We start from the raw sequence: 72,089 nt of genomic DNA, 5'->3' as shown, positions 1-72,089 counted from the left end.
GTGTTTATAAGTGTTTCTACAGTAGCTTCACATTTGTACTTAACATTTTACCTAAAATTATATTCAAGTGGCTTGCTTTAAAACCTAAGCAATAAGCATTTTGCTTGAACTGCTTTACTGCATCTTTTGCCTAAGATCATAGTGACCTTATTCAGGAAATGAAAGTTGTGAGTATTTAAAAGACTGACACTGTTGCTAGAGAGACATTTGTAAACACTGTATGCTTGGAGATTTTTCAGGTAGAGAGATGCTATTTTGGTAGTCCAATTAAATTTCCATTTATCCAGGGTTGGATTTCAGTTAGGATAAATGCTTTTTCCTCAAGGATTCTGGGGCTGAGGTTTTGGTTTTGGTTTGTTCTGGTTGTTTTTTTTTTTATTTTGTTTTGTTTTTCTTTTAAACTGGCAAATCCTAAAAGCCATGCTCGGATTATGGAACTTAACTCTGGTTATTCGTACAAGTTCCTTTACAGGGTCTAAGGGAAGCATTTCATATGACTTGGTTTGTAATACTTCAGTGTCATGTAGATGACAATAAGATGGTGATGGGTTGCCTCTTACTTTCCTCTGATCACATCAGATTTTCCCTGCTTGGGAGAGTTATGACACTGGTCACTGCAAAGGGAGACACTGTAAATTCTCATTAACTGCTGTAATAAGGAAATTAGTAAACTATTACTTGGACCATTCCATCAAAGTACATCTAATCAATTTAGCACTGACTTGCCAAGAGAATACGGAAACAGAAAGTTTTTTCTAATGATGTATTCACAAAGGATTGAGGGACCAGTTCTTGCACTGCCCATCTTTATAATTTGAAACAAGTTTTTGCTAAATTCAGAAGGAATGTCCTGAGTGATTTAGACAACTAGTAATTTAGCTAATGGGGTCAGATGGGTAAATTAATATGGATGTTTCAGGGATACATGTAATTTAAATTATCTATGTTCCTGCTAAGTCAAAATGATATTCGGATAAGGATTTTGGAGCACAATAAATGTAAATGATCGAACTGTAAATGATCTGTCTTTGTATGACGCTAAATGTATAAAAGCAGTAGCTCAGGATTACAATGTACCTTTTACAAATAAACTAATAAAGAAATAAAGATTATTATTCAAACTTAAATGTATTTTGTTGTTTATATGTATATAATAATGTGTAAGTGGACAAATTTGCTAATATGATACAGGAACCACAAAAGTATTGCACACCAAAGGTGAGCTCTGCATTTTTGCCACATGGTAGCCTCAGGAATATAAGATAGCAATAATAAATTGCAATTATCTTGATGTTTTAGGAAGAGTGAGGACGTAAATAAGGGATGAAACCACTGTTGGGATTCTTATTTCTTGAGTTAATAGCTTATTGATGGACTAATATACTCCCTTCTTTTCCTAGTGCTTTTTTATATCCCTTTACTGTTGAGATTTGCTGTATTCACTTGGTTTGAATCTATGAATACTCTTTCCTGATACTTGGTGTTTCAAAATACTGCCTGCACTCCACATTGTGAAATAAAGTAGGTTAGGGCTGTACAAAATATCATCCACTGCTTTTGTAACTTCAGTGAGGGTGGGAGTGGGAGGGGGCTGGGTACGATGTTATTTTAATGAATCAAAGGAATTTGTACTTTTCTCCCCTGTGTTAAGCTGTACTTTATTTCCTGTCTTGTGTTCTTTTTCTTCTCAACCTTTTTCAGCAGAAGAGATGGACAAAGTAACTTACTTTTGTCTGGATCAGGGTACTAGCACAATATTTGCTGCTACTGCCTTTTGCAAACTAAAACACGGTAGTTGTTCCTATAAAATGTCATCACATTTCAACCACTGCTGGTACATAAAATGTACATAGAATTGTGGTATTCTTACCAGCTAAGAAATGTATTGGCACAATCTGATGGGACTTTGAGGGACTCCAGTGGATGTGGCCATTTGTGAAGTGAACTTGTTTGTGAACAGTTGTGATGTTGTGTGCTGAGCTACATATCAATCCAATAAACTTCTCCGAACTTAAAAAAAATTTAAAATCCTGTCCTGTGTGTACAGACCACTAGAACAACTTTCAGGTTTTATAATCACTCATTGGTTTTGTTAATTTTCAATAGTCTTTTCCTCAAGATATTATTTTTGTGTTAGATATGGAAAGGACTTATTCAAATTCATGATTAAGGACTTCTGTACTCTGAGGTTTTAGTTTCCCCCTTCTCTCCTCTGCTTCCACTCCTTTCCACCAGTGCTTTTATACAAATTGTTGTCCTTGACTAGGAAACACTTCAGATCTTAAACTGTTAACTTTTTTAAATTATAAACCTACTGATTAATAAGTCTTCTACTGATTTTATTTATACCCACCATACATGTTGTCTTATGAGGGCAAGAGGGTAATGTTTCTGAAAATTAGGTTATTAGGAGATCTTTGTCACAAGTAGCATGTTAAAAGAAGCTCAATCTTTCAGACCAGTCTGATAAGAAATTCAGCATGAAGTGCTTGGAGAAGATGCTGGAGCAGCTGTGGAGTCATGAGTGGTTATTGTTGAGAAATGGATATTGTCTTTCAGTGTATGTCTTTATTAACAGAGGGAATGTCAGGGCAGCAGCTTCATATGAAGTTCTAGAAAATCTTTGTAGCTAACTTTAAGGCCTTGAATAATAAATAGGTGAGTAGCAGCAAGATGATTTGTCATGAGATCTATCTCACTGCCCTTTCCAGCAGCAAAAATTACACCCTGAATGAAGTATGCACTCTAAAAAGATCTTGGAAATGTTCTTCTAAGCAAGCTTGAGAAACCCATCAGTAAAATTATTCAAATACAGTGATTATCGAACTGCAAAGATGTGGCAAGTCATGCAGACCAGCTTTTTGGAAATACTTAATACTTTGTCAAGTTTGTATGCTGTTTATCTGTTACAATTCCAGCTGTTAGAAACTGAGAGCAAGTTGAGTGGCTGCATTATATTAATTCATCCTGTTTTCCTACTTAATTCCCTGTGTGATTTGGATTAACAGTGCCAGGGACTGAACTTCCCTTTCAAAAAATCTGTTGTGGAAAAAAAGGAGCAGTGTTGGAGAAATGAGTATCACTTAATTACTTGAAATAGAAAATTCTAACCATAATATTTCATATAATGTGTAGTATTTGAAAGCTGGACTCTCATTGTATTGAATCTCCCTTCATACATAAAATTGGTCTCTTTACAGGTGAGTTACAATGTTTGTTTCAGTAGCCAGATTAAATTGTCGCTGTTCCTCAATATTCCAACCGTGCCTATCCCAATCCCAGGACTCAGCAGCAGAGTTGTACTGGAGGAGTATGAGCAATTGCACTGTACACACATTGCTGTAGCACAATGTCCTCCTTGAAAATAACTTTGAAAGTGCCTCCTTAATTCAGATTTCTTGCTGTGATTTCACTGTTGCTGTCGACCTGCAGCACTTTGCATGAAAGGTGAAGGAGCAAAAGGCTGGATGAAGGTCTTGAAGGAGCAGGGAGAGAGGAACTTAATCTGATTAAAGTTATTTGCAAGATTTTTGTTATGGATATTTGAACCAACAAGAAAAGACTATCTAGGCTCAGTTTCCTACAGCTTTAGCCACAAAAGGGTTTATATTTTAGAACTAAAGCTACGTGTTAGCTTGATTAGCTAGCAACTTGTCACATTACACTTCAGTGGAATCTGGGGGAGTCTACCAGGGAGGTATCCCTGTATCACCTCCTCTGCTTTAATATTCATTTGTAGGTGTTTATGTTGGCTGCTTCTGGGGAGGAAAAAAAGAAAAAGGACATGACATTAACAGACTTTGGATCTGGACCTGTGTAGTGTGTTTTATGGCTCTTTTTAACAGTTCATTTGGAAGAAGTGTGTTCAGCTAAATCTTGTGAGCAAAAGCAACAGATATGACCACGGATTGGAAATTAATCCAGATGACAAGCTGTAATTGCAGTGACTTAGTAAAATGATTATCAAGTGGGTCACGGAACACTTACAAACAGTGGCTAAAAGATAAAGCTGGATGGGATGCACAGGGTCATAAAGACAGTTGCATATTAGTATTTTATCCAGTAACAGCATATTGTATAATGGAGAAACAACCTTTTGTTTCAAAGTAAATTTAATAGGAGCTCTTTTGCATGAATTTATATAAATTTGTAATGACATGGTTATAGTTCCAGCTTACTTAGATTTACATGCATTGCTTAATATCTAAAACCACCCCAAACAATTGGAGAAGGGAATTAGAGATTGAGGTTAGAAAACACCTCTGAGGGCATGCTGCCTTTTTTTTTCCCCCAATATTTCCTAGGAAAAATTATTTAGCTGATGGAATTTCAGGACTGATTTGAGTTAAATTGTGTGAGAAAGAATTTGCTGACAGGCCAAATGGCATACAGCATATTGTACTCACAGAAGGATCAGAGTCAATTTTTAGTATTTCCAAAGCAATCTTTAAATTTTCATTGTCTATTAATGAAGTCACCCATGCACAATATCTTTATTGCCGTGCTTTCAATTTGTTAAGAAAATTAGCAGAGTTGCCTAGACAGGAAATAGGTAGAGAATTTTATATTATTTGTCTGTTTAATGTTATTGGAGTATATTGGGTCTTCTTTAATTTTGTAAATGGGATTATGATATTTTTCTTTGTATATTTTAAAATTATATATTTGTAACTGATACCACTGTGTGTTTTATCTGCCAGTTTCTCAAGTTAAACTTATGAAATTTACCAAATTCTTGCCTGTTTAAGGAATGCTTTAACAACATACTGAATATAATTTCCAGCTATATCAGAGAGATAAAACATAGAGTACCTTGAAGATGTGAATCTTTAATACAGAATTTCTGTTCAACAGTAATTTGAAAGGTATGATGCAACTTCCAAGAAGCTCTGCAAGCTTGAAGCCCTATGCCCTGAGCAGGCTGTGTGGCAAGGAGCCCCAAACAGCCAGCAACCAGATGAACCAGCAGACAGAAGAAATTTTCACAGGACTTCTCTGGCTGTATTTCATTGAAAATGCAGGCACCCAAGGAGTCTTCCCTTCAGAAATCTGAGTCTGACAAACTGGCATTCTCTGTTTTTTGGGGTCTTTTCCCTCATCAAAAATTACTGAGCTCACTCTAATCAGTGTGGAAGAGGGCTAAAAAAGTCTGTAGTGTTATTTGTAGTTTGTGCAGCTTTCTTATTTAGGAGTAAGAAAACAATACATTCCATTCCTTTTAGCATAAACGCACACTATTTTGATGGACAGGTCAATGAAGTAGGAAGCGTGCTTTAAAACCTGAGCTATAGCTGTCTCTTCTTTTGCTTTGATGTTTATAATGTCAAATATTAATCTTTTAGATCAAATATTTTCCATCCCAAAAGTTTTATGTGTATTTTCTATGCAGTTCAAATAGTACTGTTTTGCCAGGAATGAGAGAAGGGAAAAACTATTTATGCTTAAATAAAACCACATAGCTCTATACAATTCCAGCTATGCCTACACCCTGCTTTGGAGCAGTTCAGTAGGATCAGTTGGTGATTTTAACTCTCCTGCAAAGTCATCTGAAATATGGCTACATTGCAAGACTCAGGAAAAAAATTAACCAGTGTAAGTATAAACCTTTTTTCTTCATTTTTGTTTTAAAGTACAAAGCCGAAAACAAAATCCATTAAATATAGTGATTTTAAGCTAATGTCATTAATACAGAACAACACCACTCTCTAGCCCTTCCACAGTCCTTCTGTTTCAATTGAGTTTAAAACTAAAAAAAATTAGTAGTTGGATTGGAAAAAAAAAAATTATTTGTTAGTTTTTGGAACTCCAAAGTGAAAGCTTGAAAACTATTGACTCTTCCCATGCTTTAGCATAAGAAAACAGAGCAGGTCAGGAGTGTGGAGAGCTCACTCAGATGCATGGCTGCACGTGGGGGCAGCAATTTTTGTCACGCACAGGCAGTGAGGCACTGCTGGGGTGGGACCCTGCCCTCTCCACTGCAGAGAAGCAGCCTGGCTGTCACAGCAGCCAGCCCTTGCTACAGTGACAGGAGCAGGACAGGGCTACCGTCAGACAGTGCAGAATCTTTTTATGCCCACAGCAGCTCATGTGTTTTAATACAACATTAAGTGTTGCTAATACTGATCTGATTCCTGACAGTAGGCAGAGAAAGAAGATAATTTTTTTTTACAATTTTAATGTTTGTATTTGTGAAATTGCACATAATTCACAGAATGACTAGGTTGGAAGAGACCTTAAGATCATTGAGTCCAACCCATGCCCTAACACCTCAACTAAACCATGGCACTGAGTGCCACATCTAGTCTTAAACACCTTCAGGGATGGTGACTCCACCACCTCCCTAGGCTGGCCATTCCAGATCTTATATCACCCTTTCTTTAAAAAACTTTTTCTTAATATCCAACCTGTATTTCCCTTGATGCAGCTTGAAACTGTGTCCTCTGGTTCTGTCAGTTGCTGCCTGGTGAAAGAGACCAACCTTCATTTACTTCCCTTCTGGGATTAGCTGGTTTTGGTCTCACACTTGTAAGCACACAGGCTGGCTGAGCTGGAAAACTTGAATGGAATTTTCAAGTAACAGCAGATCCTAATCTTGGCTTGAAGGAAAGCCTTGGCATGAGTTGATTTAATGAGATATTTATGTGAACTAACTGAACCCTAAGTTTCCTATTCCATTATTATTTATGGAATCTCCGTAGTTCTTTAAGTCTACAATATTTTCTGAATTGATGAGGAATATAAGCTTCACTGAATATAACCATCTTTTTCTGACACTGACTAGAGCGATAGAACATTTTCTGTTTAGCACAACTATAGAATGTAGTTTCAACAATGCTAACTGCTTGGATTCAGGACTTCAAGTTCAGATTACTTCTCCTGCAAAATACGGTATGGCTGAAAGAGAGGCTGATACCACAGTGGAGTCCCTGAAGTCATTTTCCAGAGGTGAGGTAAGACTGAACAAATTCCTGATCCAGGGCAGCACATGCCTAATGTTCAGTGGGATTCTGACAGCCCTGTTGAACTTTCCTGGGTGGAGAAGGTGGGACAGGTGGAGAGGGTCGCAGCAGCTCACATGATGATTCCTCATGGAAACTGATATCCTAGTGATAGACCTCTCTGAAGAATGGCTGAGAAGACTCCCTCAAAATCTCAGCTTCCTAAATGCTCTTGTGCTTAATTAAAACCTTGGATTAAAAACTAAATAAATCTCAAAATGGGTTAAATTTGTTGATTAAATTGCACATAAAATGTTACTTGAAAGATTAGTTCAGAAAAGTACAATTTTTTTTCACTTGGTGGTGACAGTTAAAAGCATGAAAAGTGAAATATTTATTTAAAAACAGATTTTTATATTTACAAACTTGGAGGGAAAATGTATTTTTACTTACACAGTTTATATAAGCAGACAATTTTTTTGCACTTTTCTTTCACTACACTCATGATAAACACCAAATCCAGATTAAAGATCCATAAAAGTATATTTTTAAAAGTTCCAGTATAAGCTATGGTAGAATAATAAAAAGTAGATAGATATGATGTATTGGTATGAATTTGTTCTAGATCAAGACATATTAAGGTAATACTTCTAAAGCCCTAGAAAATAAGACTTACTAATTAAAACAAAGGAACACCTGTAACTGCCTTATGGGACCAAATATCTCTGCAAGCTTTTGCTCACAGACTAATCAACAAACAGTATTTCCTACACAAAAATGAGAACTTGATCTGATTTTTTTGACATTTCTTTTTCATATTCAATAAGATGAAGTTAAAATCCTTCAGGTTTTGCCTATTAGGGGGCTATGATGTGTGCTTATTCTCACAATGTGTGCTTATTCTCACAAACATGAAAGACTTCATTTGTTCATTTTACAAGCAGTGAATTTCTTTCAGTTCTTATACAGAAAAAGAAGCTTTTGCATATTCAGAAAATAAAATTAATTTTAATTTGTGGGGTAGTTACAGGGCTTCAGTTCCAAAATAGAATTTTTAGGTAGTAATTTTGCTTTTTTTTGTGTGTTTTTGTTTGTGTGCTTGGGTTTTTCTAATTATTTCTGTGTTTGGTTAATGACAGCAACAGTTCTTTTGTTTCTGACTCGATGCTGTTCCTTCTTCTCATTTGCTTTTTGGTGACCTTTGCTTTTTCCCTGCCTTTATTAAGAGGCACACAGTAAACGATCAAGAGCATTTCTTGGCCAGAACAACCTGCTGTCCTGAGATATCAGACAGCCAAAATTTGATGGGTCCACTGCCACAATGAAGTGGCAAGCTTAGATAGCTGAGAGTAAGTACAGGATGGGTGCACTGGAGCATAAAGTGTGCAGTTTCTGGCTTCTTTTAGCAGGATGATCTGCAGCAGGCAATGCCAAGGCCAGGCACACAATGCACTCATTTTCCCTTAGTGCACCCCAATGCAAGTGTTCTCTTGCCAGAGCTCTCCTGCTTCTGGCAATTAGTTTCTATCATCGCAAGGAGTCCCTGCACGGGCAGGAGTTGCTTCCCTGAGTCTATGAAACTGCTATTTCTGGCAGAGAAAAAGCAGCTGCTAAGCAGACAGAGAAAACTTGCTAGGCTTAGTTCTGCACTCCTCTGAACTGCAAGTTCTCAGATTGCTTCTATGCACTGTCTTGGTTCTCTCATGCTAGTTCACATGGCAAGAGATCACAGTTCCACACAGTGAAGTGAAGAACAACCTTTTGTTCTTACATTCTCATTGTCTTCGACAGCACACACAGCAGCCAGATTATCTCTGTGCAGGGGGTAGGTGTATGCTCCAAACTCTGTTTTAGGACAAGACTAATGCTGGTCCCCAGCCTCTTTTGAAATGGAGACAATGTATTTGATAATGCAAAAAGATCAAATATGCACTGAAGTTACACTGGCTGCTGTCTTCTTAGTTCATCTTTGCAGGCTACTAGATATTCACTGCATAGAAGAACGTGAACTGATGTAAGGTAGGTACTAACTTAAAAGCTACAGAAATATATAGAAATTTCTCATGTAAATAATAATTTAAATATTGATATAAGTAAGGAACTTTATTCTGCTTCCTTGTAAATCAGCCATACCTCACATCTAGCAAAAAACCTAAATGAGGTTCCAATAGTGTGCAATATGCATTTTACACTGTAAAGGTAAAAAAGCAAATCTTATTTCTCAGGATGTATAAAAATGGATTCATTTAAAAAGGATTTATTTTCAATTAGGTAATTCTTAATCTCATGTGTACACAGACATCTGAACACACAGCAGTTGTATTAACTTGAAATTATATTTCCTATTTGGTATGTAAACTAAAATTGTCAACCATTTTGATGACCATGTCACAGCTATGACACAAACAATTTTCTCAATCCAAAGAAGCATGAATGCATAGCTTTAATGTGTGTATTTTTTACAATCACTACTCTTTTGCACAGTTAATACGTTTCCTTATGTCACGTTCCAAACTTTGGTTTTTTTTTTTTTTCCTGTTATGCTTGGTCCTGAGTGTTCTGTCCACATTCTACTGCATCTTTATTTATCAGTACAGGTTTGGTGCAGTTTGCTGAATCATGCTGATTGAGTCTGAATCTACAGGCTGCAATGTCTTAGTAATAAGACTCTATATATACTTGTGATATTAAAAGCTATGACAACAATATCAATCAGCCTAAAAACTAAACCAAACTCCCATGACTGAAATACTAGAAAGCAGAATTCTTCATTGCATAGAAGCATGAGCTGATTTCTCTTGAAGAATTTTTTCAGATTCAGAGACTAACTCCAACATATATAAAGGTCTTGTAATTCAGCTATGATAGATGCATCGGGTGTAAGATTTCAGAGTAAAGGAATTATACAAATAGCAGGTGAAATTCTAGCCCAGGAAAAAAGTGCAAAACTGTCACTCATTTATTAAACTGTGACTTCAGAATTTCAGTTCTCCTAAAGAAAAATGAACTCTGATAGGAATATTATTAGTTATTAAATGTGTGAGTGTTCCTGTGAATATCTAAAACACAAGAGAACTGTATGTTGGGGGAGAGGGGTTTGTCTTTTGTTTTATTTGTTCATCTATCTACTACTAAGCATATGTAGTAGATTATGTTAGCATAATGTTAGCATATGTTCTAGACTTACAGACATAGATGGTAAAACTTTGTCATAAATAATGATGGATTAATTTTTATTGATTGATCCTAAGCAAAACCACAAATCTTTCCTAACTTCTTTACCTTATTCTTTTGTTAATTAAAAAAAAAAAAAAAAAAAAAAAAAAAAAAAAAAAAAAAAAAAAAAAACACTTTATTTTTTTTAAAATTTATTAAAAAAAAAAAAAAAAAAAAAAAAAAAAAAAAAAAAAGCAAACAGCAGATACCTTGATACTTGCTAATACCCTCTTTTATATACAGAGTAAGTTTGTCAAGCTATTAGCTGCAGTCTATCAGTTTTCCTTCTCTAGGCATCAACTGTCCCATGGCATCTCTTTCCAGTGCAATCACATAGCAAACTCAAGCTCTGCATCTGATTTTTGCTCTCCACAGGCTAATTCTTCAACAGAGACACCGTTTTGTGTATCAAAACAAAAGGGCAGCTCTGATAAAGGTGCAGTGCCAGCGCTGGTCCAGGCAGTAAGCACACACCTGGCTGCCCAGCTCCTCTGTGACACAGCAGAGCCAACACATTTCGTGGGCCTTTCTGCCCTTTAATCCTCCTGCCTGTGGCTTCTGGGATCCCTTTCAAGAAGCAGGACATGCAGCCGGTGTTTCAGAGCCTACAAAATACGGTCAGTTGAAACGCTGATGTTGAGTGTCTGCAGTTACTGAGAATATTCACTGCATCCTGAATATTCAGTGAATCCTTCAGTTCAGGTGCAGGAATTTACCTCTGCAATTCAGTACTGCCATCCTCAGCGATAGAGATGAACAAGGCAGACCTCCCCCAAAATAATGAGTGTTTAGTTTTGATATATATTTTATTTTTAAAATAATTTTATCTGTCATGGAGGGATACTTTGGTATTTACACAGTGCTTTTGACCCATGTTGTTGAGATTTTTTTTTCTCCACATTTAAAGAAATCAGAAATTCAAAGAAAAATATTGAGAATCTGTTACAATTAATGTTACCAGAAAATTAATTTAAAGGAAGATACAGAATCCTAATTTGTGAAGTGTGACAGTTGACAGACTTGAGAGAAATTCTGTATGTGAAGAAAATATATTTGATATTTTATATAGTACTATATGCTGATCATAAACACTCCTCTAGTTACACATAGTAAGCAGTAAATACAGCTTTTAATTCAACAGTTTCTGTGGTCAAAAAGAACAAGATTAATACTCATGATTAATATTCTGAATTCTCAACTCTATTGAAAGATGAGCCTCAATATATTGAGTAGCTCAATTTCAGGAACAGACAGGGGGTAGAAGAGTTTTTGTGTTCTTTCCCTGGGCTGCCCCCACAGGGCAAATCACTAGTTTAGCTGAAAGTAGCCACTTCAAAAAAGTGCAACCATAATATTCTGTGTGTGCATATATATATTTACATACAAATTTTTGTCTCTTGGTGTTTGTTCTGTTGACAGACTTAATCAAGCATACAGTGTTGGAAATAATGGTTTCAGGGGAGGGTTGTTTTGGGTTTTTTTTGTTTTTTTTTTTTTTTGCTTTGTGATGAAATTGTTTTGAAAGTGGCTTTAAGAAAAAAACAAACTCTCCCAAAAAAAGTACTGCTAAATAAATCACAATTACATATGCAAATAGACTGATTATATTTGGCTGCAGAACTGAGTATCAAATTACACTGAAATGGCTTTTTAAACTTGCAGCTACAAGTGTGCCCTCAGGCTGACCCAAGAGTCCTTTCATTTCAGCACAAAGCCATTACTTTGCTGTTAAGTGCCATCCATTTCAAACCTCAGATCACATGCAATTACAATTACACGCTCATTTAGGTGTGCAATTGCTCATTTTCACACGTGCAATATTGATACTGTCTTTAATAAATGTTTTCTGCTTTCCTGAACCAAATCTAGAACAGGGAGCAAGAGTGAGTGTGTCACGTTCTGCAATCTACAGCCTTTGGGAGCACAATCACTTTGTTAAAAAAAAAATTCCCCCATTAGTTCACGAAAAAGAAAAAACAGTTGGTTTTGGGGTTTTTTTTTTTTTTTTTTTACCTACATATAAGCATTTTGTTCACACAGCTACAAATAATAATAATATATATATAATTGTATTACATAATTGTATTTTGCAACATACAGTAAGTTTCTCTTGGCTAGACCTGTCATTGGCCCTTCAAATTAATTACCGTATGTATCAGGTATTTGAGAGAACACTAGATTATCATCATTTAAGTACATAAACAATACCAACCAACCGAAATATAAATTTTCAGTACTGTAATTGCCAGCACCAGACAAAGTGGGAGACAACTGATAAGCTGATGTTATTTTCCATTTTCCTTAGTCGGAGGCACGATGCTGTGTCGGCAGGGGCGGAGCTGCTGAGCAGAGCAGGTGCCGGGATCCGTGCGGTGCCGGGATCCGTGCGGTGCCGGGATCCGTGCGGTGCCGGGATCCGTGCGGTGGCTGCAGTCCCGCTGCCGGCACTGCCAGCTCCCGGCGGCAGCCGGCCAGGTGATAACTGCTCCTGCTGCCTCGACACAGCCAGCACCAGCCCGAGTGTTCCCATCTTCCCAGCACGTCCCGAAGCAACAAGCTTTCAAAATACCTGGCACGCTCCTTTCCCCCCCTCCCCACCCCCCGTGTTTTTGTTCCTGTCCCTTTTACCTACATATAAGCATTTTGTTCACACAGCTACAAATAATAATAATATATATATAATTGTATTACATAATTGTATTTTGCAACATACAGTAAGTTTCTCTTGGCTAGACCTGTCATTGGCCCTTCAAATTAATTACCGTATGTATCAGGTATTTGAGAGAACACTAGATTATCATCATTTAAGTACATAAACAATACCAACCAACCGAAATATAAATTTTCAGTACTGTAATTGCCAGCACCAGACAAAGTGGGAGACAACTGATAAGCTGATGTTATTTTCCATTTTCCTTAGTCGGAGGCACGATGCTGTGTCGGCAGGGGCGGAGCTGCTGAGCAGAGCAGGTGCCGGGATCCGTGCGGTGCCGGGATCCGTGCGGTGCCGGGATCCGGTGCCGGGATCCGTGCGGTGGCTGCAGTCCCGCTGCCGGCACTGCCAGCTCCCGGCGGCAGCCGGCCAGGTGATAACTGCTCCTGCTGCCTCGACACAGCCAGCACCAGCCCGAGTGTTCCCATCTTCCCAGCACGTCCCGAAGCAACAAGCTTTCAAAATACCTGGCACGCTCCTTTCCCCCCCTCCCCACCCCCCGTTTTTTTGTTCCTGTCCCTTCTCCTTGCCTTACAACCCAGAAGCAACCTAGTTTATAGCCCCTATGAAAAACACATCTGAGGTTTTTTACGGTTTAGTTCATCCTTAGCATATTTAAATATGCAAAAATACTGGAAGAATATGTACTGCTACATCTGTAGGTGATACCACTTCAATATGTCAAGAAGGGTAGCGTCGATCTTGTGTAAATCCGCTTTGCAGCACCAGACACGCTTCTTTCAAAAAGCACAACCACATCAAAAACCATACCTTTATTTTAGTTGCCCCCTTGACTTTCCCACCAGCAACAGTTCTGGAGTAACAGCCAGAGACATTTAATATTTATGGACACTTGCATATTAATAATTTATAATTAGTTTTTATGTAGCTAAGGGAATGGTTGATAAGAATAGGAGAGCAACTGTTTTACATGACAGTCTTATGAGGATGGATGGCGGGTCAGAAGAAACAGGACATGTCTGACTATAAACTAATTCACTTGGGAGAAATTACTTTAAATCAGACCTTAAACAGCAGCAAATGGGTTCGTGAGTATGCAGATTGCTGCACCAGTGTCTGCAAAGTAGAAGGATGTCAGCACATCATGCATGAACAGCTCAGGAAACCAACTGGAAGATGATGTGTTAGGAGAGAAGACTGTAGGAGCATCTGTATATAATTGCCACTATTTCAGGGACAGCTTCATTTCTGAATACCTAAGTTAATAAAATTCAGAGACTGCAGCAAAGTAGAGCCAATATGCTTGATGGAAACAATAAAACAGTCTTTATAAATTAGCCAGGACTATAAACCTTAACATTGGGTATAAATAATTAATTACTTGTTATTTATGTGATTATGTATTTGGTGTTACCTTCCTATTCTGAACTTCTGGAGTTCTTAGTAGGTGATATGAAATACATATGTTAGGAAAAAATCAGCAAAAACTTAAGGACGTTTAATTAACATTGCAAAATTAAGTAAGGTGAAGTCCAGCAAATTAACATCACGGAGTTTTAGTGTGCTTCTCAGAGAGTTAGCATGGTGTGTCCATTGCTACTGTCGATTACATGTTGTGAGCAAAAAATGAGAAAAACTCTGAATTTCCAAACCATACGGGACGCCATCACTTCTCTAACTGAGAAGCCAGAGGCTTCTCTCGTCCTTCCTGCCCCATGCCGTGAGGGCAGCTTTCCAATTCACTGACAGCTTTCCAAGGCCTGCAAATTGCCCTTTTCTTTCTCGATGTGGTTAGCTGTAGAGACCTCCCAGTTGTGTTCAAAAATCACTTATTTCTCCCAGTTTCTACTGTAAGGCCCTGACGGAACGTGACTCCGTTTGCGGGACAGAGGTGGAGACACCTTCATTTACCTCCAGTCCCTCTCAGGTCTAACCCCAGAGAGAGCTGGGCAGCAGCACCTCCGCTCGCCTCTCCTGCTCCTTGGCAAGGCCTCGCAGGGCAGCCCTCAGGTGTGCCCCGCTGCCCTGAATCCCAGGGGGGGTGCGGGAAGCGGCGGGAAGCGGCGCCGCAGCCCCGCGGAGCCCCGGCCGTGCCCGACCCGCGGCGCGACGTTGAACGGCCCCGCCTGGCACGCGGCCGCGGCCGAGCCGCCGCGCGAAGGCCGCCCCGCCCGGCCGCGCTGAGGGACGGACCGGGCTCAGCGGGACCACGGCCAGCGGCATCGCGGGGCAGGGGCGCTGCCGGCGGCTGGAGGTGGGCTCGGCATCCCGCGGCCCCCAGGAGGGCACGGGGGCTGGGCAGGGGGCGGGGAAGGGAGGTTCTGGTTCTTTGTGAGGTTCCCAGTGCGGTGCCGTTTCGGGCGAGGGGGCACGGTCAGTTTCCGGTTACTCGTGGGGATTTTTCACGAAAATAGCGTCAAATCCCCTTCACGCATTTAGGAAAGGGCCTTCCGAACACTTGAGATGGACTCGTGGAAGATGGCTACTGTTAATGTCCAGCTTATTAAAATACTTAAAAAAAAAAAAAAAAATCCTGGGCTCTACAGACCGGCTTCTAGGCCTGCTTGCTGGTGCCACAAGGCTTCCCTCGTGCTGGACAGGTGTCCCATAGGAATGACCCCAGAGAAGCAATGTGGCCTTGGAAGGGGCAATTCTTGGGATGCTGCCCCTGCTGCAGTAGTCTCTCATGGAGAGTTTATTTCTCAGCTATTAAAACAACTCCTTCTCCACTTTCCTTGACACTGGTCAGAAAGAACACTCAATTAATTGAGGAGGTTGGGCTAGATAACTTGATGGGATCTTTTCTAGAGTCTTCCTGGGGTGAGGGTGAGGGAAGAGTGGCAAATTGTGCTTTGCTGTCACCACACAACTTGTTTTTATTGTCAGAACACTAGGAAAAAATAGAGGTGTGCTGCATTCTAGAAGGTAGCCAGCCTCTTAAACAGGTTTTCCTGTTTTTATAAACCGTGCATATAATTTGTCATCAGGGCATGAAGGAAAATTTGCCTGTTTGTTGGGTTTTTTTCACTCTCCTGATGCAGATGTGTATTACTACTGCATTGCTTTCTGTGGAAATTCACTGTCTAGGATAAATGTGATTTATACAAGCATTCATAATCTGGGTAAAATGAAATATGTCATCCATATGTGTAGTCTTAGTTAATTCAGCTGCAAGAATTTTCATTGCTGCTTTTGACTACAGCTTTGAAGTCTTCCTTTTTTAAGATGAGCGGGTAGGGAAATCAGAGAATCAAACCAGATTTTTTTCCCTAGCTTTAGTTCTTTCCCTAAGTTGTTCTAATTCAGGCAGTAACCATGAAACAGTTGGTTTCTAGACCTGGGTGAGCTCCAGCTTCATATGTTGGAAAATTGTTATTTGACTATGTTAGAAGAGTTAAAAAAATTATAATGTACTAAATTCTTGGATGACTTTTAGTTTTCTTCCTATAACACAAAGACCAACTAAAGTTGTGTATGACAGGTCTAATAGCCTGGCTTCTCTTTTCCTGTTTTGTACTGAAAATGGATAATGTAGTTGTAACTCTTGCAGTTGTGATTATTTATTGAATTTTTTTTTTGTTATAACAATTATTCCCTTGTCTTGTAAACTTTCTTAGAGAAAAAAAATCAGTATCATTTATATTGTGGCGATAGTTCTTTCTGGTATTCTTTTTCTCTAAAAAAAAGCTGAAATTCCTTCAAATCATAAAATCTCCAGTTAACAAAAGAGATGGGAATGAGAGGGAGATACATTAAGATACAGATACTACAAATGAACATTTTCCAACTGATTGTAAATATACTTGAAGTGTGACATTTTTCAGCCCAGCACCACCTTAGCAGTTTTTGATGCTTCTGTGGTGGCTAAACTGAGTGGGAAGATACAAAACTGTATTAATTTAACTAAAGTAGCTATTAAAAAACAGTCCTGTAAATTTATATAGATATGTAAGGAACTCCTGTGCAGACAACAGATTGATAAAGGGTATGCTGATGCTAATTAATTAAAAACCCATTGAACTAAAATGTTAGACACTCTCTTATTTCCATCATGTCCCCATCTCCTTTCTCCAAACCTGTACATAGACATACAAGGAAAGAATCTTCTTAAGAAGAAGCTAGGGTAGCTCATTTGGAAGGAAAAATGAGAGAAGTGTCTGATTCTGTTTCCATGCAGATTTTATCCAGCCTGTTCAATCATCTAAAAAAAAATTATGCATCAGACCTTTCTGCTTTTTCCTGCACGAATACAATATTGCCTTGTCAAATGCAACTAACAAGGAGTAGGTAGATTGCTCTTCTTGTTTAACATCCATATGTGAAACTGAATGCTAATGATTTCAGCTGCTTTTTTGAAGTGCGATGTTTCAAAATGTTACAGAAGCAAAAAAGTTTATTGGTAAATCCCTTCAGCCAGCACGACCTGTGCATCAACTGTCTTCTAAACAAGGTGAGTAGCATGGCTAAGGTGCAGTTCACTTTACCAAAGTTTGGGTTATGTTTCAGGAAGTAACAAGGATGTGTAAGGTGTCTTGTTTTGTTTTGTTTATAAATTACTTTGTTGAACTACAGTGAGTAAATACCTTGCTGTGTGTTGATCTGAGCACATGATCTCTGTGATAAAATCTGAATATAAACTGTATTAGATTTATGCAGAGCTCTTTGATACTGCTCTTCTAGCTTGGCATCTGAAATGTAGCTTCAGAAAGCTGGATCAGGCTTCTCTGTTAAATTTGGATTTCTTGGGGTGGCTGATCCTACTATTGAAAACATAAAATACACATAATTTAAAAGATTATTTAGGTTTTATTGCAAGTACTGATGCCTCAGGTACAGTGTACTGCACTGCGTTGTTCTTTTCTAGCTTTCATACAAATTCAAAACAAAAAACCCAAAAAAAAGTGTAAGAAAAAAAAATCATGCAGTATTTATGCCAGGTGTGAATATTTTGGCTTAAATTTTAAATTTCTATAGATTAAAGCCTAGGTATTGCAGTATTACAGTTGTTTTTGTTAAGTTAGAAATTTTTGGTGGCCAGAAAATCATCTGTGCTGATGTGGACTGAAGCTAAGTGGCATTGTAAATTTTTACTTTGTATAAAATTTATGGAAGAAACGGAAAAGGGGTCCTGTGGTGACGTGGAGCTTCTAAGTTGTGAATAAATGCCCGTATAATCTCTGTGCAGCAAGTAATGTTTTTGGGGCAAGTATCACAAAAAAATACTGTGGTGTCTATTGAAATTATTGTTTCTTAATGTTTTATGCTCACCAGCATCACCCATTGCATTAAACATTCGGACTGAATTACCCAGCAGCACTGAAGTATGTTTGCAGAGTAAGGTTAACTGGGTGAGTATTGAGGAAATATATAATTGTTTATAAATTGGAGGTCAGCTGATCTGTTATGTAACCAAATGAAAACTATTCCAGCTTGGAGTGTCCTTGACTCTGAATGTCTTAAACCAGCAGTGTCAGAACTGTTGAAAAGAATTATGAGTGTCAGGAATGCCTTTCCCTGGTATTTGCATGCTCTAATAGCTGAAAAATGCAGCTTAGGAATTTAAGATTCTTAGGAAAATCTGTGTGGCATTCCTTTAGTCTTCATTGAATTTAAGTCAGCTCTTTCAAAATTGGAGTACATGTGTTCTGGTTTTACTTATTATGTGTAAATAATAAAATTAGAAATTTTTTTGTTAGCACATGCACAAATTCATTTGAGACAGCAAACATCATAAAACTTTTTGATTTATTGCTAGAAGTGCTTGACTTTGGACATGGTATGAATATGTTTTTCAGACTTGAAATTGGTTGTAGCTGTTTGCTGGGAAATGAAGTTTGAAGTCTTCCAAATGGAATGCTTCATGTTTCATGGCCTGAATTTGATGTTTCGTTGATTCTGATTTAAATGTTTTTTCAGAGTGTTGATAGATGGGGGTTTTTGTTAGAACAAATAACCGTTCCTTAGTTTTTACTTCATTTTTTTATTATTTTAGAAGAGTTTTAGCAATCCAGTAGGCCTTCTTTACTGAATTAAGCTTCTGCAAGCTGTCTTTGACTTTAAAAAAATTTTAAAAAATAAAAGTCAAGGTCTTGGGAGCCTATCTTTGATCCGACATAGGGAAACTAACACTTACACTTGTCTCTTGAGCAGTAATTACTGAGGAGAGCAAACTACTCCCTTTTAAATAAGCCTCTGGTCATCAGTGGTGTAATACTCAGTTTCATCAGTATTTAGCTGCATGTAGCTGCACTTTGCCTTTGTTTGATACAGGTATAGCTGTATTTTTAATTTTTTTAACTTTTTCTTTAATGTAGCATATGGAAAAGACTTTTCAATAATACTTTTGACCATCTCCTTTTTGCTAAATGAGAGAATCCAAGACCATCCTTTGGTTTCAAGGAAAGTCCTTCCTGCTTTTATTATTCCCAAATGTAGCAGCTTGTGGCTACATTCTAGGTGGGATAATGGAAAAGGAAGGGGTAATTGTGTTCTTTTTAAAGACTACCAATAGCACTGTAAAATTCTGTGTAAAAATATCTCTCAAATATGTTCATCTGTATTGTCTTATTCCTTTATTGTATGTAATCAAGAGTAACATTCTACAGGTTCGAATTAAACTGTGCTACGACTGTTACTTTTAACTAAGAAACATGTATCCTTGTTTTAATATGCTTAAAGGAAATAAGCTTCATAACTTTCCCTCCTATCTTAGTCATCTGAAATGACTGAAGTGAAGATCTTAACTCAAACTATGATGCTCTGTCAACCAAAACAACATGAATCAGGAGAAAAAAAAGGTAATGTGGAGCTGTGTCAGGATTGTATTTTCTGGATGGGGGACAGCTGAACTTTGAAGTGATGTGGGCTGCACTTTTATTTTTTCTGATCAGCCAGTGCATTGATAGTTTGGAGAGCAGTATGAAACTTTTCTGCTTTTCACGTAACACTCTATAGAAGGTGTAATAACTAAGGTAGAAAACTTCCACAGCTGCTTGCATATAGGGTTATAACTTAAAAAAAACCCAAACAAACCCAACAAAACAAAAAAAAAATTCTTCACACTAAATCCTGGCTTTGTATAGATTGCTTGTGTGTGTAGAAGTACAGGTTTGAGTTGCATCCTTTAGCAGGGCTCAGTTGTGGCCTACAGACTGTTGAATGTAATCAAGTTAAAAACAAGCTGGATAAAACAGCACTTTGGCTTCCTTGTCCTGCTCTTACTACAGTGGTTCTGAAATAAGAGCATTTGGGTGGTTATTAATTAATTTTTTTCATGATTAATCCTGGACTATTTGTTTCTGTGTCAGTACTGTCCTTAATTAAGGTTTGCTCCTTATGCTTTTCTCTCTGTACTGCCTGCCACTGTACTCATAGAGAAATGGTAGTTTAGCCAAGTAAAAATTTTGCTCCTTTTTTTTCATTAACGGATCATCTCAGGTTTCAAATGCATTTTCATAGTACTTCCCTGCCCTGCTTCCTATCTAATTCTTCATTCTTAAACATGTCATAAAAACTGCATCAGTGACCCAGGTTAGGTCACCAGTTTATTGAGACAATTTCATTTGTCTGTGTCTGCCTGTAATCAGGCATCCATCTGTAATTTCCAATCCTTAAGTAATCTCTGAAGATGTAGTTTGTTCTTTTGCTTATTTGTACTCAAAATTTGAATGAATTCTACTAGGTTTTAATGAGGGCTTTGGTATTTTTGTCAGTCTGAGGTTACCATCTCTCAGGTTCTTGAGCATTAGTTTGGTTCTGCTGTGTGTTACTGACTTGAAAATAAGTCTTCCATATATCTTCTTTAAAGCTCAGGTTCATTTCTTCTATTTTTGCAATTAATGTTCTTGAACATTAATTTGGTTCTGCTGTGTTACTGACTTGAAAATAAGTCTTCCATATATCTTCTTTAAAGCTCAGGTTCATTTCTTCTATTTTTGATCTTGATAAATAGAAGACAGTTCTGGTTTTTGGATCTAGTTAGATGACAGACTTGTCAAGTTCTCTCCGTTTAGTAGTTTCTTTCTGATCCTTTGTCATCGATTCTGCTTGTCGTGGGTAAAGATTGTTTTGTTGTACAAGACCTTAAACAGCTTCTCATCAGATCCTGGTCTCTTGTATAATCCAGCACTTTGGATCGTTTTCAGTGGTTAATTGCTCTGTGATGACTCTCTGAGTCTACTCCACAATTCTCCAGAAAAAAAGTCAGACTTTTTCTCACACTCGTTTTCAAAGGGCTTTTGTTTGTTTGCTGATAGTTGTAATCTTTTCCTTCCGAGTTACACAACTTTAGACGTCCTACTATTCAGCTACTGCTTACAAATAAGTCTTTTGTTTTCTTCTTTTTTTTCCTTGCACAGTAAAATTTCTTCTAGAATTCTGTTTATGTTCAGCTGTACTTTAAGTTCCAGATAATAATTTCCATTTGATATCTGTTCAGCAGTGCCGTGCTTTCAATTATCTGTCTCAGCAATTCTTAAGTGCAGCATGGGCCCACTTCTTGAGCTTTTCCAGGTCTCTCTGATGGTATCCTGTCTGTCAGGTGTGTCAGCTACACCACTCAGCTTGGTGTTACCTGCACATTTGCTGAGGGTGCCGTTGATCCCACTGTCTGTCACTGATGAAGATACTCAATAGTATTGATCCAAATATGAAACCCTGAGGGATAGATTCATCACTCACTGATCTGCATCCAGACATGACCACTACTCTTTGGATCATAGGATGGTTTGGGTTGTAGGGGACTAAAAAATCATCAAGTTCTAACCCCCTGCTATGAGTGGGGACCCCTGCCACTAGACTGTGTTACTCAAAGCCCCACCCAGCATGATGTTGAACACTCCCAGAGATGCGGCATCCATAACTTCTCTGTGCAGCCTTTTTCAGTGCCTCACCATCCTCAAGTAAAGAATTTTGTTCTCCTATCTGACCTAAACCTACTGTCCCTCAGCTTAAGGCCATTCCCCCTTTTCCTATCACTACATGCCTCTGAAAAGTCCCACTGTGGCCTTCTTGTAGGCCCCCATTAGGTACTGGAAGGCTGCCCCAAAGTATCGTAAGAGACTTCTCTTCTCCAGGCTGAACATCCCCAACTATCTAAACCTGTCTTCATAGGAGAGGTGTTCCAACCCTCTGATCAGCTTAGGGACTCTCCTCTGCACTTGTTCCAACATGAGATCAGATGAAACTGTCCAACCAGTTCCTCATCCAGTGAACAGTCTCCCGATCTAATCCACATCTCTCCAATTTAGAGAGAAGGATCTTGTGGGGGACTGTGTTAAAGGCCTTACAGAATTCATCGTCTTCTAGGTTTTTAATCAAAGGGAGATAAAAACAAGACATAAGTTTTCAAGCTTGTGTTCTTTAAACTTTTTTTTTTTGAAGTTACCCACATGCCCTCCCTTAGGTTCACCAGTTACTGCATCATTTGTGTTCAAAGGCAGGAGAAAATTTGTGTCATCATTGATACCAGCCTCTCTCTTTTCAACATCCTATAGTCTGAGAAGCAAAAACTCTTGTCCAACAGGTGACAGTGTAACAATCTTGCAGGAAGCCCATAATTTCTAAAGGAATATGCTTCTTTGTCATCAAGGACCAGAGATAAGGTTTGTTCCTTGTTTGCCTAATTCCTCCTGTTTCTGCTCTTGTTTGAGAATATCAGCTTAAATGCAGACATGGCTGGATATACTGTATCCAAAGCTATGCCATAGTAGACGTAGTGCTATAAACTCGAATGAGAAACCTACATGTTCTGAGCAAAGGCTCTAACACTTGTTGATCCAACAAAATCCCTCAAAAGTATTTCACTGCTATTAATCTGTTTTCCATTTTATGTGCAGCAGATCTTGTCATTACTTTTAGGTGTTGAAAGACATTTAACTTATTAGCTCCAAGAAAAGAGACACCCTGTTTTTATCTGTCACTTAGACATAGGTGCCACTTTGGAGTGAGTTATAAAAAGATTTTCTTGTGGGTTTCAAGACCTGTTTGTGATATTTCTGCTAATTAAAACAAGATACAGGGAGTATGTCTGTCTGTTGTAAGGTTGGATTCACCTTTTTTCTTCTTTTGTATTGATTTACTGTGTCAGTTTGATACAGTTAAAGTGAAATGCTCTGTAATTTACTTCAGAATTTCCTGATGCAAGATAAGATCTAAATTACTTCTATTTTTAAAACTGATTTTTATATTCCACGTGTAGCATTTCTACTATTCTATAAGTTACCAAATAATGTTTCTGAATTTCCAATCTTAATCCCTTAGACAAGAATGTTGAACTTAGTGATTTTGTATATTCACAGAAAGGATCCAATACAGCAGAGATTTCCTTCTGAAGCTTTCAAATGTTTCTCTCTCTCAGAAGAAACCAGAGTTTCTTCCTGATCACCCAATTGTACTTGAAAAGCCAGTAAGTGCATTCTTTTGTGGTAAATGAAGTTATAAAATCACTAATGGCAGTTTTGACAAACCATTTGACAGGAAACATTTTTCTTCAAAATGGCCTACCAAATTGGTAAAACCTTCAAAGGACAGGTTTAGCAATTCAACACAACTTTTGTATGTTACTTCTCCAGTTGATATTTGACATCTTACCCTGGGTATTGCCATATAAAGGGAAAGGATTTTTAATTGTTTTTAGGAAAAAGATCAGATATGTTTCCATGTTTTCAAAATAGAAGAGAACAATCTTGATAAATTTCCAGCTTGGTAAAAACCTTAATCCAGTGTTTGAGTTGTTCATGCATCAGTGTCCACTACAAAACCATTAGTGAGCTCAATGCAGTTTGTATTATCATTATCTTTGATCTCTGGTTTGGGGGAGAAATGAATAGAAATGAATGACAAATGTGAAGGATATCCATGTGTGCTACCTTAATGTTTGTGATAAAATAATCCTCAAAAACTTCCTATGCTAGGAGAAAACATCTACTGGATCACATTCTGGACCCCAAGTGTGGGAAAATCTTCTGTGTAAACATCATATCAAATTAGGCTACATACTAGGTTGCTTCTGAGACCACTGGGATGTAGTTCTGCTAGAAATAGGATTCCTATTATTGAAAAGTATGTCCACATGATTACTGTGTTGGCCACATTTGGAGGCATTGTTAAACTTTAAAAATTTCTGTCCTTTGTAAAAACAAAAATTAACTAATATATGACCATAATCACCTTTCCCTGATCTTACTTTTTATATCTTTCTATTTACCCTCAAAATGAAAGCTTTGTTTGTTTGAAAACCTGCTTTCAGATTCGGAAGTCTCAGCTCTATAATTTCCTAACTTTCCCCCCTCTCCCACCACCTGTGGTTCTAAGAGTGGCAAATTTTGGTAATCAGTGTACTTTCAGATGTTTACATTCCTAGGAAAAAGGAGGGTCCCTACACAGAAATCAGTGAGATCACATAGTTCAGCCAAAATTCCGGCCTATTGATTGATCACAACATCTGTTTTTCTGCACAGAGACCAGAGGGATTGATGAGATGCATGTGTAAATCAAATGAATGATTGTAAATCAAATGCTTAAAAGTGGCAGAAGGTGGCCTGCAAATAGATTTCTAATGACAAACAGACAATTCTACAGTGTCAGTGAGCTTGTATTTTGGAGCAGGTGGTTTTCAACAGTTTGCTGCTGAACTGAGTATTCAGACAGTTCATGCCTATCTAAGACTTTCCTAGTTCTGAATTTTTGAAGCCACTGCTGAAGTATGTGCCCAATTATGAGTAAAAGCTGTATTGTCAGATGAAAAAACTTCCTAGAATGATTTGTAGAAGGGAGATGCAGTTGTTACAGTTGGTGGACTATGGACTGCATTTGTACCAAAGGACACTGGGGTTTTTTTTGAGATGTGGGGATCAGGGCTCAGTACATAGCTCAGCATTTGAACAGATGTTACTACTGTGTTGACACACAATAGGAAAATTTTAGATGAAGTCACTATGATTAATGAAAATAGAACTATTTGCCATAATAAAAAAAAAAATTCAAATTGTGAAATGTATGTGGAGTAGAAAAGAATTACAAGAAGACTGAAATGAAAACTTTAAGTGATCTGTTATAATGGAAGTAATTTGGGTTGGTTTGTCTTACAGGTAAAGAACAAACCTTTCATTGACATCTGCAAGAAGTGACATGTTGTCTGGAAGATCCAAAGTCTGTCACTGAGGGAGCTACATTTGATGTACGTCTTCAAGATTTTTGAAGGTACTTGGGTGCCTGCAGATGGAAGTACGACCCTGTGAAACCTATGAAAGTGCCTGTTTCTTCCTGTAATTGCCTGAATGCTTTAAGAGACAAACCTTTAATTTGTAATGCCTGAAATGGCAATAAGATTAAAGTGAAAATAAATAATTTTACATATTGGTGTGGCAGAATTTTGTCATTGAATTGTTTGTGTTATGTAGCCAGATATTTTGCCTGACCATAAATTCTAAATAAATACTTGACTTGGACTTTTTGATTGCTCCCAACTCCCTTCCTCAGAATAAAGGTGGAACAACAAGTACTGGCTGTGTCAAATCTCAGATGTCTTAGGGTACTCCTCTAGTAGTAGAGAGGGTTTTTTGGGGCTTTTTTTAGACAAAACTTGAGTTGCTTCTTGTTAATTTGAAATCTTCATCTTAACACAAGATATTTTTTAATCTTGTTGATACATCTGCCTTCTTTCATAGTATGAAGTCTCTTATTAATAATAATTTCACTAACAAGAGAAATTTTCTCTCATCCTGCATTAGAACAGGAGATCTGCCTATGCATTGCATTCCTTAAAGTTCTTTGTAAATAATTGTCCAGTGTTCTTGACTTTGAAAAGTGAAAGTAAGAGAAAAAACTGAGGAACAAGACAGATTTTAATCCTGTCTCATATGGGTAAATGGCTGTACCCATGCAGACTTGATTCTGTGTTTTTCCTTCAATGAGTATGGTATCCAATACTGATGTGGAAAGCAGTAGTTCAAGTACTTCCTGAAAGCATCTATCAGTTGACAGGCATCAATAATAAATATCTTGTATGAATAGAATTAACTTCTAAATGTATATTTAGACGGATAATAATATCATTTGGGTACTGCAGAAATTTTTTACCCTGTGTCACAAATGATAACAAAAGCTAAACGAGGATGTGTTAAATGGCAATTGCAGTAATGCAAAAACCTGTCAAGTTGCATTGGATGGGCGCTAGATTTCTTTTCCTGAATGATGCAAATACATATTTTTGTTGGTTAGTTTTTTATCACTGGGAGTTTCTTAGAGTGAGTCATAAAGATCTTTTTTGCCAATATGTGTCAAAGACAGTTTCTGTGTGTAGCTCTCAAAACTCCCAAGTGAAATTTCTCAAACTTCTTCTTGTGCATGATTCATCAAAGTGTTTGTTTACTAGTATATATACAAAGATGAGTAACTGTTATAAGGACATATCACCTCCTACAACTTTTTACACCCTTCCAGCACCTAATTGACATGAAGTTCTAAAGCAGGTTCTTGTAAGAATGATTTGAATACATTTTTTCCAGTGAAAATGAAAAATTTTACAAACCTTAGTAATTTTTAGTAGTATGTAATTTTTCACTTAAGGATTTTCCCTGATTCTGTGTCACATGTCACTATTTCCTCTGTTGGTAGGTCAGTAGTGACAATAAACCCCATGCTATACACCAGCCTGACATGTTGGCGTAGGAAAAACAGCAGCCAGTTGTTCAGGAGTATGAGTAAATTTACTTTGATTAAGACAAGAAACCTTTAGACTTATACCAATGTCATTTGTGGGGGTAATTTCAGTGCCCTTTTACAAATGGACACATTGGTAGCTGGATCATGTCAATACAGGAAAGCCTTGGGCTTTGGTGTTAAAAGCATTCACTTGCTGAGTTACAGTGAGAGAGATAAAGGTGAAATTTTTCTGTAATGTGGGCACATAAATTCAGATGTGCAGGTATTCCTCTCTGGCATCCACATTTGTGTGGAGAACCAAGGCCTCATGAACTTTATTGGCAAAGGGCTCAATTCAGTTGCTTGAAGGTAGGCATCTGGTGTCATCTGAGACACCTGGAATTCCAGCCCACATGCTGCATGGGCCTGGCGTAACTCACAAACTGCAGGTAACGTGTCATCCTCAGCTGGGAGCTGGAGACCAGTTGGTCTCCGCTACAGTAACTCACATGCACTAAATGCCTTTGTTTAGCAAATAACTTTCCTCAGAACTCTACAGATAAAATAAGAACCAAATAGCCTTGGTTGCATGCAGGAACCTAATTGTGATGCCTTTCTTAGTCTTGAGCTCAGACCTTGCTGTTATTTCTGGAATACAGGACCTTACTGCAATGAAGACTGCTTGTTTGTACTTAGAATTCCCCCTTTTCAATTTCATATGGTAACTTTTATTTGTTGAGATGAAATAAAACTAAACAAGACGGTATTTTATTGAACATGGCATTTAAGTTTCTTTTTGGGTACTGTTTGTAAGCTTAGACTGCTAACTGGATGGAGAGGGGTCGTGTAGCTCATAGAGCTTGTCATCCTGCTGTGGAGCTGTGAGGTTACAGTGGTTGCTTGCCCATTCTTGGGCTGGAGGGCACACCTCAGATGCAGGCGACAATACCATGACTTGCTAGGGAATCAAGTATTGCAACTTCCAGGTCTTACAGCATCACAGAATATCCTGAGGTAGAAGGGACCCACAAGGATCATTGAGGTCCAGCTCCTGGCCCTGGACAGGATACACTTAGACTCATACCGTGTGCCTGTGAGTATTGTCAAAATGCTGCTTGAACTCTGTCAGGCTTGGTGCTGTGACCACTGCCACTGTTCCTCCACCCTCTGGGTAAAGAACCTTTTCTTAATGCCTGACCTCAGTCTCCCCTCATACAACATGATGCTGTTTCTTTGGGTCCTGTCACTGTCACCAGAGAGAAGGGATCAGTGCCTGCTTCTCCTCTTCTCCTCATGAGGAAGTTGCAAACTGCAATGAGGTCTCCCCTCAGTCTCCTCCAGGCTGAACTAATCAAGTGACATCAGCCGCTCCTTGTATGGCTTCCTCTGCAGGCCCTTCATGATCCTCATGGCCCTCCTTTGGACACTCTTAAATAACTTTATGTCTCTTTTATATTTTTGTGCCCAAAACTGCCCCCAGCACTTGAGGTGAGGCTGCCCCAGTGCAGAGCAGAGTGGGACAATCCCCTCCCTTGCCCTGCTGGCCATGCTGTCCCTGATGCCCCCAGGACAGGGTTGGCCCTCCTGGCTGCCAGGGCACTGCTGGCTCATATCAATCAACCAGGACCCCCAGACCCCTGGATGTGAGGGCAGTCTGGCTGCAACCCCTGTCCCCCACTGATGACCAGGCTGATTGAGCTGACCCGGCTGGCCCAGTGGGTGTCCACCTCCTCCTCCATGCTCCAAGTGCATCCTTACCAAAACTGCACCCTGGTTGAAGAGGGTGATCTTTCCCATGGAGATGGGGATGTTCATCGGTCAAGGGGATACAGTAGCCCTGGCCCCTGCTAGAACCAACCTCCAAACAAGCTCAAGGTTTATGGCTATTTATGCTGTAACTGCAGTTTTTTGAATGATTTTGCGGTGACCTTTCAGAGATCGAAAGAAAATATATTCTGAGTGGTCAGGACATAGAAGTTGTGCAGTGTTCAGTCTAGGGATCTGTAGTGACAAGAGATAGGCAGATATGTTTCTTCTTGGGAGGGTAAGGGCTAAGAGTCTGTTAAGAGAAGACAGCCTTGTCTTACTTGTGAGCAGAAAATATCCTGGGGGAAGTTCTGTATTAGCACAAAGAGTTTTCCCTATGTTTATTCTTTTCATGAATGACTTACAGCTTCTCTGTTGACATGTATGAAAATGTGTGTTCAGGTTCATACTTCTGCTTTTGTAAAAGGAGACCACAGCAGCAGTAAGTAATGGTTGTTTATTAATGCAGTAATAAAACTTTTCACAAATATTTAGTCATACATTCAAGACATACTTTTCTGTGACAATTTGGACTGCCACAGAAATAAATAGTTTATCATAGTTGTCTTATTTCAGTTTTTAGAATGCATAATTTCACTGAACTAGTCACAAGAAGAAAAGGTAAAATAAATGCACAGTTTCCCAGATTTTAGAATGGATAAAGTGGAAAAAAACCCATCCATAACAAATGTTATCACATCATAATTTCACCTGTACACTGCAATATGAATGTTAGTGTTATGAAAGACAATACAACATTAACATTACTTGGAACCACAGCTTCTAGTTGTTATTGAGGACCCACCACGATGCTGAAAGAGAGCAGAGTTTATTTATTTCTTAGCATAAATTGCATTTCTTTTTTGACCTCTGGTAAAAATTCTAAATAAAATGCCTATAACGTATATGATTAAATGTTTGTTTATATATGCAGCTAATACTGGTGAGAAAATATACTCAGAATACTGGGAGAGCTGAGTGTAAGTGGTGGGAAGGTGGCTTTATCACAAGAATTATATCTCTTTTTGATAACATTCAAAGAAGCATTAATGTCTCATAGGTGCAGCTGCATAGAATTAAGCACCCTGACACCAAACCAAATAAATCCTCAGTCCTGTGCTGCTGTGTGTGTCAGTTTTTAAGCCAAGCACTGTGTTCCCTGAGTGGTTGTGTTAGCTTTAATGACTCACTTTCCTGGTGGCATTATTCAAATCTGATGGGTTTTTTACACAACTCTAGGAATTAATAACTTTTTGTCCTCAAAAGTAAGAGAATTGATGGACTTTTAAAATGTCATTCCCATAAAAAGTTCTGTAATTACCAGATTATAGGTAGTGCTGGGGTGAAACCAATTTGTGTTTCTTCCCCACAGTCTCTAGCCTTTGGCCTTTTGAAATGGAACCTTATGCAGAGAGGAACCACAAGATTTATGGAGAGAGATGGGAAGAAAGGAAAGGAATTGTGACTGTATCTGAGACGCCAAGTGCCCTTAGTAAAGGGGTGTTCTAGGCTACGTAGTTGTCACACTGCACAAATTCATTAGTAGAACTTATTTCTTATGTATGTATCCATAAATGTTTCCATTAATGCTATTTTAGTGAAAATAATAAAAAAATAATAAATTATTATAATTATAAATAATTAATTATTATTAATGAAGAAACATGATGAGGAAAATAGTCAAGAGTCCTGCCTGCACTTCAGCCCCCAAAAATGCCAATTTAACTATTTATTTCATGGGTTATAGTGTTATAAGTGTCCAGTGGTCTCCCCTTATCTTGTTTTCTTCGCCCAAAGGTTCTCTAGAGTCCTCAAGTCCAGATGTTGTATAAAAATGAGACGTTCGCTGAATGTGAAATTAATGATTCATGCCACCCTGGCAGATTGGCTGAACAAACTGGGTGAGTTAACAGGTGTATGAGTGGTTATAATAGCTTGTGGTTCCTCTTAACTGATGGTAAATCAATTTTCATTCTTGGCCACATAAGTGGATCCTTACTAATTTTAGTTAATTGGTAAAGACTTACAGGTTGTAAACTTTGAATGAATCAGATTCAGGTTACAATCTGCAATTGATTCAGTTCTTATCTACCCAGATGTGTAAATGAAGTTTGGAAGTTTCTCAGCTAGGGTAAATTTGTTTTTAGAATAGAGCCTATCTGTGTTCTAACTGCAGACAGGTTTAGGGTTTTTTTCCTTCTGATTTTACAGTGATATCACTTTATGGTGTCTAAAATTCTTTTATAAAGTGTACGTGGGACTGCAGCCATTATTTTTTACTTCAAGATCATTTTCTGTCTTTCAAATGCAAATATGATTTGTATAGATCAGTTGTGGGAAGCTCTTTCCATGAAACAGAGCACAGATTTCTAAATTACAGGAAATGTATAAAATTGTACAAAGAACTGTGAATGCATTAATTCCCAGTGCCCTCACTCACCCCCCAACCCCAGCAAGGAGCACACAGTGAGAAATGATGTTTCTATGGTAACTGTCTGCCAGGACAGAGTGCTGCAGACTGAAATCCTTCTTAGCAGGCAGAGTAAATGCTTTAATGAGTACTTGGAATCCAATTTCAGACATGTCCATATTCAGGTACTTAAAAATTATGTTTACATTTTATTTTATGTTAATTGTACTTTGCTCATGAATAAACTACCTGGAACACTGCTGGATCATGTGCAGTCTCTTGGACAGAAAGAATTTTGGGAAAAGGCTTCATTATTTCCTACAATCAAGTTTGTCTTAAATCCAGCAATATCCCAGTAAGATATGAGATTTACAGAGATACTGGGTTCGTTAACTTCAATCTCCTAATTCTGCAGGAGTCCCTGGCATATAATTTTGTGTTCACATCAGGCTCATGAGATCTGAAGATGTCTTGGCTGGTTTCTTTTAAGGACAAACCCTGGGTACAGGACTACATTTATTTTTCCACTAAGTGGGGTTCTATTATTTTAAATTTAGTCTGTCCTGAGACACAGAGGAAATTAGGGCTTCATTGTAATACATTTGTGTTCCCTAAAATAAAAAAAGCTACTGTCCTCTCTCTGTAAATATGGGGCTGATGCTTTCTTTGCTTCATCCTGCACCTGCACTGTGTCTTTTAATTCTAGGAGAAAGATGTTACATGCCCATTGGTTTGTATTAAGAATAATAATTTGGAATCTTTACCACTTTTTTTTTTTTTAACACAGCAGGAAGTGTGTACAAGTTGGTTAGTAAATATCAATTATAGGTAATTAAGGCTCCCTTCAGTCAATGTAAGGAGGAATAAATTGGAGTCTTAATCAGAAAACATTTTTTTTTCCTTGAAAATCTTAAATGGGGTCTATTTTACCATTCACAAATAGTATTGTTTATTCTAGATATTTTCTTAAATAGTGTATGTTGGTGTACCTTCACACTATATAAAATAGAGCACTGTGGGTCATCTCCTTGCTGATTTTATATTTATGTGGTTAAGATAGAAATATTTGGAGTCCTTTTCTCCTCTATGCTTTACCAAACATCTGAATAAGGGTGATATTATGCAGTGGTCTTGCATATGGAACACACTAATAGAATCATTCACATATAACAAAAAAATAATGTGAAAAGTTGATATTTACCAGGGACTAGCATTGTTGTGACGACCTCTGGAGTTTCCAAGAAATCCACATTACTTCTCTGGAATGCCTTGCTGCAATTCATTTGAAGGTGGCTAAATAATTGTAAAAAATAAAAATGTAACAAGTTTTTAAAGGGGCTCAATTTTTTTTTAATGAGCATAACATTTTTTTAAATGAGCATAAGAAATTTCACAATTAATGCTGTACAGAGATTCTGTGCTCAAAAACTTAGAGTGATAGTGGGAGAGGAGACCAGATAAGCTATGAAGTGCCTGCACGATATATTAAACTCAGGTTTTCTTCTGTGCAGCTCGCTGTCAGTCTGATGCTCATCTCTTGGTGTGACCCAGTACAGTGTTGACATGTGCCACCAGTATTCCTGGGTCTTTGTGATAGGAAACCCAGTAAAACTGGGGTTTTGTTTGAAAGGAAAGCAACAAAGCTGCAAGAGACTTCTCTATCTCCCTGAGAACAGATTTAGGATCACAGGGTTGGTGCATTTGAGTGCTGCAACTAAATGTAGTTTGTCTCTACTCAATTCCTTAGTCATCTGTCTGCTGGAGGCTAGAATTCAGCTAGTAGGATGTTTAATAATTTCTATTTTGGGCCCAAAAGAGACACTCTGGGAGTCTGCTGGATGGGTTCCTGTGATGTGGATTGGGAAGTTTTGGGAAAGCTCCCCATAACTACTGATGTGTGCTGCAGGCTGGCACATCTTTCAAGAATTGTGTCTTTTTGTTTTTTCTTCCTTCTCATGAAACTGGTGCTATTGCTGTCTTCCTTGTTTTCTGTCTATGATGAACTAACATTTACCTAATGCTATATCTTTATGTCCTCGCTTTTGTAGTCTTTCTGCTTTGAATAATCACTGTTGTCTTTCTAGCATTTTTATTTATGTTTCAGTACATTCAAGTTGTTAGCAACTAAAGTATTGAAGTATTATTGATTTAGCCAAAAAAAGTATTGATTTAGCAAAAGATCAATTAGCAGTATTTAAAGTAATATCTACTCAGTCTTTCTACACAATTGATTTCTAACCCTCAAAACTTAGTCCTGACACTTACCTATCCCAGGCATTGCTGTTTTCCCAGAACTCATAAACAATGAAGTGGAAATTACTCGGAAACTTCTGTATGGAAACACTAAGAATTTCACAATAGAACTAATTTAATGAAACAAAACAAAATTATTGGACATATACGTTCTATTCCTAACTGCCTATCAGTAGGAAAAAATGCAGTGATTTTTGAAAAAAAAACCCCACAGAACAAAACAAGAAAACCAAACTCAATACCAACCCAATTAATAAACTTAATGTGTGATCATAGTGATCATATACGTCAAATTATCTGAGCTTTTAAAAATAAAACCCCTTGTATATTTATTTTTATGATGTAATATTTTTATGAAACTCATTTTTTACATTGTTCCAATAGTGTAATTTATCTAAACACATGCTAAACAGAAAATTAATCAAACAACTGTTCAGGGAAAATCATCTATTAAGTAGAAGTTATCCTTCTGTATGAGAGATGCATCCAAGTGTCATAGAATTTAGGTGCTTTGAAAGTAAATGGAGTAAATGAAATATACATATTGTGGAGTAAAAAGCCATATAGGCTGACATCTGCTGCAGATATGCTTTAAAAATAATATTTAGAGTACTAGTTACTTGTTCTTAAGTTATTCAAGTAACAGTTTCTCAGGACTGAAAAATGACCACAGGATATCTGTTGATCCTCTACACAGGATCATCCTGCTTATTATCCTGAGCATAAAAGCTTTATAGCATGTAGGGTACTTATTCACCTGGGTACTCAAATTGGTGTTTAGATAAATAGCACAGAAAGTATATTTACAGATTTTTCCATGTGGCCAAGTGTGAGATTGCTGACCTCACTAATGATGTGCTTGAAAACTGGTCTCACCTTATGCTTCATAATGTAGTCAGCAATGCTTTGTGATTTATTGGTTTTCTCCTGCTGTATGTGAAAGTGCGAGGTAAAATGGCAAAAATATCAAAAGCTGTTAGAAAAAACAAGTCACTGTCAATTTTAGCTCCAGCAAAAGCCATCCGTTAGGTGGCATTACAGACTTAACAAATGCCTGCAAACTTGGGAAAGAAAGGAACTTTCTGCCACCTTTTGTTAACTTGCATTCTGAAGTCATGTCATCTCTCTTCCCCAACAAATCTGCAGTCACTACAGTGTTTTGCTGGATGTTCATTTCTGGGAGGAGGCTGGGAGGATTTCTTATTGGGGACTTTTTCCTTCTCTTGGCCAACAAGAGAATTTTATTTTCCTCATCAGTCTGCCTTTACAAGTGAACCACTGCAGAAAGATCACTCTTCTTCCAGCTTAATTTTTCTGGTCTATGTGAACACTGCTGATAAAATCCTAATTGTGATAATCTCATAGCAACAAGACTCATAAATTAGGGATGTGATAGGCAGTCTTTGAAGCCCTTGACTAGATGGGAAGATTCTGTCATGTGCACATTTTTCATAATGGTCTGTAGTATGTATGATAGTAGATCTCTCCAGTATGTTAAATTCAGAAATTAAGTACAGTGGTAAGCCACTAAAATTTATTCTTAACCCAGGTCTAATGTTTTATTAATTCTAAAAGGAGCAAAGCAGAAACACTGTTTCATTGAAAATTTTGCTTTTTAATTTTTCCAATTCTTTATTATGAATTAAAATTTTACAGTGACAGCCTAAAGGGAAGATTCTGGAAGCTTCCAAGCAGAGAACTGGCAAACAAGTTGATAAGTTGCTCCTTTTCCAGGTGAGCATAAATAAAGGATGCTTTTTCAATAAAGAATGTCAGCCTAGGAGCTTCCAGAAGTCATGAAGATTTGCAGAGCTAACAAGCCTGAAAAGATTGTTTAGCATCTTTGGGATGTACAGTCATTTTGTGATAGTACCTAAAATCTGCACATTCTGACATCTCTTTCTAGTTCTAGGTGTAAGCTCTGTCTTACACACACACATAACCCACCAAGAAAGGTGTCATAGGTTCTGTCTTCATAAATAATCCAAGTTATTAAAGAAAAAAGACTACATTTCTTCCTTCAGCCCAAGGACAATAACCCTGTACTTACTGCAAGCAGCCACCTTGAGCAGAAGCAGATTCTAGGTACTGCTTCAGAGCAAGTCGGAATTCCTCCACTTTTTCTTCTTTCACAGACATTCGGCGCTGAACGATCATGATGTGCTGATACAAAATCATGACAATATTACTGCCACAGCTTCCTCTGAATTCCTTGTGCTTTAAACTCAGAAAAGTCTATCATGAAACAATAAAACCACAATCACAGAAGAAAACCTGCAAAAATTCCCTTGAAGTTTGCAGTCTCTGTTTTAGTGATCTGGAGTGGAGAAGTAGAAATGCTCAAGCATGGCTTTTATGTTTGGGCATGAGTGTCCACTTCAGACCATTGTCCTAACTCTGGAGGAGAGAGTCTTCAGAAGAAGGCAAAGCAAATGTTGATCTTTGAGGTGTTCAGTAATAAAGTCAGTGTGTTTCCTTGGATGAATCTGTATGCCAGCAGGTGTGAGACTGGGATAAGAGAATATCCCCACATTCTGCACTGGATGCATTGTTGCTTTTGTTAAGGTGCTTTCATAGCTTTTGCCTTTTAGAGCCCTAATGCTCACCTGACTGAGATGTCTAAGACAGCCCACATTAAGTGATGAATAGAGAGGAGGTCTTCCCTCCATAATTCTGCAGGAAAATGAACAGTCTTTATAAACAGGACTATGGAAACAGTCAGCAATGCAGAAGACCTATCTATCCTGAATTAAAATAATTATCATTTAGCTCTTTCAAGCAGTTTATTTATTGATTAATCTATTGAAGCTTGTCACTTTACTAATGGAACATTTAAAGCAACATTATGTGCTTCTTAATGAGTACAACATAATATCGGGTGCAGGTTTTTGACTTGTTTCTGCCTTGATTATGATTACTGTTATATCATGGATTATAAGCAGTCTGTGTAGCAATACTGCATAATCTCATTTTAAAAAAGCTAATGCAACTCCTGTGATTAAATAATTTTTCATGTATATTTGATTTGCATTTTCTTAGGTTCAAATGAATGAATGTAGGTTCATTAATTTAGGAATGCTAGTATATCAGTCTTGGGACATAAACTTGTTTAACAGTAATTTTATTTCTGGTCACAATTTTGGTTTTGTCGATTGTAATGAGCACGAGATACTCTTCCATTTTACCTCATAAGATTTCCTATAGCAGTTTTGGGAGGGAGGGAGGCTGTACAACAATGGCTAAAGCATGCATACAGCATTTGGAGCAGAGAAGCTACCACCCCATAAACATTGCTGCCAAATTTGATAAATCTTATTAATTTTTCTCCTTATGTGTGTTAAGGTTTTGGCTCACTTTATCCTTTAAAAACAATACAAAAAGTTAATATAAAAGTTTTGCCCACATATTCTAAATTTTGTTCTGTTGTCTTTTGCACAGTGTATTCTGCTAACTAAAATGGATTCTTATCACTGGAAAAAGTGAGAATAAAGATTTTTTTAAATTATTTTTTTAACGAAAGAGACCAGGTGTGGTCTCATATCCTTTAAAAACAATACAAAAAGTTAATATAAAAGTTTTGCCCACATATTCTAAATTTTGTTCTGTTGTCTTTTGCACAGTGTATTCTGCTAACTAAAATGGATTCTTATCACTGGAAAAAGTGAGAATAAAGATTTTTTAAAATTATTTTTTAATGAAAGAGACCAGGTACCTGGTGTTTAAAATAAAATGTCATAATCATTATCTTGAATAGTACTTACAGATCTTGCATTTTCTTCCAAAACTTCCTCTTCAAGTGGCTCAAGCTTTAGGTCCTTTGAGGCAATTGAAAAGAAAATAGAAATTGTAAGAAGAGTCAATAATACAGATGTATTCCACTCTTACATTTTTTACAAACTATTCCAATAACTAGATTCTATTCTACCTCAAGAAGTTAAATCCCTTTATTAGTTCTAAGTCAAACACAAATTTTACAAGATCTTGCATGCCTCAGTGGTTAATTCCAGCCTAGGCTGTCTTGTAAAGTTTTATTTATGGTGCTTGGCAGGTGATTTTTCATTTTAACAAATCTGCTTTTTCCCAAATGTATGTTGGACTTAACTGAGAAAAGACAGACATCCTCTCAAATTGTCACATGGACTGTGGACATGAGCAAGAATGGTAATTTGCAATTTGGTATCTGCTACTATTGTGCAAGTACAAAACTTTGCACAGAAAAACTTCCCTGCAGGGAATCTGTGGTTGCAAGGGGCTATTTTCTTGCATTGAATGAGATGTGCATGTCAGTCCAAGTCAGGTTTCTGAACCTGTGTTCAGCCCTTGCTGTGAGAATGGGCTGGGCAGCAGCAAAGAGATGTGTCTGTAAGTACACCTGGTACTCAAACTGGATGTGCACTTCAGGACTCAGTGATTCACACAAACACCAGCAGCACACATAACCAACCAGCAGCACACATAAAATCATTCTTTACTTGCCAGGTACATGCAGTACCTCCTAACCCAGTGCCATTATGGTATTCTGAAAAATATCCATGTGCCTGAGGAAAAAAAGCAGATTGATTTGCAATAAGCAGCTGGACCAAAACACACTCTGCTAGTGGTTCTTCACATCTCACTGAACACAGTTCTTGTGCAACAAAGGGAAAAATCTTCTTCCACTCCCAGCGTGGGTGAGGATTGATTAACCTCAGGTAGCAGCTGTTCTGCCAGCACAGATGCTGTACTCGCTGAAAAGCCAACAAGAGATGTGCAGGTAGAATTCAAATGAGCAGAGACCTCCATCAGCAGCAGGTGGCAGAGTGAGGCAGGAGTGAAGAATTCAGAAGCTGCTGTGTAGTTAAAGTCATGAAATGTGTGTGGGAAGGGAAAGACAGCCAGCTTTATTGTCAGTGCAGACACTTCAGATAAAAAAAACAGGGAATAATATGTATTCCTGAAGTGAAAGTTCACTTTCACTGCCATTTTTTTGTCAGGAGACATATGGGAAAAGAGAGGAAAGGAATGACTCAAGGAAGTACTGCAAAATTTCTCCAAATGTAGCAAGAAAATAATTGTTTTCCTTGCCAGTATATGTAAATTTAGAACTTGAGTGGAAATACACAAATTATAAGACTGATTCAAAATTCCCTTTTGACAGAGCACAGCAGAAGTCTTAGACAACCCTAAATTACCCTTCACCAGGAAGCTTTCCATTAGGAACACTGTCTCATAACGTGCTAGCCCCCTCTAGGATCAGAAATCAGAACTGGCAGTTCTTCAGTGGGTTGTGTCAGCAGGCAGAGCATGGGTCTGCACGGCCAACCTGGGTGACCTCCGGGCGTGTCCCCATCTGTGGGGGCAGAGGGCTCGTGCCCTGGGTGCCTTGGCTCTTGAGCCTAATGGAAGTAGCCCAGTGCAGAACAGAAGTTCTGCCAGCCCAGTACCACACAGCCTGGAAATAAAAATGGATGCAGCTCAGAGGCTTTAAAATGCCTTTGCAATCCTACCTCACCTCAGCTGAGAAGTGGTGGCTTCTGAAATTGCCTTTTAGCATGACTGTGCAATCCTTTCTTATCTTTTTCAGGGCAAAGTCAAAAAGAGGTGTTTTAGTCTGACAGGCAGCTGGTATTTAATGCCTCTCACAGTCAGACATGGCTGTGAGATACAAATTCAAGCAGATGCAAAGTTAGGCAAAGGTGAATATAGATAGGTTGTCTACTAGAAAAATTAGGCTATGTAACTGCTATCTTTTATTAATCAAGTTTTATATTGACAAGGAGGTAATTATGGGAGGTCTATGCCCTGCTACTGTTTCCCTTTGGCACCGAGCTCCTTTTCAGACTCAGGTTCTCTGACATTTGTCTGTAGGAAAGTTGATAATTTTATAACATCCTTGTTGTAAGTTTATTTACCACAAAATGTTTGGCTGCTTTCTGCAACATCTACACTGCATTATTGCTGAATGCCAGGTTTATTTATTTTTTAAGCAACATTCTTTAAAATGTTTTCTTTTGGCATCAGTTCATGTCAGGTGGCAATTGTGGCACGGCTGCTGTTTCCAAGGCCGAGTGGGGAGTAAAGCCAGACTTACCTTTCATGGTGGACTTTGACATTTCAAAATCCAATTAATATCTATTCACAAAAAGAGCAAGTTGCTAGTAAAATGTCATTAATGTGTCAACTAGTGTGCAATTGCCTTTCTAAGATGCAGAAATGACCTCCAGGAGGAAGTGGCTGGCCAGAGCTCACTGCACTGAGCAGACCAAGGGGAGCTGCAGAGCACAGCAAGGAGCAGAGTGAGAAGCTGACACAAGTCATGGACAATGCCACAAGGAATGGCCAAATTTCACAGCTGGTTAAGGAGAAGTGATGCGAGAGACTGTCAGACTGCAGGGATAACCAAAGGGAATACTGGGCTCCTTTTGGAGCAAGGCCAGCAGTGCTAGGGGTGGCCACATGCAGCTAATCAGTAATTAGGCTGAGATAACAGAAATACCAAACTGGGACCAAAGGGGAAAGATAATTAGGGGCAGGAGGAACAGCAGAGAAAGGTCAGTATGCTTTTCTTGCTGAGGCCTGTGCCAAGTCACCACCATTTATTGAGGTTTTTTTTTGTTTTTTTTTTTTTTTTTGTTAAAACCTTTACTTAACTATTTTATTTGTGTGTAACTTGATGAACTCAAGTTGCACTAGTGGTTGAGTAACAGGAGACATTTTTCTGCCTTGACCCAAAGTCTGAGCCAGTGCCTGAGTAAGGGTTATGGGTCCAGCCACAAATACTAAATGACAATATTCACGGAGAATATCCAATCAGCTAGAAACAAAGCACAGCATCAGACTGTTTCGTGTCCCTGTGGATGCTGGTGAAGAGACCCATGCCAATGTCTGTGGAGTACAGGCAAAGTCTCACTGCTGGTGAGCACTGACCTGTGGGGAGGAACAGCATCAGCTGCACTGGGACTGGAGCCACTCCTGGTTCTGAGAGCACTTCAACCCAAAACCTCACTTCTAGTGGACAAGGAGGAATTCACTCAATTCAGCCACTCCCCTAGTATGTGTCTGAAATTGTCTGTCCTTAAGTAGGGACATTTAATGCAGAGAACAACTCAGGAATTTATAACCTTACTTTTTCCTCTGCTGTTCTTCTCAAAAAAAAGAAAAAAAAAGAACTGAGTAATAATGAAAAAGAATTTTCTGTACTGACAGATGTGGCTCAGGATTTTACAAGCACTGGGAAGCCCTGGCATTGTTGATCAGATGGGTGATTTGTCAGACTCCTGGAGGAATCTGCTTTGGTGTGGGAACCACAGGTGGTTTTTGGGCTCTAGGGGCTGCTGCAGCCAGCTCCCAAAAATATTTGCATCAGATTTTGGTTGAACTGTACTGACAAGGAAAGCAGTTTAATCTTTATAAATTAATATTCTCTGATGGGAAAGGAGGAAACAAAATTTTCTATCAAGATTTCATGGGAAAGTATAGAGAGAAAGAGAAAAATATCAGATTCTAAAAGGGGAAGGTTGTAGCATGCTCCCCCAAACAAACACTACTGAATACATTAACATCCTCCAGTCATAGAATAATCCCATTTTTTACATCTTTATGAAAAGTTCAATCTGTGGTGATGGGAGAGGAAAAGGGAAGCATGGAAAAACAATGTCATGAATAGGAAAGAGGAAGGTGGAAGAAAAATGTAGGCATTTAATGAGTGTTAGCTCTCTTAGATAATGTTGCAACTAGGGCATTGAAAACATTTGTGGTTTAAGGATTGCTTTACTGGAAGTGAAAGAAGAAACAGGTGAAAAAGCCCGCACACCTTCTTTTCCAGTCTATCAATTAGCTTCTGGAGTCTGTTTATCTGGATCACCCATTGGCTGTCTTCCTCAATCCAACCTTTGAAAAAGATAAAAGATAAACATTTGTAAAATGTTGCTAAGTTGTTGGTAGACAGTGTATTCCTGTACTTTATAAAAAAAAAAAAATTACCCTGCAAATTTTTTGGCTTTTTGAAAGATTGTGCTGCAACTAGTTCAATGTTCATTTGGGTGAAACTAAAGGAAAGCATGATTTGACTCTATGAATTATTTTATTTCTGCTTAAGATACAATAGAAACTCAATACAGAATGAAAATTACATTCTAGATTAATGCCAGTGCTTTTGAAATCATGCTGGTAATGGAAGAGAGTTCTCCATCTCCACTGCAGGTATATTCCTCTCTGTGTAGTGACCTGATCATAGAATCATAGAATGGTTTGTGTTGGAAGGGACTACAAAGATAGTTGAATTTCAACTCCCCTGCCATGGGCAGGGAACCTTCCACTAGATCAGATTGCTCAGTGCCCCATCCAACCCAATCTGATGTCATATAGCAAGGGTGGAGCTAGACAGCACTGTCCTAGACAGGCACAAGCATCAGGGCTATGAAGATGGTGTGGTGGGAAGAGGAGAGATGGGTACCCATCTCTTCTCTTTGGTGAGAGTGAGAAGTGACAGGACCCAAGGGAATGGCATCAAGCTCTGTCGAGGAGGTTTAGGTTGGATGTTGGGAAAAAATTCTTCACCCAGAGGGTGGCTGGGCACTGGAACAGGCTCCCCAGGGAAGTGGTCACAGCACCAAGGGTTCAAGAAGCATTTGGACAATGCTCTCAGGCACATGATGTGATTCTCGGGGATGGCACTGTACAGGGCTAGGAGTTGGACTTTGATGATCCTTATGAGTCTCTTCCAACTCAGGATATTCTATGATTCTATGAGTCCCTCTAATGTCTCTGGAAAGTTTTGCTTTGCTAAGGTCTCGCGAAAACTGTCTGCCAAATGAAAAGGACAAATACTCAAGGAAACAAATATGTGCATTATTAAAGAAGTTCCTGACATCACCCACCAGGTAAATATGTACATAAGTGATTGCTTTAAGGAGAGAGGAAGCTTATTTATCAGAAATTGAAGATTTTTCAATAAATGCTCTTGTTATCCACATTCATCAACCTTCTCATTTCCCAGCTGAGAGCTTTTGTGCACTTGAATATATTTTGACTTGAATTGCGTGCAAGTCAAAATTTTTTGCACTTTTTTTGCACTTTTAGGCACTTGCATATATTTTGACCAAAGAAAAAGTCCTAATGCTGAGAACATACCAGCTGTGGTAGAGGAGGCAGGGTGTGGCTTTGCCTGAACAGGTACACAGGCTGAAGGAATGCTGGCCTGAGCCTTGGGTGCATATACACACGACAGTGTTGCTGTGCATGTGGGCAGCTGGCAGTAAGCAGGAAGACCAAGTGCCAAGACAAACACAAACCTTGTGTAGGAAAGTAGACAGCTGTCAGCTATTAGTAGAGCTGTGGAGGAAAATGTTAGCTCTTTAGGATTACACCAATACAGTAAGTGGATTTGGTAGAGCTTGAATTTGTTTGGGCTCCTTCTAAATTAGGAATGCAGCTATAAGGCTCTGTGACCTTCCTTGTTAGGAACACCAATTCACAAGAGACCAAACGTCATCCTGCATCACTGCTCTCAAAGAACAGCATCATTTGGTGAGTGGCAGGGAGTGAATCATGAATGTGAGGGACAGAAAGGTCCTCAGCAGAGGGTTTAAAAGGAAGAAGTCAGCACGTGGCTGCAAGCAGTGACTGGTCAAAAAGTGAGCTAGACACACTGCATATTTTATTGTTTCAGTCATCTTCATGCCGTGACTCTGGGACATGTAACTAAGCACAGAGATGTCTTCACTGCAGCCTCGTGCTTAACGTCACTGCTTCTAATGAATCCCATTTACCAAAGTATTCTATCATTTTCCAAAGCAGAAATGCTGCTGCAGACTTTATTTTGTATTATCTTAAATGAAATATTATTTTCTTTAAGGTTTTGTATTTTCCCTTTCTGTTTATTATTTATTCCCCTCAGCTGAGATGTGAGTCATGGCAGAGAACTTGGTTGCACAAAGTTACAGCCTTCACCTTTTCATTCATATCTGCAGGCCATACAGATTACCTAAAAACTGTTGAATCAACCCCAAACACACAGTTTGGCCCACAATGAAGTTTTTATCCTTTATAATTTCAGATCTATGGATATGCATTACTTTTCCTCAGTTTTCAGTTAATATCTTCTATATTAAATTGTAATTGTCTTCTGGCAGTAAAGTATCTGAGTTAGTTACATGTCTAAATTAAATTTTTGAGAGGAAGATTTGTCTGTATTTTTCTGTATATATGTCTATATGTTTAAAATGTGAAATACCATACATACCTGTGCTAGAAGAAGGGTTATTTGATGACAGGCTGTTGTTCCTCTGAAGCCTTCGAGCTAAGCGTTTTCCTGGCCACTGAACTGAGAGCACTTCTGGTTTTGTTGAATCTTTTCTGCACAGAAACACAGGAGACTTCTTAAGGAAAAATATGTGGGAGAGTTCTCTCTCTGTTCTCAAAAAATGGGCTTCTATGTTCCCTTTTGAATTAAATAAAAAGAAATACATGTTGAGAGCACTGAATTATTTTCTGGATTTTTACTATTACTCATTAGTTTTGATTAGATCATTAAACAAGTTAAAATAAAAAAAAAAAAAAAAGAACAGGGTTAAACTGGCATAAACCTAAATCTTTGAGGGAGACAAATCTCAAGGTCAGTATCTGTGCATGCTGTGGTTCTGACCTGGCCTAAGTAATCATTCGCAGTTTCTTCATTCACAGGAGTTTTGTAGCATCACTGCAGAGGAACTGGCATGAATAGAGGTGCACAGACACTGTGCATGCTCAGTGCACCCTCAGACTTTCAAAACCTGATTGATTCCTACAGTCAAGATGCTGGCACAAAACCAGGTATTACTCCTGTACTTCAGGGATCTCAAACACAACAGCAAAACGAACAAGAAAATTGCATTTCTAACAGAAAAAAAAAAATTACATTTCCAACAGACAGGTCTTAAGATCTTCTTTGTCCATAAAATACAACAGATTTTGCTTTCCCTATTGTCTTTAACAATAGCATACTGAGAAAAAAAATTCCATATAACCAAGTAACTTTTTAAAAATATTTTGATCCTTGATTCTGCAAACCCTCATCACAGAGATCAAGGTAAAACCCTTGGATGGATGGAGGCTACCCGGGTGACTGAGAGTTTATAGAGCTAGATGTTAACCAAGAATATGGCCATATATTCTAGGAAGAAGCTGTGACAACCAAAAGCCTGGCTATTTCTTCTTTTAACATTGTTCATTGTGCATGGAGAAAAAAAAAAAAGCTGGAAAAAACAAACAAAACAGTCAGTCATCTTAGTAATTTCAGAGCTCTTTATATTACAGTGGTTTGGTTTCTACATTTGATATTAAACTGTCCAGGGATTTAAAAAGAAGTCAGTGGAACCTAGCAGGTACCGAAATGATTGTCCTACAAGCAGCCCACCACAGGGTCAGATGGATTCAATTTCAGAAAAACTCCTATTAGTGGGTTCCTATAGGGAATAAAAAGTGTATCCTTATTTCTCCTGTTATTCCCTGTATCAGATTTTCAGGTGAAATGTGAAGCAATTGTGGAGGTTTGCTGTGACCTCACTCCTCACGCCCTTCCCTTTGCTCACCTCTCCTGCCGGCTCTGCTCCTCCGTGGTTTCCATGGCACACTCCAGGGAGTTCTGGAGAGATTGCAGCTGGTTCAGTGTCTCCTTCAAAAGAAAGCGAGTCACAAACTGCTCCAAATTGGAAGCTTCCTGATAGTCCTAAGGATTACATGAAAAAAACCCCAAAAGGTCAGGCTTTGCTTGCTAAGTCAGAAATACATGAGGGAGGGTTCAGACTTTATTCAGGAAGGAAGCAGGTTGAATTTTCCGTGTTTATAAATGTAAACCATGCAAGCAAACTTTGTTGATGGACAAAAAGCCTTCTGAATTTCCAGGTGTAGGCACAACTCCCCCTCAAACTGAGACTCAAATACACAGTGACACAACAGTTTCTACTCAAAAAGACCCTTTTCTTCTCCAGTTGATGGCAGCACCACATTACTTCTGAAGTGTGGAAAAGACAAAGTAAGATTGACAGCTGCAGAACTGAATTTAAAGTTTTAATTCAGATCCACTCTCAAGCCCACTGGCCTGTCTCAGACATTGATTATGGGAACAGTCTTTGAGCAGGGTACATGCTTGAGATACTCCCTGAAAAATCCCACCCAGCAGTTGGCTGAAGGGCTGTGTGAGAGAGGTTGCCTTCTGTATTTAACACTCTTTGCTGATTTTTGTTCCTTTAATTTGTTTAATTATTTTTGAAACCATATATCTCTATATTTCACAGTTTCATTGAATGCATCTAAATGTAATTTAAACTAAAGTTTGGTTATTATAAAAGTTTGCACCTGTATTTAGCAATTTATAGTGGTTCTTTGAATAATGACATTTCCAATTTATTGTATATATCAAAAAATATTTATGCTTTTTTTTGGTGCAGATAATTTCAGAAATCAATTTTTATGCCTGTTTTCTCCCAATAAATCATATTTCCAGGGGTCAAATTTGATGTTTCTGGAAAGCCCAAATCTGCAAAAACCCACTGTGTTCCTTTCCAACCATGCCCATTATGTGATCCTGTGATTTGGCAGTTCTGCAGTAATATGTAGGTAATACTTTGTGAGGGGGGACACCTTTGCAATAATATAAACACCCTCTTTCTTTTTTTTCTCATTAATAAGTGTAACAGAGAGGACCCCTAGAGCCTCTGCTTGCTGTGCTGAGGTAACATCAGGAACAGAGATAGAAAATAGATTTGCATCTCTTAATCTCTGAATGAATTTGTTGGCTCCTCACTCAGCTGATCTTGAAAACCTTTGGGCACAATTCCATCTAAAACATTTCCATAAAATATGAGGTGCCTGCAATGAGAGATTTCTTTAGTCATCACATCTGAAGAGAGATTATGGTCCCCCACCTCCAAGCTTTAGAGAAGACCTGTCACTTCCATGGTGTTGCCTCCTACACTATCTGAGAACCCATTTGAGAATTTTTGGTATTCTTAAGGTATTCCATGTTCTTTCCAATGTTAATTACAGCTGAAATGCCTTTCTGATTTTTAGACTTCTCTTAGATTTTTTATTTTCATGTATGTGTTTACAATCAGAACAGAAATAGAAGATGTTTATAAATTTGAAAGTAAAATGAAAGATTGTCAGATAATAGCTTTAAAAGCATTTTGCTCTCGAATGAGAGCAATCTTTTCACAATATCTATTATTCAGTTAGTTCTTGTTGGAAGATTTCTGCTACAGAAATCTCAGGTGCTAAACCACCCATGAATCATCAGAAGTTACTTTGTGGTCTTCTAGATTTACTTATTCTGTCTTCAGACTAATCAGCTGGGAGCCACTTTCCAACAAATAATTTTTCATTGATACAATTTTAAAATAGACATTCCTGAGAGATTGTCTACCTAAGGGACTCACCAGTCTACAATAATGTTTATGGCAACCTTCCTATGATTACTTAATCTTTTTATGCAATAGGAAAGCTGTTCTTTTATTCTTCTAAACTGTCTCCATGGTAATTGATTTAAAACTTCAGTGAACCTGACAGATAAGTTCATTTCCAAAAATTGTGATTTTTCTGGCATGTTAGAACAATATGTGTGAATCTGTGCAGCATGGACAGATAATTGAAACCTTTCAGTGGAAATCCTAGGTATAGTTTCATTGTTTTTAAGCTTTTGCCATTGCTGTTGAAAATAAGTGAAGAAATCAACCCAGAACTGACCATTTCTTGTAAGTTTTTGAATTGTATTTTAAAATTCTGGGCATCCAGAAAGTAAATATTGCAAATATCTCCATATTGCTTCCTGATGATACTCATGGCAAGTCTGATACAAACATGCTGAATTACAACCTAAATGTACATCAGCTTTGTTTCATTTTGAAAACTGTTCAGGTGGGCTCTCACAGATATGGGAATCATATAAACAGCTGTGTAATACTTGCTGCTGTCTGAGGCTTCTGCTTTCTAACTCCTTCAGAAAAAAATTTACCTAGAAAAGCTTTCTGGCATCTAAAAGTTAGTAAGATTTTTTTTTGTCATTATAACTATTCCAAGTTTGTGCATTGCACTGGGATTTAGTCTTTTTTTCTATATATTCCTGTCCCATAACTTCTATATTTAAAGGCTTCCCTATGAAAAAGTTTCTTGTGATCTTTAGATATGTCTTAGAGTTACCTTATCAGATTTACAGAGCTATTTTTGAAGATGAGAAAGGTAAGCAGGATGCTAACATCATCTTTGGCAGCCTAGAATTATCAAAGACCTTTTCCTTATGTATATTTTACCCAAATATTAGTGCTTACAACTGTTCTATGTGGAATTACTTAACTCTCTTAATGCACGAAGTTGAGCAAATAATTACAAATTATTTACTGTTGTCTTTGAAGAATTTATGAGTCAAGAAATTCTGAGCTCACAGCAATGTTGGGCAGCTCCAACTCCTGCCCAGTGAAAAATAGCTACTACCTGTCTTTCTAAAGTTCTTCAAAGATCACAGAAGAAGGTATTCAGCATATATAAATGATCTGAATAATTTTAATTTAATTCATGGAGGGAAAAAGATTGTCCATTACAATTCAGTTTAAACCTCAAGCCCAGCTCTCAGCACTGAGGGGTTTGTAGCCATGCTTTGATATCATTTCACCACACTACTTCCTTTGAAAAGTACCTTATTTTGTGTTTTATTACAGGCACACTGGTACAACATTTTTGTGTCAATTTATTAAGTTTATATTATGATAGAATCAGCTTAACTGGCATGCCCAGCATTTGTACTGCCAGTGCATGCCACCAATCAGTAATGGGACCCATGGATGGTACCTGTACATAAATCAGAAAAATGGCCCATTTCTTGAATTTCATCAGCTGTAAGTTACTGTTCATTAGCATACACATTACACTGCACCACAGTTTGGGCAGTCCAGATGAAATAAGTCTGTGTTAACATATTGTTCTGCTCGTTAGTTTTACTGAGTGTGAATGAATGAGGGTAATTTTCCACATTTTCCTCATCAAGAGGCAACTGTGACCTTTGCAAGCAGCAAAGATTTGTTTAATGAAACTGGAAATGCACATAATTAGTGATTTCACTGTAGAAAAGGTGACTGTGGTCTTTAAAAAGTGTCTAAAGGCTATCTAGAAAAGTGCAGAAGAGGTTCTCCTTTTACAAAGGCAGAGGAGGCAGGACTTAGCAGTCTCCTAGTGCAGTGCCCATCACAGGGTTACCAAGGTTCAGCAGCTCTTGATCCTCTCAGTCTCTGGTGCCAGCCTCAGCCCTCTCCCCTTGACCCTGCTGCTCCATTTATCACAAGAGCAGCTCCTTGAAATGGAGAAGGAGTGGGACACTTCTTACTGATATATTACTTAGACATTTTCTGTTTCCTATCTATATGTCATGTTAAACAAAATTTCACAAAAATATTTATTCTTACCTTTACAGAAAATACCCTCAAGTCAACGTAAAAGCAGTTATCACTGAGTAGAACTCAGTAAGGAATAATTTATTTAAATTTCCCTTTATCATGGAATGTCTCCTGCCCTGTATGTTTAGATCCCAAATTAGAGGGACAATGCCCTGTGTTACAACTTTAAACTGAAGATATAAAATTAGTCAGAATTTCACTATAATGAAATCCCTAAGAACTAATTCTTCAGACTGTAGGACGAAATCAAAACAGCATCAGAATAAAATCATAATTTCACTAGAAGCCATATTGAGGCATGCTCAATGTACTGACATCACACAAACGTAACTTTTACAGCATCCTCACAGTAAAAGTGATCAAAGACAGGATGTGCCCAATTATTAGATTCAACTTGGAATATGGTACAAGTTTTACAAGTTTATCAAAATATTGTATTTAGCATAAATTATGTGCTTAAATTCTTTGGAACAGTGACAATTTCTACTATCTGCAGTGCCAACATAGCAGCAATGAAATAAAATAGGCAGCCATGGCTGATTAGAAAGAAGATTATCACATATTTGTAATAACATCTCTCAGAACAGTGTATCACCCCCTGTACTGGGATTACTGAAGGAGTAATGCACTGTTGTTGCAATAACAGGGTGTACAAAATTCAAGCATGGATAAAAAGTAACTTCTATTTGAGTGCTATTAGGTGCATCAGATAGCTTAGAGACAAGAAACAGTTTTGGCTGTGTTTGACATTAGCAGGTACAGGGAAATGTGCAACACACTTGCTCCAGGGAGAAGGCTGCACCACTACACACAAAACATCAAAGCCTCTGGTGGTTTTGATAGGTATCAAGAGGAGAATGGCTAGTTAAATGTTTATTTTTCTGCTGAGAAATAATTTCTATTTAGAGGTATGAAGGGGGTTTTTGTTTTGTTTTATCTTTATTTTTGACTAAACACATCTTCTCTGCTGCTGGGAAGAATTTAAGCATTGTATCTTTCTGACCCAGTAGGTATAAAACTTCCACAAAAAAAGATCAAAGAAGTTCCCAAGAGTTTTCATTACTCTGATAAGGAGCTAGAAGAGGAAACGCATGAATGTCTGGAATATCCTTGCATGACTCCTCAGAATTAATTGCTTGCAGATTTTGAATTTATCTTAGTATGATTTGACTTGCACTAACAGTCACAATCTTAAAAATAAACAAAATAAAAAGTCCAAAACATAATTTAATGTTCCCAGATGAAAAGAACTTTTATTCGTAGGGTCCTCTCTGCCTTGCAGCAGGGTGGAACTGTTGATATATTTAGCATTATCACCAGCATTTCTCTCTTCAGCTGAGAGACAGTCAGTTCACTTACTGACTGGAACAGGTTTCTCAGGGAAGTGGTGGCGTCATCATCCTTGGAGGTATTTAAAAGATGTGTAGATGTGGCACTTGGGGACAAGGTTGAGTGATGGATTTGGCAGTGTCAGGAGGTTAATGGTTGGACTTGATGAATTTAAGGATTTTTTTCAACTTGAATGATTCTAAACCTTAATGATGCCATGATTTGTGATTGACATAAAAAATACCAATAAATCTAAACGAACAAATGAACTGTTTTCCAAATCAGTGCATGAAAATTAATACTCAGGCTAAACAGAGCAATACCTGTTTTTCTTCTGCAGCAGCTATTCATTGCATTAATTCTGTGAAAGGTGCATTTGTAAAAAGTGTAATTTCAAAGAGAACAAGACTATATTCTGTGAAAAACATTAGTAAATTCTAACCTCATGGAAAAATGAGTGCCAGCCAATTTAACAGTTTTTGTGATAACAAAAGAGCAATTTAAAACTTCATTTTTGCTCAAATACAATGTTAGTTGTGGAGCACCATTCTCAACAAATGCCTATCTAACTTTCTTCCCAGATAATATGTTTTGTGATATAATTTACATAAATACTACTGTTACTATTAGTCAAATATGCAATTAAAAAAATCTAGGTATTCTGGTTTATAATGGGTATCAACCCTCAAGATTGCAGTGATTTACATAATTACCATAAAAGCACTATCAGTAACTAAATTTCAAGCCGTGTTACTCTCTCAGCTCCTATAATCTTCTCTTTTACTTTACAGGCTTCTATTTTTAGACTAATCAAGAAATTTTCAAGTAATGATAAGGCTGCACTGACTTTGTTTAGCTTTGGGGTTTTTTGAGCAAAACAGAAAAATTAATGATTTCATAGAAGCAGATAATTAGACATGCTGTGTTTGTCATTAAATCCAGCATCTTTCTGTTTTACACCACACATACCCCTTTCTATGTTCTTACAAGAAACATGTGGAAAGCAGTTAGGGTTTTTTTCTCCCAGAAGACTTGGAAGTCTATTCAAGAACTTTGTAGCTCCACTGAATAATTGTTTTGCTTTCATCCTAAAATTAATGTTTATGTGTTGTGTATGTAAGTACTGCATGAAAATCAGTCTTAAATAAATCAGTTTTGATCACTACTGCTCAAATGCATTTTGCTAGTTTACCTAGTCTGGTCCCTTGCTATCACAGATAGATCATTAGGTATCTTTCATAAAAGAGCTGCAAAGGAGGAAAGTCCCTCCAAAGCAAAGAATCAGACTTTTACAGAGTCTGAAAAGGAGAAAATTTGCAGTGTTCCATCCCTCTTTTGCTGTGTTGTCTGCCATTCCTTTCCATGCAAGCCTGCTGTGCTTTTGTCTCCAAAAGAAGAGCTGTACCTCAGTATTTACAGGAATTGTGTGGCACTCAGAGACCATCACTTTCCTTCCTGCTGTAAGGATATAGCACAAGGAAACAGTACTGAAACAGAAAGACTGTAACTCATCTTCTGGTTAGATGAGGTTTGTATTGAAGTATATTGCTTCCAAATGCAACTCAGTCTTTTCCCTGCTGAAAGAAGTTCCTGGAGAAATCTGAGTTTTTTGCTTAACACCTCCCATCAAGCAATGGAGCATGAATGGCTCCTACACACCCAAGGGCTTCCCAGGTGCAGTTTAGTTTGGTTTGGCAGGAGGGATCTGGCCCCAGAACAGTGAAAGGAAGTCAAAGTTTCTTGAACCTGCTAACACACACTGGAATGTTTTCTGCCACAGATGATGATGGTTTCACTTTCAGATAGCAGAGGACTGGAAGGCTGGAGAAAACTCAGTTCATAAAAGCTGTGCTGACAGCTCTTTCAAACTACAGAGGGCAATAAAGTACACAGAAATCATGCTGGTCTGGATCATTGGGAACTGACTCAGCCACTGTAGATACACTGTGTGCTGGTCCCACAGTGCAGGTCTTGAATTCCAGAATTCTTTTCTAAATATGAATTTCCCAACTTTGAAGATAGTAATAAATGCTGCTACAACTCAGTGACTGTTCAAGGGACTCAGTGGCTGCAGTGGCAGAATGGTGACAAAGTTTTATGCTGCACTAGGAGAGGAAATCCAAGCCTTGCCTGGGATGCATGTCAGTGGCCATTTAAAACCACACCAACCACTTCTGAGCACCTGTTTGCATGGGCAGGGAGTCAGCTTGAGCTATGAGTTGCCTCACATCTTGTGTGTCACTGGTGATGAACATAATCTATTATGCTATCTCAGTGTGCTAACTAAATTTTGCTGCACATCCAGCTCTGATTTTAGATGTCTGAACTCCAGATTTTAGACCATGAACTTAAGTAAAACTTGAACTATTTAAGACAGAAATTTTAATATTTGCACTTCAATGATTTATTGGGTAATGAGGTCCCATAACCTACCTGTTTCCTGAGAACTGAGTTCCTGCTGAAAACAATCCAAACTTTGAATTGAAAATTTAATTTCCATACAAAAATGTAGTGCCTGAGCATATCCTTGGCAGAAAGTTCTGTTTTAGAATATTTGAGAACACCTTTTTTGTTTGACTGTGTTCACACAGAGTTTCTACTAAATGGAATTAAAAATGCTTTTCCAGTTTTACCCTTGCTCTATTTCTGCCACGTCTAACAAATAGTCAGCTGAAGTATTCCTGAAAGACAGAAAACCCATTATGATTGAATCCTCAGTTGAGAAAATAAAATTCAAAGAAATTGTAGTTTGGTTATACTTTAGATGGGTTCTTCTAGTAGACATATGAAACACTTATTAGTATTCCAGACTTTCTTATCCATATTTCTAGCCAGGCCAGTACATATCTTTTATAATCTCATTACTCTGCTGGGACTTCTCCTTGCAATTAACTTCTTAAATGCTGTCTTTTATTTACTTCCAGTCATTATGAGATGGCGTCCTGCCCTTCAGCAGGAGTATTTTATACACATGACTATTTTTTAAAAATTATGCATAGCTAAAATGAACCTATCTGTTGCTTTTTAATATCCAGCTCAACAGTGAGTCACTGCCTGTTCATTACAAGTGGAAGATGCACAGCATGAATGAACAGACATTCAGCTTCCTGGCTCAAGCTCTAAATAAATAAGCTACACTTTTGGGTTTTTATTTTGGCAGGTTATGTAAAATGTATGAGTACTTTACTCCTGCAAACACCTGAATACCAAAGATAACAGCTTCACTAAAGAAGCACAGCTTTCTTCACATTGATCTCTCCACTGACTGACTGAAAAAAAAACCCCAAGGTTTATTGACCCCAGGGGATCTCACTGAATAATTTTGGCTGAAATCTCTAGTTTGGATGACTAGCCTGGTATGGATCTGTGGCTGGGTTTCGAGGATCTGGGTTCACTTCCCTCACCTTTTGAAACTGTTCCACCTTGCACAGGACATTTAACTGTTCAGCCAGGGAAGAGGAGCGAATCACCTGAGGTACTGATGCACTTTGGGTCAGCCACACAGCTGGGACGTGGTCTGAACACAGGAGCAGGTACAGCCACAATGAATTGGGTGCCAGGTGGATTGGCTGCCTGGCATGTCCTGCAGTGCTGCCACATCCCTGGCCAGGTGTGCAGGTGGATAAACCAACCTTCTTCTCCTGAGAAACATCTCCTCCCTCCAGGGGAGAGATCCCCTTGCTGTGCTGGTGGGCAGCAGCCCTAACAGCTCCTCTTGGCAGGCTCTGTGACCACTGCTTTTGTTTAAAAGGCCTCAAATAGAAACAAAACCTTGTTCTCAGCCAGAAGGTTTCCCTCAACCCACCAGGTTGTTTTTTTCAAATTTGGTCTGTTTCCAAATGGCGGTGTTGACACTCACCCACATTTGGCAGTGGACATAGAACCCTCTTCATCCAAAAATGCAAACAACATTCTTTAGAGCATTCACAAAGATTTTGGCTGTATCCAAACTGTACTAGTTTGCAGACAGGACTTTAAAGATTTTGTATATAACCATTTTGACAAGAATGTTCCCACTGGATTTTGCTACAAACATGTATATTTGGAAGAACTTAAATACGAATTAGTAAACTCTGACAAGAAAACTACCAGAAGTACTCCAAACAAACAAAGTATGCAAAGAAATTTTCACAGTTTTTACTTACTTTCTTTGTTTTGTCCATTGCCTTCAGTATGGTTATATTTAAGTCTTCCAAGACAGATAGAACATTTTCATACTCTCCTAAGTGCTTTGAAAAATAATCTAAAAGAAGAAAAAACCCCACATCACCTACAAATGTCCTCAAAAATCAGTGTCTCATTAAATATCAGAATTAAGTTACAGCATTATTGAATATCTCAATGCAAAATGAAAAGGAGTTACAATGAAAAGGATAATTTTCTTTTTAAATTTTGTATTCTTTCTCTGTAAAATAATTCCTGGCGTACTTAAAATACCAAAATCAGTATTTCAAAATATTTTCTTTCAATAAATGAGCTGTCAATTTCACAAGAAATGTAAATATCATTTTGACAGATGAAACAAACTTATTTTCAAAATATCTACATCTTCTTTGTAAATTGAAATTTCAGTCTAATAGTCTAAAATTACTAGCAGAAAATGAAGTTTTCATATGTATGTGGTGAATTTGATTATATTGAAAAGAAATGAGTAATTCTGGTAGAGCCCTTAGAGGAGATAATATCAAGTGGGGGCTGTTGCGAGGCGGGGTTGGTCGAGAGCAGCTGTTTCTCTGAGAAATGAACAGACCATGAGTTGGCCAGATAAGCTTCTAGTCCCAGGTGCTGTGATACTTTCGACAAATATGATGCATGCAAAATTAATTTTAATGAAAATCATGGAAATAACAAGTTGCAGGATGTCCCTGTGTAGCTTCTCAAATCGAAGGACTTCTTAACAGAAAAAGCTGATGTAAAATCAGAGGGATCACAGCCAGAGGAGGAAGCAAACCTGGGAAATCATGACCCCATTTCCCATTTGGTTGATGTAGTGAAATACAATAGAGGGAAGCACAGGAAGGAAGCAGTGCGAAAAATAAATAAAAAAAATTATGTTAAAGCTTAGAGACTGTGTTAGACAAGGCATTTAGACGTCAGATCACCTGGAAGAGCACAAAATCAACATCTAAGTGGCAGACAGGAAGAACAAGATTAGATAGGAGCTTTTTGAAATAATAAATAGCAACCCTTCAGGGCTTTTAAGAGGTCAGCATGAGCTTCTCAGGGGAATCATGGAAACATAAATTACCAGGAACACTGTGACGTGATCTGGTATTTCTGAGAGTTTGAATTAAATTATTTAGAATGAAAACGTATTATGAGTTAGTACCCTGGTTGTTCTTTTTAGCTTCATTTCTGAGATGAACTGATATAACTCCGAAAGAGTTGTATAATCACAAGCTTGAATATGGATTGAGTAAATTCAGTACCAGATTCAGAGATGAGAAACACCCTAGTGGCAATATTTAAAGGATTTAAAAGGCATTTGAAGCAGCCTGTATTTAATCAAAACAGACAATAAACAGAGTCAGTGCTGGACTGACACCCCCCAGTCCAGCAAGCCTGTGCAACAACAGCTGCATTAAATCCCATGTGGAACAAAACCACCTCTCTTCCTCAGCCAGGTTTATACAATTGTGGCCAGATGCTCAACCAGCAGAAGTTGTCACAGCCCAGTTCACTTCAGATAAGCCTCTTGTCACATATTTATAAGCCACAGGGTGAGGTGGTTTTTAGGGGGTTCTTGGCCATGTCAGCCTGTGGGTGAGTAAAAGAGCTGGTATTCAACTTGACAATATGTTCATCTTTTAGAGGTCTTCAACATTGCTGACCACTGGAAAACTTATCAGGCTGCCATGTTTCCCTCAGAAATTGGCTGGTGTTGACAAGTATGATTTTTTTTTCTGACATTTTGTTAGAGAATCTGCAAAAACATTTGTAAATTGTTTTCTGCTACAAGAAGCACTCCTAAATCAGGTGCTCTTAGATAAGCTGGAGAGCAAACAGGGTGTTGGGGAAATGACTCACAGCTCAGAATGAGGTACAGAAATGGGTAATTGGGCCAAAATCTAGGCCTTGCAGGAGTTTTATTGTGACAAAGGATCATAGAACTTGTCAAACTTGCTCTTCTCCCTGGCTCAAGTAGGAGGAAAGTAATGAATTTTCTTTTAGTGGGGGTATATGACAAGTGTTAAAGCAAGAAACTAACTAGAAAAGATATTTCACTCTAAGGGGAAATAAAATACAAGTCATCTATCTATCTATCTATCTATCTATCTATCTATCTATCTATCTATCTATCCATCTATCTATCATCTGTCTTTCTGTCTATCTATCTATCTATCTATCTATCTATCTATCTATCTATCTATTTATCTTGATGTCAGTACTTATCTTGAGTCTCCGAGAGTGTGAAATACTGATTAGGAAAAACATTTTCAAAGCAATTCTGCACATATGGGATGACAGAGTCTGAAAAGATTATAAGCCATCTGCATTTTCCCAGGAGTTCTCTGAGTGGAAATTATTTTCTGTTTGAGCTACAAAGATTAAGCAGAAAAAAATAAATCACATGGCATGTTTATTTGCACAGGGCTGCTGCAGGCATAGATTATGTTCTTTCCCAAAAAAGAACTTACCACAGAGCTCTTCTGTGTCAAGATTGCTGGAAAGATAAGAGTATAGAAGGTTAGTGAGGTTAGTAATGTTTATTTTTGTTGTACTGGTAAATAGCGCAACTCAAATATTAGCCTGACTGGGATATGAACCCCCTGCTTGAGCTGCAGCAGAAGATGCGAGTGCCTGGCTCTTGCTGGCCTTGCTGTGCTGCCTTAGGGCAGAAGGCTGCAGCCTTTCTGAAGCTGGCTGCAGGTTCAGCTCCATTCCTGAGCCCGTTCCCACTGGCGCCTTCCACTCACTGCAAACTCACTCTCAAGTTCAGCCTTTGTGCATCACAATGCAGTGGCTGCTCCTCAGGCCTTACCCATTTGGCCCCAGTTCTGGCAGAAATCCATCTAAACACCAGAAGTTTTTGGTTTGGGTTTTTTTTTCCCTCCACCTTTCTGCTTGTACTCCTTTTCTGTGGCTGTCATGCTGGACAGCAAGGCTCAGAGATCTTGGCGTTCCATGCTAAAGAAGAAAAAACCCAATAACTTTCTCCGGTTTGCAATCCTTGCTGTATAATACTGTTCTATGGAGCCTTGCAGGAGGATAAAACCAGACATAGCCCATGAGCACACATAATTCCTAAGATTTTCTGGCCATGCCAGACCATTTCACCACTACTAACTTTGGCAAAATTAATAATGTGAAAAATATAGAGGTAGTGCCATATTCCCATGCCATCATTATATAAATACATAAAGGCAGGGAAGCATTCTATTCAATTCAAACCTGTTTGCTTGAAGCAGATTTCATCTTGATCAACTTTGAAGTGGTATTTTCTCTCATAAGCAAGGCCTTAATCATTGAAAGAAAAACATATTTGACCTACAGCTCATTACTGAAAGTTAGCACATTGCTTTTCTTCCAAGGAGGAAAAGAAACTGATTATTAAAGAAACTTAAAAGCATGAGTGTCCTCTTTGAATCTTGCTGAGGGGTGAATATTGAATGGTTCACTGCACTTAGTATTTTTTCACTTATCTTTTTAATGGAATTTTTTAATTGACCTTTTAGTAAAATGATGACACAGTACTATCTTAAAATCACTTTCTCCACGCTAACTTCCATACATCTGGCTTTTATTTCACAAGGGAGAGAAACTGATAGAAATTGCAGGATCCTGGATTATCACAAACTTGCATACTCAGGGCTATAAAAACTTCTGAACACTTTTAATTGATAATGTAAATGAGATTTTCACACAACATTTATTAATTGAAGGTGATTCTTATCTGCATTCAAACAGGCCAAGTGAGATGGCTGCAAATGAGACTTGCACCTGATTTCTCCAATGACCTTGGTGGCAGGTATAAAGGAATTCACAGTTTGTAAGAACTGGTGCTGAAGCTGTGAAACTCAACTCTTAGGTAAACAAACTATGTGATGGGGGAAAGTGTCTGCAACTCCTTAAGGCTGTTTACCACAGATCACTGCACTGTCTATGCTGAAATGTTTCTGGCCAACTCTTCTGCAGATCAGCAGTCCAGTCTGGAACAGTCCAGATGTTCACCTCTTAAATGCAAACTGAAAGCTGGAAAATGTCCTGAATCAAAGAGCCTTGACGGGATATGATGAGGTCAAAGGACAGGAGTTTGATGTTATAATGCCTACTTTTTTTCATTGTCCTTGCATTTTTTGTTCCTTCACATCATCTGCCCTAATGACTAAATGTAAAAGACACTTCTGCAATTCTTAATGCACAGCTTGATAACTGTTTTAATTGTTAAAAATTTACATTGTTAACCAGTCAAATTCATGCTCTCTTTTCAAATTTTATATTTAAATCCCTTCTGGTCCATGTTCTTTTGTAACATCCTCAGCACCCTGTTAATGACATAGGGAGTGGCTCAGAGGCTTTCAGCATCCCTGTTTTCAGCATGCTGCTTGTCCTATTGACAGCAGTGGCACAGCTGCAAATGGACTACCAGTGAAAATGGAAAAGTATTCAGGTGCTGAATTAATTTTCAGTTAGTACTGGACACATGAATAACCAGAAAATATTATCCGAAGCATTTTGTGCATCAAGCCTGTGAAAAAGTACAGAAAAGGCATAAAGAACGTGGATTTCTGTATAGCATTTTCAGTATTTCCTTCTGTTATAAATACCCTTGGAGACTTCATTGTTCTTGGCATTCTGTTTAAAGGCTGTTCTAGGCAGGGAAGCTATAATTTTGTCAGTGATTATTTCATTTTGAAATAATGACATGATGCTTCAAAAACAGTTGTGAATAAACCTCGGAATTCTTTTGCTGCATACACACAATTTTAATACAGAAATAATTAAAGAAGTTTGGCAAGTATTTAATAGTACAGGAGTGAGGTGCACACCAGAGGGCTGTTTCTGTAACTCAGTACTCAGGTTTGCAGCACCACATGTAACTCATTTTAGTGGGTACATATGCCAAGGATGCTTCTGCTTAGACCCATAATCTGGTAATGCTGAACATGTTATTAACAATATTTGCTGGATGACTCACATCCAGGCACCAGCCCTCCACTCATGATAAGCAATCAAAGCATAGGGTGAGGCAAATGCATTCACATCATGTCAGAATGATAATTCTCAATTTTCTTTCTGACTACTAGATGCAGTCCTGTCTAAAGTGTTCTCTACCTAAAAAAAGCAAGCTATTTTTAAAGGACTAATACACTGAGCAGTCCTGATCACTGAGAAGTTGATCATATCTATTGGTAAGTGACAGAAAAATAAGCAAATTCACTTGAATGAACCATGGCAAAAGGGCTTATTTGTGGTACCTCTGGAAGTGGTCCAAAATGCAGAACTGCAAAGCAGCCGTGCTTTTGTTCTGCCCACTACAGTTAGCCGTGAACTGGGGGCAGCCAGGGAGGGGAGAAGGTTAAAGCTATTCCACTCATCCACTGCTGTGGGTCCATGGATCCATCCACTGACCTGAGACACTGTTCTATGGTACAAAAGGCACCTCTAGGAAGGGGAACCAGCAGAAGATCCATGTATTTTCCCTGGACCACAAGAAAGGGCAATGTCTTACAGAGCATGGAGCCTGAAATATAAAGCACTCATTTTATTGAAAAATCCAATACTATATTAATAAAGACTTTATGAACTAACTTGATTTAGGAAAACATTGCCATGAATTACAGCTGGAAAAGGATAACACTTTCTTCTTCAGATCTCTCTTTATTCTCAGATATGAGGAGTATTTCTCTCAAAAGCTTGAACTAACTATCTTTTCAGTCCCATTTGCATGTCTTTTTGCTAAATTTGGTTTTAGGGATGAAAGTTTGAAGCTAGTATAGCCTATTGTTAAGTAGAAGTATATCATTGGTGAGTGAAGGAATTCAGCACTACTTAAACTATGCAAGGGTAACTGAACAGGCATCCATGGACAACCTCAGCCAAAAAGCTGTAAGGTCTTTGCAACAAGAAACCCTGTGCACTATCTCACTTCAAGTCAGCAAAATGAGGTAACTGCTCCAGCACTACTGAGGGTGTTTTGCAAAGGAGTCTTATGTGTGCGCTTCCATTTTAAAGATTTTCTGCCTCACAGCTCCTCTGCAACAGCAACAAAACACCTTTTGTTCAGGTTTGTTCAAGGTTTCTTACAGTAGAGGTAAAACTGCTTTCAGTAAGATGCAGTGCTGTAAGGAGCTCAGACTTGGTCTCTGGTCACAGAAAAGGGAGAGGAGGAAGAGGGGGCAGAAGTGGGACAAAGCTTTAGTTCCTGGGGAGACAAACTTCCTGCTGGACCCAGGACACTACTGCTCTTCAGTCCCAGATCCATCTGGCCTGTGCACCCTCTGGGCTCCCAAAGGCAGCAGCCAGCTTGGCTCTCTGGGCTCTGACATGGGCAGCGGGGTCAGCTCTTTTACTATCCCACTTTTTGCTTCACTAAATAATTGCCTAGTTTGCTTAGCTGCAGGCTAAGTGATAACTTCAGAAATATCACTTATTGCTCTGCCTGTCACATGACCGAAGGAGAGAATAAAGGGTTTTTTTTTCCTGACTAAGAACTCATTTGAAAAAACAACCCTCTAGTCCTTTGCATTCAGCAGTGACTCACAGGGATGCTATGACTACACAGCTGACAAGTCACCTTAATCATCCCAGCTATAACAGCCTTTGTGTTGCTAAAAGAGGCTTAATAATGCTGTTAAAACTTGTGATGTGTGCTAAAATTTGTAGAACACTGTACAAGGGCTGCAGAGCTATGATTTTTTTGCAGAGTCTGAATGACACAAACCTAAATGAGGAAATTAGATGCAGCGTCACAGTGGCTCTTTTGCCACAGAGAGCAAATATTAGAGTTTTCACCGTATAGGAGAGGACGATGTTTCAATTTATGGTTTTGTCACAAAATGATTAAAAAAAAAACCAAAAAAAAACCCCAAAACCCAAAGAAAGCCCCCCAAAAAACACTGAAGCTAAATTATTTATTCTTAGGCAAAATAAAATGTTTACTTTTGTTTCTTACACTCCTTGGAAATGCACAGGAGCAGGCAATTCCAAAATGTCAGAAATCAAGCAAACAAGGCAGAAGGTCAGCTTTGCTGAACAGGCATCTTTTGGAAAAGGAAGGTGTGTGCCCAGTGTAAGCAAGGACAGGTGACATGGGAAGAATACAGAGAAACAGCTTGCCAGTGCAGGGAGAAAATTCATACAGCAAAAGACCAACCTGAGTTGAAACTGCCCAGAAATGTGTGAGAAAACAAAAAGCTATTTAAAATACATTAATGGCAAAAGGCAGCATAGAAATAACATCAGCCTGTTACAGGATGAGGATGGGCACCTCACAAACAGGGACATGGACAAGGCAGAGGTGTTTAATGCATTCTTTGCCTCTGTCTGCAACAGAGATAATGGACCAAGGGGGCTCAGTGCTCTGAGCTGGAGGACCATGGCTGTGAGAATGTTTGACTCCCAGTACACCCTGAAATTGAGTGGGATCTGCTGCTTCCGCTGGATCCCTACAAATCTGTGGGGCCTGGTGGAGCTCATATAAGAATCCTCAAAACTATCTGATATTTTTGCAAAACCTCTCTTGGTGATTTTTGAGTGGTATTAAAACTCTTGTGGTTCTCTGGGAGACCCAGATTATGGAAGGGACCAGGCATCCAAACTACACCTACCATTAAGCAACCAGCTTGCTGCAGGGAAGCCAATGTTATCTACTGCAGAACTGAAATGAAGCACTTCAAGTCAGCTCCATCTAGTTAAAGGCAACTGAAAATAGTCATTACTGTTTGATTTTTTCACTGAGAGGGATTGCCAGTTGTTTCTGCAGAAAGCTGAATTTCCCATTAAAAATAACCAATCACATGGAAAATTTCCAAGCAAAATTCTATTTGCAGCTTGTCTGTCTGACCAGAACATCTGTTAGCATCAGGATTTTGTACATAACTTTTGGTGAATTTGTTTGATCAGTTGTGAAATACTAAAACATATAACCAACTCACTCTGACCAGTATCTTGCCTTTGTCTATGTGCTTCACTTCCAAACTGATTTCTAAAGCCATGGTCATGAGAAATCTTTGTTAAAGCCAATAGCTGCAATTACATATCTTAAATATTAGCAAACACACCTTTCTGGTGCCAATGCTGCACCATGTGCCTGAAATTCTAATTTAATCTAAAAGAACCAGTTTTTTAAAAATGGTCAGACTCCAATATATTATTTTCCTCTTGCAAGTTTGCATTCAAAAATTCCTTTAAAAAAATTACTCACCTGCAGCTCACGTAATTAAAGATCCTGTCTGCATATCATAGTGTTATTAATAAATTTTTTATTTTTCTTGTTTTACTTAGAAGTTAATTATTCTTTTCTTGTATTGAACTGTGAAAGATCAGCCATAGCATGAGACTGAAATATGGCTTCCAACTAAAACAAAAGGAAACCATCCAAGACAGAGATAATTAGTACACTTAGAGTACCCTTAAACTGCTGAGGTCTTGTCATTATTGACTTTACAAGCAGAACCTTGAAGGAAGCATTCTGGTCCACATAAACATGTCTTTCATTTTAGTTCCAATGCACATTGCTGGGATCCAGGCTCATGGGTTCCCATGGCTGCAAGGATTACTTACCAGCCTCTCAACATCCAGTTTTCACCTTTTGGAGATGGCTGCTAGGGCAGATGATCTCAGCATTTCTCTTTTGACCCAAGGGAGGAGCTAGGGCTCTGCTAATGGAGAGCTGGGCAGGTGGGAGGAAGGTTTATTCACTTTGGGGATGAGTCCCAAATGTTGATGTCCATATGGGTGCCACCTGTCCAGCCCTCCCTGCCAGGCAAAGGAGCCCCAGTGAATTCAGTGAAGTGAGAGGGTTTAACAGACCAGCTATGAGGAGACTCAGAAGTAATTTGATATAACACAGACATCTAGTGTTGCTTTAAATGCTCTAGCACTTCTCCCACCACCCCTGTCCCAACTACTTCTACTGTGTTACACTTTCCACGGTAGGCAGATTTTCAAGTGTGAACATCTCAAATGCCTCATGCCTGGGCAACTGAGCTGAACCTATGTGACAGTGCCACATCTTAGGTGCCAGTGACTTCCCTGAGCATGAGGGAGCCTTAGACACCCTGCTGACACCATTAATTTGAGACATTTTACCATAACTTGCCCTTTTCAGGAAATGCCAGTGAGTAAAGTTTTTGCTTCATTATAACTGCTGCATGTGATTTTTTTTTCTGAAAGCTATGTTAACAAGGGAATTATATTATACAGGCCAAGCTGTCTCTCTTTGCTACATGCATCTGCTCAGACTAAACCCCCTTAAGACCTTCTGTATATCTCCTAGTTTGTAACTGTCTCTCTTTGCTACATGCATCTGATATTTGGCCTGTGACATCTTGCTGACAGGTTTCTCAAAAGCTTACAAAGGGGTAGGGGAAATCTTTTAAAATGTACATGCCTCTGTTATATATCACACCTGGTATAATACTTTTCAGCTGCAAAGTCACCCTAAATTTTTTTATCAGTTAAAGACTCCATGAAAAAAAAACCAAAAAACCAAAACAAAACAAATAAAAACAAACAAACAAACAAACAAACAAAACCCCAAAACAAAAAAAAACAACAACAACAAAAAAAAACACTCAAAAAGCTTCTTGCTGCTGTTTTAAATCCTAGTTTCAAGTAGGTTTTCTTACCCATGTCCAGGTTCTCCTCCTCTTCCTGTAACAAATGTTAATCCATCAATACAGAGCACCCTTTTTCTGGTTCAGAAAGGTAATTTAGTAGCTTGTCTTAATCTTCCACCTGCTCCATTCCCTGAAATACATGAAAACTGAACTCTTTACAGCATGTATGCTGAGACTTTTGTGCCCAGAGTTTTGCCAGGCTTTTTCTGGACAACGGGAATGATCTCTCTCTCTGATGGCTGCTATGACAGTTTAATTACCTATTTTCAGTTAATAGTAGCAGCATTCAACAATTACACCAATTCTTCAGGTGTGCCTATCTACCAGGAGGAAAAACATAATGTTATCCTTACTTTTCTACATATTTTTCAGATTTATAAATTCTCTGTTAAAGAGAAGTTGGTGTAATAATAATAATAATAATAATAGTAATAATAATGAATGAATTTTAAAAGCTTTAAAAATAGGAAGGAACAATAGATGTAGAACATCTGTATTTTTTCTTAGAAATCTTGCTTAGTATCAAGAATTTCTGCCCTTATCAGGATGCTTGCAGACAAATGGAATTATGGCAAAATAAAACCACTTACACAGATATGTGGTACATATGAGGAAGACCAAAGCTGTGTGAATGAGTCTGGCTCTGAAATGAGTTTTTGACTCTGGGTCACTCATACCATTCATTGACCTTCTTGGCTGTAAGGGCACATTGTTAGCTCATGTCCAACTTGGTGTCCACACAATATCCTTTTCTGCCAAGGTGTTTTGCAGCTGAATGGGCCCCAGCATATATTGGTGCATAGAACCATAGAATCATAGAATTGTTTGCGTTAGAACAGACCTCTAAAACCATTGAGTCCAACTGTTAACCCAGCAAAAATCCCCCAAATCCCTCCAGGGTGGTGATTCCCCCTCCCTGTCTCCATCACCCCATCCCTTAATCACCTTGTAAGTCCTGTAGTATATTTATTCCCCAAAAGTGCAACAGATAGAGGACCATTTCTTCTGCTTACTTCAGGACATTATTTTGGCACAAAAGCTAAAATCCTCTGAATTCTACTGCATTTAATTTGATTCCATTTCCCACAAAACCTGGGGTTGTTTCTCCCCAGAAGCAGGACTTTACACTTCTCCTTGCTGAACTTCATTAAGTTCCAGTCAGCTTATTTCCCTGTGGCCTTGTTAAACCCAACCATAATGAGAATATCCCAAGGGACAACACCAGCACAAGTACCATGCCACCAGACAAGATGGCTTTTTCAACTCTTTACTATATATAATTGCTTCATTTATTTTATTTCTTTCTCAACATCTGCTCCAAGTATTCATCTTAGTATGACTCAGTGGAATTGAGAATTGAGGAATTCACATTTAAGCCTGAAGGATGCCCCAGCTCCTTTTCTTTCCGTGGTGGGGGAATGCAGAAAGAGTCCAATTTCCACCCTGTGTTCTCAGTACCCAAATCACAGCTATTGAAATATGCAAATATTTCAGCAAGTTTTCAAAACTCTTCACTTATGGAGTTTATAGCCACATAACACAGCCTGGTTTCCTTCAAGCAGCTTTCTACATAAACTTTTTTCCTAAAATCAGCCTGAGGTTGGTTTTCCATTTGTAGGTACAGAAAGTGGCACTGGAATTGTAAGAAGGGGACACTTACTCAGTATTGTGTGTATCAATGGTGCGAAAAAGCTCATGCAGTTCTTCTCCACTCAGAACACCATCAGCAAAGTAAGCTTTGAATTCATCAAAGGACAGTTTTCCATCATCTGAAACAATGAAGAAATGGAAATTGGCTTAATTTCATTCATGCTTTTTCTTGTTTACTTCAAGCAGTAGAAGAGGAAAGTATTAAAAGCCTCTAGGTCTTTACCTTAAATGTAGAAACTTTACATTTTAAATGCAAGGGTGATAATTGGCAAATAAAAGTCAAATAAAAAATCACTTTTCCCTGTTATTTAGAAGAAATCTGAAAAATTAAATTGTACTTAAATAATAATTTATCTAAATCGATTGAGCCTTTGCATGAAGCATAAAGCATATTTTTATAGCCTAACATTTCATAACTCTTTTTTGGGTAGCACTAAATGTAAGTTAACATATTTCTTTCTTTCCCTCAGTAACATATCGAATTCCTCATAGGGCACTAAAAAAAAACTGTAGAAGATAAGACTAAAATGTTCTAAGCATCAGACTAATCTACAGTGTATTGTGACTTAATTTTATAGTGGTGAAGGATCTATTATAAAGGCAGTATCTAATTCCTGTTTCTACATGCTGTACGACAGCAGGCAGATTTGAAGAGTAGAGCTGAGAAGTTTCCTTCTTCTTTTACTTCCTATTATTTTATAATTTGACTGGAAAATGTGGTCTCAGATATCTTGAAGAGGTTTCAAAATTGTACAAATTAAATGTCTGCTTCAACAAAACCATTTTGAAATGTTTAATATGGAAAGGCAGATTGTAGCTGGAGATGATCTTTACAATCAAAACAAAATGTCAAGATCTTCAAGAGCCAGAAACCAAGATGGCACAAAACTGCAATGATTACCTAGCTGAGAATCTAAATACATTTGCTATTTGGCTCTGGTTACAGAGAAGGAATATCAAATATTGAGTGTGTTGAGTTGAGTGTTCTCACAGATATGCTTTGTTTGGCTATCACAGATATAATCAATTGCTTAATCAAACTACCTCTGCAGCTTTATCCTTTTCTGGGAAGGCTGATTTGCATGCAAGTTATACACATACTCAAGAAACTAGTGACTTTTGGCAACTTTCCTGAGATAAACATATGAGTTTACCCGTAGAACAGCCTGGGGTATGACACAAAATACTAAACAAGTCTGTTTGAGTCCTTCAGGATCATTGGCTTTATCTCAATCCAGAAAATCACTGATCCACCAACAGACTGGGTACTTCAGCTATTTTCTTTAAATTTTCGTCATCCAAGAGCAGACATTGCCTTTTGGTTCATTGCTGTTTATTGTTAATAACATTCTGAATGTTATTGACATTGAGTGACAAATCACTGAGATTGTTTCTGGCAAAACACAAGGACTTGTACCTGTTTGGTACTTACAGACTTCATACAGTTACTTTTACTAAAAAAAGTTCTGATTATCCAGAGCATTTCTCTGATTTTGTGTAACTGTTTTGCCAGAGCAGCTGGGGAGGGCTTCACTGCCAGTGGCCATCCTTGTGCTTCTTCAGCGCTCAAATGAAGCTCAGACCCAGCGCTGAACAAGTGCTCCCTGTGCTCTTAAACTGAAGATGCATTTGCCTAGACAGTATGTTTTTTTTTCCCCACAAGTGTCAAGAATAGCTTTTATTTAAAAGGCTGTGTCATGTGTCCTCAGCACCACTGCCCTGGGCACACCTCACTGCCCTTGAAGTGCCCAGATAAACACTATCTGCTTTCAGTGCTGAGCAGAAACCTCTATTAGAGATTCTTCAATCCTTGCCACTGGCAAAGCGACAGGGGAAGGATGAGTAATGAAATAAACTTCTTTGAAGCTATGCATCCATCAGGGAAATCAACCTTCAGCTGTATTTGCCTTGGCAATGTTATTTAAGAAGCTCTTTTGCAAGACCTGCTTGCTTTTGTCTGTCTTCTCTGACATCTTTCAAAAGAAAGGCTTCTTCAAAAACAGGCACAGTCATCTGTTCTTCTTTGTCTCCCAAATGGCAGACAAGTAAGTAAAATGAAAATAGAAACAATAAAATGAATTTCTCCACGTTGCACTTGCAAATTTAGAAATAGCTTCACACAGTGGTTTACAAGAGCCTTCCTCCAGGTTACGATTGCATTCTAACATTTATTTCAGTAAAATTCACCTGTCTATGGAATAGATGTTTTTCTGTGTAAAATATGCCCAAGGGATATCCCCCAGCCAGTCTGCTGCAGAAAAGCTAATATAATCTCCAGGATATTCTTTGGATCGCTGATGCCCTAAGTAGAGAACAGCATATCTGACAAAGGAAAATCGCACACAGTCTCTGAGTTGAAAGGTGATTTCAGTGAGCTAAAAGGTATTGAGCGAATAATGGACAAGGGCACAGATGTATTTGGAGCCTGTGTGCACAAAATAATGGCAAATGGTGAGACTACAGCCAGTGAAGGAAGTTACAGTGATGTAGAGAAGGAAGATGTCTCACAGAGATGCCAGCAAATGCTGGAGGGCAAAAAAACCACTTCCACTGTCTCCTATTTTGGGCATCCTGTTAGGATTGTGAGCTTTTCTAAGCAGTTTAAAAATCAGTCTTTTCATAGCAGGAGCCACATCAGATAGAGCTCATATGGCTGAATGGCAGCTCTAGGGCTTATCGCACTCAGAGTAGCCACATTGGCAATCAGAGGAGAAAACCACTCTTGGCTAAAGCTCATCCTGGGGTTCACCTTAGAAGGATGTGATTTTGATTATCGAGCCCTCAGAGTTGTCTTGGCCCAATCAGACAGTGCCAAACCTGCCTCCAGGCTGGCAGCATGCACACTACCAGGGCAGTGAGGCTGTTTATAAGCACAGATCTATAAGAACAGATCTCTGCCCCTGCAGGGCAACAATGAGCAAAGAAGAAGAGATAACAACAAGTGATATTAATAAATGAAAAAACTCCCTGTGGCAGAAAGTATTTATTCACCAGGAAGGTAAAACAGAGACTAGGAACTGACTCAAAGTGCTCAAAGTCACTTCTGCCTTGGGAAAGCCAAGGGCCAAAACACAGACCCATTCAGGCCCTCACAATTCTCAACGGGAGCTCAGTTTCTCTTGTGGGTGTTGTGACAGCCCTTTATGGATTTTTGAATCCATCTGTCATTTTAGAACCTTAAGCCTTCAAGTGTTTCATGTGAGCCACAGCTGCCTGCGTGGCTGAAGCAAACACATTGGGAAGGCAGTGTAAACATGGATCCTCCTCCCAGCTCACCTGCTCCTGGGACCTGTCCTTTGGAAGGCACTGACAGTCCACGCTTGCTGTAAAAGGTCTGGATCAGATTACTTGAGTGCTACAAGATATTATCCCATACACAGGGAAAACAAGGTAGTGTAGGGGGCACATCACAACAGACATAGATGGACTGAACCAGATGCAAAAAGATGAAACCCATGTGGTTTATTGACATTTGGCACACAGGCTGGAATCAGACCAAGAAAGATCTGCCAAAATAACAAATTTCAGCGTGCCAAGGCAAATATGCTAATAATATCCAATAGGTCCCAGTCATAAGGGGGCTGCATCAGAAAAAGCACAGACATAGATGAAGATTTAAAGGGTCTGGGCAAATGCACTAAGCTTTTATTGACTCTGATTTGTATTGCATGTTGATGAAATCAGAAATAAGGATTTTGAGCGATTATTCCATCTGTTATGCTGGAAAAGCTTCACAAGTGTAACCAAGTGATTCCAAGGCTAACAGGACGAGAGTTTAGGTTATTTCTACAGAAATGTTTTTGGGGATCTATAGCATAGAGTCCAGCCATGCAGCACTTGAAGGACCCAGGGGGGTGGATGGGGAATCCCACCCCAGGCTGAGCCTGGGCTCTGGAACAGGATGCAGGATGATGTCTGCAGTGGATCCAGATGGTCAGGAAGCAAACAGCAGTGTGGTGAGAGTTCATGGGATGTACTGCAAGGGTTTTGCCTTACTAATCCATTCACTGAGTAACTTGGGATCTTAAATCAGGGATGCTACAGTTCAGCGAAGTTTTGTCCCCTGGCTTCTGTTCAGAAAATGTGCTCTGCAAAGTCATTCAGTAAATCTGTTACTAAAACATGGCCACTTTGGGCCACTCAGACCTGGCTCTTCTGGGTATCATGGTGCATCGAGCTTTCCCAAAGGATTCCTGCACGTTGCTGTTTTTCTCCAGGGAGGTCACACAAGAGATGGGTCACCCTGTCATGCTGTGACCTCTCTGGCCAGACCAGATGGAGGGGAGAGCCTATGCACTGATGCAGCTGCCACTGAGCAGAGCTTCTGGGGCAGTCTCTGGGCTAGCTGAAGACCTCATGAGATGTCAGGATGTTATAGCCACAGGTTAGGAGATGCTGGCCTAGATAAAAAATGCTGAAATCAAGGACTTCGCATTTTTTGCTTTGGTATAACTCCAACATTTTTCTTGGAAAAAAGTTTAACCCACTAAGTGGCAATCTTGAGAGCCTGCAGGCCAGTTCACTTTAGGGAAGATTCCAGAGATCCCTTCCCCAAGGTGCTTTCTCTGCCTCTCAGAGGCATATTCCCTTAATCCTCAGGCATGGTATAAACTAGCAGTCTGCTAAACAAGCTACAGCCACTGAGGAGTCCCAGTCTGAGAACTGCTGCAGTGAGGCAGCTTTCAACCTGCCAGAGCTCACCTACAGACACATGAGCCAACACAAATGGTAGAAGACTCACCTGCAAAGTCAGTATTTATCCTGAAAAGGCACTGTCAATAAATAATGAATAGGAAAACACCTATTCTGATCTCTGCAAAATTGACTCTCAAGTAGGCATTGCAAGATTTCCTCCTGATGATCATGCAAGTGCACTTCAGAGGTGTTTTTGTTATTTTCTGGAAATCTTGTTGGTCACTCAAAAGCCTCTGATCTGTGAATCAGTCCCTTTGGTCACTGACACCGGTGAAAGGGACAGGGTGCTACTGCTGCACTTGCCTTATTTTAAGGAATCCTTTATTTATGACCCACAGTTTTTGTTAGGCCAATGTTAGCATGGTTTTAGAGCTGGGCTGAAACCCTCAGATTATTGCAATCAATATGCTGCATATACAATCACAGTATTTTATATAGTTTCAGAATTCTACATTTAAAAGCCTGGTGTGTCTGCTCTGTATCATGAACATCAGGGCTACTGAATATGACAGAATTCAAATATTATCTCATCTGACTATTTTCATTTTATAGATCCTAGTTCAAATACACTAAAAAAGAGACATATTTTTAGGGGAGGAAAAAGGCTTTCAGTGCTTGTTTGAAATGTAAGAGAAAAAAAAATTAAACCAGACATAAATGCAGTGATTCTGACATTAATAAGATTCTGTTCCAAGTCTGCTGCTTGTTTGATATTCAGGTTAGTCAATCTATGGAGCTTTAGTCTTCTTTTGTTTAGTCAGTTTTAAAGTTTTCCCTCATTTGTTAGCAGTCATTCTTGACTGCCTGAAGCATACTGTTTACAGTGTTCCTCACGGTTCTGGCTTTTTGGATTTTTACTAAAATGTCTGCTTCTATAGCAGATATTGCAAATGATGTTTTCAAATATCTTCCTCTTAGTAGCTTTAAGAATGGTTGAGGTATAGTTTTACTTAGTGCTTTTTCTTAACAGCTGACTTGTATCTGCAAATCAATGAAAGCATCTCTATACAAACCATCTTTTCCAAACCTGTCATATTAGAGTTGCTGTCCTTAGGGCTTGGAGGCATCCAAGAGCTTGGGGGCAGGAGCTGTTAAGTTTGGAGCAAGGCCATAATCAAATACCAATTTGAATTTTGTGGAGAAGAGAGACAGCTGAGAGTAACTTCTCCTGGGGGACAGGGCTAGGAGTCACTCCCTCCAGGTTTGACTGGATGGACACTGAAAAGTGCCAAGGGGAGTCTCAAACACCAGAGCATGCCATGTTTCCAGAGCAGCAGAGGAGATCCAGAGCTGCAGATGATAGACAGACTCTGGTAAAAGGGGAAGGCAGTGGTCCTCTTCCCCAGAGATATGGGAAGAGAAATGACTCCCACCAGATGCCAGCAAAGGCAGGGCACTTTTCTCCAGTTATTTTGTGGTGCTCCTTGCCTTTGGTATGTGTTGAACCATCAGTGTCAAGGCACCTTCCCCTTGTTACTCTTGCAAGATCAAGGGCTGCATTCTCAGTAGATTATTACCTTTTTCTTTTTTTTTTTTTTTTTTTTTTTTTCCCATCTATTTGACAGTCAGACTATTTGTGATTGGACTTCTGGAATGTAGTCTGTGTTTGAAATTCCATTAGAATTCTGGCAGGAGGCAATTCTAATTGGGCACATGTCACAGCTGCATGGTCAGAAGAGGCCCCTGGGTGACATTCACCAACAACTGATACCATTTCACTTGACTGCAGGTCACTGCAAGGCTATTGGGGTGCCCCATGTCCCTCCTGGCATATCAGGGGATAAGAGAGACACCTCATGCAGACAAGCACATGCAGCTGCTTCATTCACACGTGTGTGAGGCAACCACTGTTTCCTGTGAGATGAAGGAAGTGAAATTTTTTTTGGGTCAGAAAAGATTGCATTTGGCAGTTCCAGTTTCCCATTTTTTCTTGACTCTCTCCCTTGCAGGCTAGGGACAAGATTTTACTTTTCGTGAGGAATTCAATGAATTTGATTTTGTTTTAAATAGCAAAAGAAATTAAACAAACAAAGTTTTTTCCTTTTAGCTGGAGTTTTTTTTTTTTCCAAATTAGTTCTGTGTGAAATCCACATCCTTTCCTTTGAGCATGTGGAGTTGTATAAAGTAAACCTGACCAAAATTTCATTTTGACATACAGACCTGAAACTTTTCCTTTCCAAAAAGGTCAATGTGCAGCATCTCACCTTTATGAAATTGGTTTTTTCTCCCTCAGGAATTTCTGTTGCTTGTGTCAATATTATGAACCATATAGTCATTTAAAATCCTTGC

General features: G+C 38.5%; 2 protein-coding genes across 2 annotated transcripts in view; both read left to right on the top strand.

The window, feature by feature from the left end:
- PIP4P2 (phosphatidylinositol-4,5-bisphosphate 4-phosphatase 2) overlaps positions 1 to 1,122 on the top strand; it is a 24,467-nt gene extending 23,345 nt beyond the window's left edge. Inside the window, exon 7 of the mRNA XM_041413019.1 lies at positions 1 to 1,122. This exon is cut by the window's left edge and continues 485 nt beyond it. The gene's annotated coding sequence lies outside the window, so the exon portion shown is untranslated.
- Positions 1,123 to 17,189: 16,067 nt separating this feature from the next.
- On the top strand, positions 17,190 to 25,054 carry CUNH8orf88 (chromosome unknown C8orf88 homolog). The gene is made up of 5 exons (XM_041413064.1): positions 17,190 to 17,278; positions 18,100 to 18,176; positions 19,541 to 19,625; positions 23,127 to 23,233; positions 24,918 to 25,054. Exons 1-5 carry the CDS (start codon positions 17,191 to 17,193, stop codon positions 24,954 to 24,956), a joined length of 396 nt encoding a protein of 131 aa, XP_041268998.1. The 5' UTR covers position 17,190; the 3' UTR covers positions 24,957 to 25,054.
- Positions 25,055 to 72,089: the final 47,035 nt, after the last annotated feature.

Source organism: Onychostruthus taczanowskii, unplaced genomic scaffold (assembly GCF_017590055.1).
Source record: "Onychostruthus taczanowskii isolate IOZ18803 unplaced genomic scaffold, ASM1759005v1 scaffold4, whole genome shotgun sequence".
Classification (NCBI taxonomy): Eukaryota; Metazoa; Chordata; class Aves; order Passeriformes; family Passeridae; genus Onychostruthus; species Onychostruthus taczanowskii.
Note: the sequence above shows the minus strand (reverse complement) of the source record. Positions and strands in the feature narration are given on the sequence as shown.

Bases quoted from the DNA above. Each gene is read 5' to 3' on its own strand.
- CUNH8orf88 (XM_041413064.1), top strand. From the start codon at position 17,191: ATGTTTCAAAATGTTACAGAAGCAAAAAAGTTTATTGGTAAATCCCTT. The intron at 17,279-18,099 runs GTGAGTAGCATG...TATGCTCACCAG, and splicing joins TCAACTGTCTTCTAAACAAG to CATCACCCATTGCATTAAAC. The intron at 23,234-24,917 runs GTAAGTGCATTC...TTTGTCTTACAG, and splicing joins CAATTGTACTTGAAAAGCCA to GTAAAGAACAAACCTTTCAT.